Source organism: Condylostylus longicornis, unplaced genomic scaffold, assembly GCF_029603195.1.
Source record: "Condylostylus longicornis isolate FDR11 unplaced genomic scaffold, ASM2960319v2 ptg000135l, whole genome shotgun sequence".
Lineage (NCBI taxonomy): Eukaryota > Metazoa > Arthropoda > Insecta > Diptera > Dolichopodidae > Condylostylus > Condylostylus longicornis.
The window spans coordinates 18276913-18349001 of NW_026578103.1; the positions used below are offsets into that span (position 1 = coordinate 18276913).

The 72089-nt window shown below is 24.5% G+C and overlaps 1 protein-coding gene across 1 annotated transcript; it reads right to left on the reverse strand.

Moving 5' to 3' along the window:
- Positions 1-15614: 15614 nt before the first annotated feature.
- Positions 15615-58094, reverse strand: LOC129615497 (arginine/serine-rich protein PNISR). The gene is made up of 12 exons (XM_055530751.1): positions 57788-58094; positions 54538-55807; positions 40837-40863; positions 34307-34437; positions 25530-25815; positions 25381-25469; positions 25094-25303; positions 24698-25027; positions 23592-23675; positions 18030-18152; positions 17316-17837; positions 15615-16733 (listed from the first exon to the last, which is right to left on the reverse strand). The coding sequence occupies exons 2-12, from the start codon at positions 55641-55643 to the stop codon at positions 16600-16602; spliced, it is 3042 nt and encodes a 1013-aa protein (XP_055386726.1). The 5' UTR covers positions 55644-55807; positions 57788-58094; the 3' UTR covers positions 15615-16599.
- Positions 58095-72089: the final 13995 nt, after the last annotated feature.

Genomic DNA, 72089 nt, shown 5'->3' on the forward strand with positions numbered 1-72089 from the left:
GCTATAAGTATAAAATAAATTCCCTAATTTATAACTATAACCTCATTCTTTTCCTCACCGCATATAAAATTTCCGCTCTTATAGTAGGTACACTTCTTTTTTGCAATATTTTCCGGCTGCAAATAATGCGAACCAAGAAATTTATATTCTATTTTAGACACAGGTATAAATACTCGATTTCTCAATGTGATTATATAATATGTACATACGTATAACAATGTGCATATATCAAAATGAATAACTAAATTGAATGTATTATTGTTAGCTTGCATTGCAATGAATTGTAGAAGAATAAATAATTGGGAAAGCAAATAAAGGTCTTGCAAATAAAATAAAAAAAAAAAATAAAACAATTTTTAAAGTAATTAACAAAAACAAAAACAAAGATGTAGAAAATCCAAAATGAATAAAATTGCAAGACAATACTAGAAAACATTGAGAAAAAAAAACGAAAACAACAAAAGAAATTAAAAGAAACGACGACGATAAAAACGACATAAGCGAAAATTAAAAGAAAAATTGCAAAACTAAAAACTTATTTTTCGTTTGTTTTTTTCTTTTTTTTTTATTTCTTTCTTTTATTTATCGAATTTCTTTTTCTCTGTCTTTATTCCAACAGAAACGCCCATTTTCAACAAAACGTAATCTAAAAATACGAAAAAAAAATATATAAGAAAATAAAAATAGAGCGTTCCTTTTCCTTTTCTCTTTCGTATTCCCGACTTACTTTTAACTGTTGTTGCCGTTATCGTTGGTTTTTCAACTATTGTAATCACAATTAATATTGCACTCAGAGTCAGAAGAAAACAAAATTTCTTTTTATTATTTTATATTCATACTTTTGAAAAGGTTCGAAATTTTTAAAGGTTTCTATAAATTCAGTTATAAACAAAACATACACCCATTACCATCTACAGTAATTCAAAATTATATTAAACGTTCTATTTCAGATACCTAAAACCATAATATGTGTGTATGTACCTACTATGTATCTACATATACGATTGATGTGATTACATTTCTATAAAGTCTATCAATGAATCGAATTAATCGATTAATAGAGAAAAAAGACGAAAATTGTGGCAAAAAATTATTGTTATTTTGTTTTTATTTTTGTTATAAGGAAAAATTTCGATTTTTATTTTTTATTTTGGTATATTCAACTAAACTTAGGTACCTATACATATTATACATAGCTTAGATATAATTATATATACATATAGGTATTTTAAGTATAGTTCAATATCCATGATATTGTGCTAAGCAATATAATAGAAGTAGCATTATAGATATTATATAAGATTTAAAAGATAGAAAAGAGTATTTTTCATTATAACGATCACAAACCACCTACATTGTGTTCAAGGAGTTAAAGAACATACTCCGTGCATTATGTACATATATTCCGAATCTATATACGTATATATACATAATTGCATGCATTCTAATATTATTACTCTGGCATTATGTCTGGAATAAAGTGATGTCATTATCATCAGTTTTGGCTCGTGAAATATTCAAATTTTAAGCGTATTATTATAAAAAGTGTTCTATACTAATAATAATTTCATATAACAATATACATACATATTATTAAAACATCACTATATATTTTAATAAAATTATTTTAATGTTCGATAGTGAATTTGATGCTCAAAAATTTATAATATTTATCACACTTTATAAACATATAAATAATTGTGAGGAAACCGTCTAAATTTATGCAATATCCAAAAAGTATATTTACAATACCATTGTAGGTAAATACAAAATTAGCCAGCACGTAGGAACTAATAATAAGTCTTTTAGAATATTTCATATTATTATATGAATAATAAAAATATTATTTAGTAAAAAGTGTGTAAGCGCGAGAATTAATATTCTCATATAAAATTTGGCCGCTCATATCATTTATTCTTATGTTTGCTATTCTTTACCGTGATTTATAAATTTTAATATGCTCTAAAGTCTAAAGCTTAGTAATATTAGTTTTTAATTTAAATATTTCAATTTTTATTAATCGTAAACTTTTTAATGTAAGAACGATGTTTTGAGAGGATCGCGATAAAAGGTATAACAGCGCAACTAAAAAAATACGGTAAGCGTACAAATTATTTAAATCTGATCAAAATCTGTACAATTGTAAATCACAATTCAAGATTATTTCCCTTCAATTATGGCTATAGAAAATTTATTCTATACTAGATTTTATGAAATAGATGATTACAATAAATTTTTTGATTGTTAAAATTGAAAACATTTATTGAATCTTAATTTTTCAAAAATATTATTACTAGAATTCTTGTTAAAATTTTATACAAGCATCGTCGCCATGTCCAGTTAATACAAATCAAGTAAAGAAGGTCACACATATTATTATGTGTATGTGCATAAACCAGATATAAATATACCGGATTTTGTTATTACATTTCTGTCATTATTGCTGTCACCTATAAAGGTTTAACTTACTTTTATCCGTTTATTATTTTAATTATAAAATAAAACTAACTAAAATATCCTTACATACGTACTCATGTAGTGTATTTTACAACATGGAATTCTTGACTTTAATAAAGATGAATAATTTACATATTTTCAATATTAAGGTCATCCATCTATCAAACGATTAATAATTGAAAATTTACTAGTATATGAGAATCAAATATATAATTTTTAATATATTCATAAAATATTACGAGTATAAATGGAATGAATAAAATGAAATATCCAAGTGTATAATTAAAATATCAAAATCATTTATTAATATTTCTTTTGATTTTTGTTTTCTTATATTAATTTTGAATTGGTTTGATGTTTTGTAATCAATATCAATGAAAATTAATTAATTTGATAAAAATTAATTAATTTAGTAGAGATGAATATTAATGCTCCGACGGTCTGAATTCATAAAAACTGTATTTTGTGTGGACATTTTAAATTACATGGTTTTTAACAAAAATGGAATTACTTATTCATATTTTGACAGTAAAGCCTGATTCTAGAATGAAGCAGGGTTATGAGAATGAGATTTAAATAAAAAATTCTCTTGTTTCGTATACAGTTCTTTAGTCAAAAATAATTAATTATTATCAAAAATAACTCTATAAGAGTGGTATAAGTGCGGTTGAAATACTTCTGGAGAATATATCTACAGTCCTATAATTTATTAATACGTCCCTATAAATATTTAAGAGAGCATTTCTATCAATACTACCGGGAGATCCCTATGAATGTTGCAGAAACGAGCGTTCAATTGCATTATTGGATATATAAGGAATGCTGATACTGATCCTTACACCATTGCATCTAGCGGTTCCTGTCGCCGCTAGGGAATGACGGAGTTAACCCTTAACCTACCTGATTCATTATTCCATTACAAAGTGGTATAATAGTGGATCCAAGATTTAATGCTATTGGTTACTGGACTATATGGTTCAAAGACCAGGTTATTCGAGTCAATAAACATAATCGACTATCTTTAAGGCGGAAGTGTATTCAATTGATATGTATGTGCATTTTAGTCTGCAAAAGGGTTTGTCGGGGGTAAGATATAGTAATAATGCCGGACAGTCACGTTTGTATTGCAGCGTAAAGCTCAGTCAACTCCGAAATGATGTGTGTTTGCACGGCACAGTTACACTTTACTGGATAGCAGTGCACGTTAGTGTAATTATCTACCACAAGACAAACAAATTTATCAGGGGGGTATATCTATATATCTATCTATATATATTCTAATTAGAACAATAAAAATTATAGCAATATAGAGAGGTGGGGAAGTCTTGCTTTAAAACTCAAAAAATCTGCATTTCCGATGAAATATTTTAAACCTTATTTAATATTTCTATTCAAATATTTTCTTTATTTAATTTAATTTTATTTGAATTAAAATCGGTTTTAGAATTTTGCACTTAATGCTAATAATGTAAAATCTGTTGCCATTTATTGAAAGTTTGAAAAACGAATATTTGAAATAAAAGGTCATCTTGTGAATTTAATTCTATGTGTGGAACAGGGTTCCTTAGAGTCAACTCGAATAGAATACATTTTGGGGAATTCTAAAACCCTATTATTTCATTTTTATAAATAACGTCGACCAGTTTTTTATTCTATTACTGTAACCATTACCAGTTTACTATACAAACTATCAATGTTCAAAATAAAAATTTTCTTCAAATATCAAATGGTATTCTTATAACTCCAAAAATTCATTTTGTATACCTTCAAAAATTAATGCACAAAAGTCTACAAAATTAAAATGTCTTCATTTTTATGTTAAGTCTATACATATGTACATACAATATATAAAACAATTAAATGGCCCATATATCAACCTCTGATACTCATATACACTATTACATGTATGAACATACATACATAATATTTAAGAATACAGAATAGGCATTTATATTTTAAAACTATAATTATTCTCAACATTCTTTCAATTTACATATACCTACCTACATCTGTAAATTGGTACCTAAATTCTTTACTTTTCGGTATACTATATAAATTTCTTAATGCACATGATTCAATTTGCGCAGAAGTAAAATTTGCCGACGGGAAATAAAATTTCATATTTAACCACAAAATTTTAATTTAAAAATTTAGTAAATTTCAAAAAGAAAATTCTTATTATTTATAAATTCTAAAATTTAATTTAATTTTAGAATTTTGTTGAATACCAATCTAATATATCGGAAATATTTTAAAAATTTTGGTTAGAAATTTCTATTTTAGCTATTATAGTCATAATGTATATGGTGTTAATTGTTAGCGTTTATGAATGCCTTAATAATAAAAAAGCAGAGTAAAAATAAAATTTTTTGGACTGAAATTTGAAATTTGTAGCCCCTCCTTTATAAATTTTTATTATTATGTATATATTTATTTAATTTTATTATTTTTCTTGCTCCCGATATTTTTGTATCAATGTATTGATTCAAAAGTATAAGCTTTCTTTCTCCTCCAAAATAATTTCTATGTGTACACACATTTTGTATACACAAAAATTTTATTTTACATCATAAATTTCAACAAAACTAACCAAAAATTATACATACATACAAATTGAAAATGAAAATTGTACAATATTGCATAACGATACGAAACGTAACAAAGGAAATGAAAAAAAAAATGAAAGCTTTTTATAAAATTTTGAAAGGAAAAGTTTTTGCGCAGGATCCTTTTGTATTTTCTTAATTAGATTTTCTCAGAAATTACACATAAAAACGGGAAAAAATAAAATATTTTTTTTTATAAATTTTTTACAGACAGAAAAATAATTACGATTAAATTTTTTCTTTTTGTTTTCCATTTATTTGTTTTGCAATATTTTTTTCCATATTTAAAAATAAGGATATGAAATTGAATTGTTTTTTCTCTTTAATATTTTGCTCTTTCTTATTCCAGAAATATTTTAAGTTTATCATCCTTTAAAACACCATTTTTAAAAAAAATAAATTTTAATTTAGTAAAAAAATTTTTGAATAATTTGGAATTGTTGGAATAGTTTGGAATTAAAATCTAATTATATATTAAAAGCAAATCGAATGCTTATGATAGAATATCTTCGTTCCTTATAAGTGAAATCTTAAATTAAAATATGAAAAATTTGTTTTACAGTTACAATATAAAGTCGGGACTATTAAAGCTATAATATAAATTTTATCGTAAAGTCGGGACTATTATTAAAGCGTGAATGAGCTCAATGAAGCAAACATCATCTAAAAGCATAATAAGTCGGCACTTGTTATACATTTTCTGACAATGACGCAGATGTGGCTGTATACTGTAACGTAATATAGTCAGCTAAAGACATATATAATATTGTATCTCGAATATTCTCAAACCACAAAATTGGCCCATATATAAATCCCATATAAAGCCTAGAAATAATTGCATATTTGAAAGTAAAGTAAAAATTCCATGCTTATAGATTTATATAATTTTAAGATAAACCTATGTCCAATAAGATTTTTTCTAATATTTTCATCTCATATAATATTATTCCAATATTTAAACTCTTTTTTAAACAAAATTTAAATATTTATTTTTACATATTGCATTTTACTGTTCAGTGATAACAGCCGATTAATCATTGTAAAATTCAATAGCTAGATTTAAAATTCTAAAAAATATGTATATCGCGTTGAAATCATTAACTTTTCCGGTAAAAATTTTATTCCAATTCTATAATTTTTGTATAATCTTGCATTTTCTATTCATTTCTTCGTCTCTTCTCAAGACTAACATAAAAGAATTGTATTCAAACCAAAAATTATTAAACAACATCAAAAATGCAAAAATTGCGTGAATAATGCCACTAAATTAAGAATAAATATGATGTAAATTATTTCTTGTAAATAATTTTATAATGTAAAATCAAAAAAAAAACAAGGAACAATAAAAATAGGGAATAAATGAAAACTTACATTAAAAACTTATTTTTTCCTAATTGATTTAAACTATATGTAAAAATTTATTAAAAATGGCAAAAAGATGAAGAACAAAAAAAAACCGCTTTTAAGAAACGTTTTTAATCACAGCTCATAATTTTCACATCAACCATTTAATTATACACGTACTCAATGCATCATCATGGAAATTATTAAGAAAAAGAAAGGCGCAATTTGTTTTTGTTTTGTTTTTTGTTTTTATATAGAACAAACGATATGGGTCTCTTCTAGAACTATGTATACCTAGTTCTAGGTAATATTTATTACCTAAATTATTATAATATGCAATTATCTCAGGTTTATGAACATGTTGAGCAAAAGAATTTAAGTTGCAATTATCATCAGTTTTAAACACATTCATAATATTGTTAGCGGAGCATATTTTATAAATTATGAATTTGAATTAGATTTCTATATTATGTGAATTCAATAGAAATTATAATTACATTAATTAGAAATATAGAAAATATTTTTCGTTTAATTTCAATGTACGACAATTTTTTTTTGTTAAACTTCATTATTTCAATTTTATTTTATGGAATAATAGATTTTTTGAATGAAAAGTGCCAAATTTTACTTCATACTTTAAGGATTATTGTATTAATATATAGATGTTTTCCATAGGGATGTTAATATGTAGATGTTTTCCGAAAAACTCCCTAATAGGTTAATTAAATATAATAAATAATGAAATTTCATTAACACATTAAAATTTTTATTATATTGTACTAGAAATTGTACTGGAATTGGGTATAATTATTAATAAAGTAGTTGTATAACAAAACTTATTTGTATAACAGAGCTTAACGATTATAGATTTTATTATACGAATTATAAATGGAAGATCCCATTTTTGTATAGCCCTTATGCTAGGAGTATAGCTAAATATTTTTTTAATGGAATGTGATTAAAGTACAAGAAAAAAATCTAACGAAGAGCGAAATGAAAAATATTCTTAAATTTCTGAAATTTTCAGGTGGTTTAAAACGATTCTCTTCTCATTATAAACCTTAACGTGTGGTACGTAACATGGAGCCATAACGTATGGTACTAATATTCAACAGAAAAAAAAATTTAATTTTCCCTACAGAGTTGACAAAATTTTTTATATACTGAGCATATGCCAATTACGTAGATTTTATTTCATTATACAACATACACAAATGCGTATACTTTCATAAATCAAATATTATGTAAATGAAAAAATTTTGATTTTAGTTCAAAAGGTTTTTTTTTTTTTTTTTGGAATCCCATAAGTTTTGATTTCATTTATCAATTTTATCCACTTTGGTTTTGAATTTTTTTTTCTGATGTATGAAATTCAATACATTGCTAGTAATTGAATTTTACATAATATTTTAAATTAGCAACAAGGCTCAAGAAAAAGGCTTCATGTATTGTGAATTTGTGATGAGTCAACAAAGTTCAGACTAAAACAAATAAAAAAGAAAAACAGATTGAGCAATAAAAATAATAAAGTAAAAGGAAAAGATTTTAAACATGAAATCAGGAAATTTTTGGTAACCACAAAATCCTTTTGCTGTACATTCAATAATGAAAATTATCATTACGTTACGTTGCGTTCCGCATAGCTTTTTAATTTGAATTAGTTTTTTTTAATTATAATTTTTTCTTTTGTTTTTTTTTCAGCTACCTTAATTTAATGCCACCACATCGTTGTTGGTCAACTGCAACAATAAAAACAAATGCAAAAAAAAGAAACATCATAAGGAGCAAAAGTGGTTGGCTATACTTTGGGTCATATTCTCACACAAAAATTGTTAATTCTTGAATGGTATTTTGGCGCACTCTTTGGTTGGTGGCATTATTAAAGTAAAAATTTTGTTTTTTTTTTTTTGCTTTTCTTGTTGCAAATTCCTGTAATGAACTCCAGTCCAAGGGATAAAATTAACATAAGAAAAAGAAGAACAAGAATAAAACAAAGAAAATAATAAAGAGCCCATATACTCTTTATGAAAATTTAATGTAATGGTTGTTGATGGCGCCAATAAATGAAATTTACTGGGTGGTAAATATTATTCAATAGGCATTATCAATATCACAATGATATATATATATACATATATGTAAGCGAATTTAAAATGTAAATAATCCATTGAATAGATCGATAAGTTGGTATTTATAAGTATGTAAACCACATTCTTGCACATAATACCTGTACTCTTGTATATTTGAGTACAGCTCTCTTTATGTAATGAGTTTTAATTTCAATTTATTCTTGTAGTATTTTAAATTTGTTTTTTTTTTTCTTATCATATTTAACGACTTAATTAGGAAAATATTGTAGTTTTATTCATTTTGTTTGTCTTGTTTTCAAATAGGTAATACAGACTTTTAAACAATAGAATTTGTTGGTTGTGTTGGGAATGTGCCAATGAATAGCTAAAAAATAAAACAAGATCGTCTGAACTTTAAAAATTCTAAGACTATCTGTAAAAACTGTAATATACTCAGTCTAGTTCAGATTTATGCATAAAACAAAGCTCCAAAAATTTTTTCTTAAATTGTTCTCGCACAAGAAATATTAAAAGTGCAATATTGTTCCAGATTTGACAATCATACTTCTTCAGACACATATAAGTATGCATTTTTTTATTTATGTAGATCAAATAGGGCTAAAATATGGAGGATGTCTCTGAGTTCTGCTATCTTGGTAGTAAATTTACTACAGATGGGGGTGCTGAAAGAATATGCAGATTCAAATGGCACTTGTCAGAAGAGCATTTGGGACACTGTGGTGGAAGCAACAAAACTTGGCTAGGGGCACAAAAATAAAAATATCCAACATACGCATAAAATCAGTGCTGCTATACGGAAGTGAAACCTGGAAGTGAAAGAAAAATTGCACAAACAAGATGCATATTTTCATACGTAAGTGCCTCAGATCAATCTGTAGAATATTCTGGCCGAGAGGAATCAAGAACTCGGATCTGTGGGAATTAACATTGAAGAGGCCAGAAAATGACATTCAGCGGAGGTCCTTTGAGAGGAACTCTCAGAGCAAGCGCAAGGTAGGCAAACCGAGAGGAACGTGTTGAAGGTCTATAAAGAAAGAAATTAAAGAGAGTCACAAATCGTGGCCTGGAATAAAGCTACAACAGGGTCAGATGGAGAAGCTTTTGTGGATGCTCTATGCTCCCAAAGAGAATAGAAAAAGTAAACAAAAATACTTACGGGTGAAAATCATTTGCCTCATATTTGTCTGTAGAAAATCAAATTTTATTTTTCAAAAAATGATTATTCATAAAAAAAAAGTTTTTTTTTTTAATTTTTCCACTTTATTTAAATTCATAACACCTGCGTTGAATAACTCTTAGAACTTCAAAAAAAGGCATAAATGTTGGCATTATATCACTAGAAATGAGCTATAAAATTTCACATAACGTCATTGCTGTGTTTGTAATAAATGTAATATTTCCTCTGTTTTAATAAGTAATTCTTAATACTAATAGAGAACTGCAAAACCAATTACTCCGAAGAAACACAATTCTACAAAATCAAAGTGCATACAATAAAAAAGAAAAAAATTACAATAATCCTTAAAGGACAATGACAAAATATGCATTGGTATCTCTTGTATTTTATAAAAATGAAACAAGAACAAAATGAGTCAGTTGACATTTTACTTTTCTTTCTTGTACTCGTATTCCTCCTTAATAAAATTTCAAAACATCGGTTTCTATTAAAGAATAGCTGGATAAACACTATTTAAGAAGCGTTTTGGCTCATCTAATTATTACACGGATCAATAACATTTCATTGTAAAGTAACATCTTGTCGGCTATGATCAGAAAGATGTTGAACATTAGAAATATTTTTTTTCACATCTTCTTTATTTTTCTCTTTAATTTAGATTTATTACTTGATGTCCTCTGTGAAATTTTGTGTATGTGTTGTTTAAGGATTATGGAATTTTATTTAAGGATTTCTTTTTAAATCTTTAATAATAATTGACTAATATGGTTTGTCACAAAGTGTTTCAGCCGTTAAGCGGAATTTAAGCATTTTCGAAAATTGCTTAGAATTTTTCATCATTCATCTAAAACTGTAAGAACTCAATCAAGTTAACTGAATAGTAAAATATGGCTATTGTACCAACAACAAGAAATTTTAGCAACAGCAGCTCTTCTGCTTTTAATGCAACTCTATATAAAAATATGCAACTCTCAAGTAACAGAATTTATTAAAAATCTTCTAAACTCAGATTTGTCTGTTTGATTTCACTGTGATAATGAAATAATTTTTAGTATTTTTAGAAAAATATAACATTAATGTTTTTCTGTGAAGCACTTTGTACTCAAATACTCTTGCACTCTTATAAATATTATTATTTGAAAGCAATACCAAGTTAAATGATGTCATCATTGTCCTTATTTGTAAGAGTGTTAAAAAAAGTAAGAAATTCAGTCCTATTAGCGCAAATATTTATTCAAAAAGGAAAATAATACTGTAGTTTTCTTTTCTTTTCCTTATTATTAAAACTATTGATAAAAATCTCGATGACATCTAGAAATTTGGTAAATATTAATTGGGATTAAAAAATGAAATGTACAAAAATATTTTGAAATCTTAAATCTTTATTTCAATGTCTTGTCCATTGTTAACCAAAGAAACAAAAACCCCAAATACAAATAAAGCATTATTTTGATTGAATGATGGTATTTTCCGGTTATTTGAGAGCATCAAGGACAAAAGAAAATGATTTTTTTCCTTCTCTTTGTTTTGTTTTGAAACAACGGGAATTCAAAATGGGAAGAACTTTAAGATTAATTTTTTTTTCATCATAAAATTAAAGTATTTCAAGGTTTTTGTATTAAAATTTTTCAATAAGTTGTCTAATAAACTTTATTGTTGATTATAACTTAGATCTAATTTTGAATTAAAGATAATTTTGAATTAAATTTAAACAAGGAACAGCGATTTATTCAAGCAATTCGTAGAAATATTAATGAAGAAATAGGATCACAATTTCTTATGGTAATGTAATAACTGAAAATGAAATCTCCTATATACATCTAATTTTACACAATACGAGTACTAGTCTACATAAGAGAGCACCACTTTAAAGTATATGGTTTTAAACTCGTATAGGGTATTAATTAGATTTTAGTGTGGATTTTTAAATTTGCTCTCTTTTATTTAAAATTTTAAAAATTACTGGCTTACATAATGATAATAATAAAATCAGGAATGCGTAACATTTTTGGTTGAAACTGCGTTATTGGTGTCAAATCTTAAAGGTTTCCGAGTAGACGCGATTTTGAGAAATTAAAAGTAGTTTTTGCTTGCTCTTATTAACTGGGGCACGAAGTAAATTGGTTTCGAACAATTTTTTTAAAAAATATGATGACATTTTATCATAATTATATGAAAATATTAAAGCACTTTGAGCTTTTTTTTTTTTTAAAAAAATGATTCGAAGCTCTTACCCTTCCTAAAATTGAATGTATTGCAAAACCCGTTTGTTTTATTCATTTCTGCTGCCTTAAAAATGCTTTAAGCACTGATTACTGAATTACTCTGTAAATAGAAAAGGGGAGAATAATATCATAATCGTGAGATAACATCATACAACAAGTGTTAAAATATGGACGATGTTTGTTCTACGTTCTATTCGATGAAATTTGAATAGACGCAAAAAATAGACGCAACTTGAATTGAAAAGTCTATTCTACGTTTATTTTGCATCATATGGGCGTTTCAGCTGATTTATAATTAGAAATAAATCTACGTGTGTGACTCTACGTGTGTGATTTTAGGAATTACTTGTTATTTTCGTTCTTATACAAAAATGTTTACAAAATAAATTAAAACAATTTCAATTTTTTTCTCTCAAATTTATTTTTGATTGAATAATTTATTAATTTCAGTTTATAATTTTTATTTATTTTTTTTTTGTTTTTTTTTTTCGTTATATATATTTTTATATTTATATATTTTCCTCGCTTTTTTTTTTAAATTTAATTTTTTTTAGTTTTAAATTTTTTTTTTTTTAATTTTTTCATACTTAAATTTTAATTGTAACTTATTTTTAATAAGTTTTTTATTCTTGATTTTGTCGTTTTTTTTTCCAATTTTTTAATAATTTTTTGATATTAATATTAAAATTTTATTATAGATTAAATATAATTTAGTATTATTATAATAATAAATTTATTTTAATGTATTTATATAATTTTTTTTTTAATATAATAATTTGCTTTTAAGTTTTTTTTTATTTGTTTGTTTGTGTTAAAGTTCCTAGTGTTTATATTTTTTTAATATGTGTGTATGTATTTATTTATGTATATATATTATTTATATAATATCGCTATAAATTAATAATGTTAATTTATTTGTAAACTTAATTATATAATATTTATATTAAAATTATATTGTAATTATATAATACTAAATATTAAAATCTAATTAACTCTTAAAAAACTACAATTAGCATAATGAATGTTTTTTTTTTTAACTCTGTAATGCATTTTTTAATGCCTTTTTTTCATTTAAAAGTCATTAATGTATTATTTATATAATAATTATTATATGCTCATAATGTACATATTAAGTATATTATACATATATATTATATAAGTATATATAATGTATATATAATTCTATTTTAAAATATATTGTTGTATATAATTTTTGTGTAAGTAAAATCAATTTTATTATAACTATTTTTGTTTTTCATATAATGTGATCTTAAACTATAATGTTTATAAGTTCGGACATTGCTTTAAAGAAAATTATAGCAAATAAAACAAAGAAAAAAGTTTTAAAGTCAAATTGCCGAATTCTGTTAAAATTTATTAATATTAATGATTAATGACTTATATGATTATGTATGTATGTCGTACAAATTCACAAATTTTTTAAGGCGGCGACATACAAGAAAAATTTTTTATGAAGTTGCTGTATTTCATTAATGTTTACTTGTACCCAAAGTTTTAAACAAGTAAAAATGTTTCAAACAATTTTAACCGACTAACAGAATTATAACCAACAATTCGGTATTCTGACTTAATATTAGCTTTTATGGGTTATATAGCAACTACCCATTCATAGGGATGTGTCTGACAAATAATTGTGCACGTGATTTTCTAGTGCCATAATTCTAATTTTGTATTGCTTATTCGAATATTTAAAATAAACTCTTGGAGCTATATGGCAGGTACCCGAACCCGTCAAGGTATTCCACAAAAAACTCCAGAATACATCGGGGTTATACTTGGACATTTGATTCTTAAATTTTACATTTTTTTATAGGGTTTGTTTTTTTTTAGTTTTTCATAAGTTTAATATTAGCTTTTAGGGTTCTATAGCAGCTATCCAAACAAGTACAGCCATTCCAATAAAATTTTCGGAATATATGTATATAGTATATAACACACTATAACAAAATTTTATATACAAAAAATATTTTTATAATAATTTGAAATATTTAAAATGATCGATTGGTATTGTATGGCAGCTACCCAAACCCCGTTGCTCGAATTGGTTCAATTACGACAGCAGCCACCCTTAATTGAGAGAAAATAAAATATTTGTGGAATTCGGTTGGGATTTGCTTTATTTAGTTTTGATCGTGCTTTCGGACAGACGTACAGACGGATTGAAAAAATTTATTTTGAACCTCTACAATTATAGATTATTTTGAGAAATGCGGCCATAATTACTGTTTAAACTTGATTGAAATAATTTTTGGTATAATTTGTGCTTTCTCGTAATCTGTTCAAGTTTCTGATCGTGACTTTGGCAATCATCAATAAAACTTTTTCTTTTATTTTAATGCTTCATTTTTCTTTGTAATTAAATTTTCTTTTTTTTTTAAATTTATTTAATAATGGCATTCATTGTTCAATTTTATTATTATTGTTATTACACAATTTTTTTTTTTAAATTAATAATTATTTTATGTTCAAATAATTTCATTTTTACTGTTTAAAGTAAATTGTTGTGTTTTTTTTTTTGATTTTTTTAATATTTTTTAAATTATATTAAATTTTTATTTTTCTATGTTTTTGTCACATTTTATAGCTGTTCTTCAAATTTATTTAATTTTTTTGTTTTATTTTTCTATTTACAATAAATTTTAAAAGCATAATTTCAGATTTTTTTTTATTTAAATAATTTTTATATTTTTTTATTAATTGTTTTGTTTTCTAGTATTGCATTAATAAATGAATATATAAAATAATTTATTTTACCTCAATTTTTAAAGTATTTCGGCTTTTTTTATTTTCTATAGTTAAAAAAAGAGGATAGAATTAATTCAATTTTAAATTCTCTTTTTGGGTTTTATTAAAATTTAATTTAATTATAAATATTATTAATAAAGATAATTAAATTGAAAAAAAAAAAGGTTTTTAAATGAAAGGACGATATGATGAAAATGAATTGAAAATTTATAATGGGTCAGTTCAAAACAACAGAAATTTTTTTTGTGTATAGTTTTGGGAGCATGTTGCGAAGCATTTACGGAGTTCCATTAAATTTAATAAATTGAAGTTTTTGATTTAAATGAAGTGAAAGAAGAATAATAAGAGGACAAACTTCTTTTACTAGGTATACAGGGTGCCTCATAAATGGACAAGAATTTTGTATGGAGACGATGTTCACTGTTCAACAGGTTCGGAATTACAGAGACGTAAAGTCAATCCCGACTGATTTTTTTACTTTCTGAAATTTTAAGTATGATTTCGTGCCTGTGTGAAACAGACGCATTATTAAAAAAAATTTGGAAACTTTAGAAAAAGAATTGAATATCTACATTAGTTATAATTAGTACAGAACTCGGAACCGCATGGTATGAGGCCACTATGCTATTAGACACCCTGTATTTATAAGTAAACATTTCGTGGGACAAGCAAATATAAATTCTGTATAAAATTGATTCAAATAAAACAAAAATTGGCTGAAAAATTGTAAAATGGTTCCGGTAAATTTTTGGAGATTTTGAAAATTTAATTGTCAAAGTTAAAATTGTGTGAAAAAATTAAAAGTTTCAAGCATTTGGATCAGTAAAATTTCAGTAAAAATAATTGCTAATTTTTAAAATTCGAAATTCTTTTGGATTTTTTTTTCGAAAATGAATTTTTTTCAAAAGTTAATTTAATTATTAAATAACATAACATTTTGAGGTACAAAATATCTAAGAAACGGGAAAAGAATTGAATAATCTGCAGAAGTAAAATTGTTGCTACAAGCAATAAAAATACTTTATTCACCGTTTGATTATTCTGCCAAAATTTGATCGATGTGTGTAACAACTGATTGTTTTCTCAGCTTCAATTTCGTTTCGAAATAATTTCGAACTTAATTATGCTGTTATAAAACATTTTTTGAAAACACGTTCAATTTTTATGTTATTTCTCAATCGTTTGATCTATGTTTAATCGAAATTTAATCAATGTACCTCATTGAGTTACCATAGTTATAGACAGAAGTATATATGAGTTTTAGACCACACAATTGTTTCAATTTATTTTAATCAATTCACAATCATCTTGCCGAAATTAGAATACGAGTATACAAATTTCTATAAAACATAATCGCTTCATTTTTGATAACTGTTATACATTTTTAAATTTTAATTTTTAAGTATGTACTTACATTTAAGGTTCCTTAAAAGCCAGGTTATTACTTTCATTTTGCTTTTTTTTTTTTTATTTCGGATAATTTATACGCTGCTTTTGTTTTATTTCATAATTTCTTAATTTTATTTATTTAAAAACCGATTTTCTTTTTTACATTAAAATTGCATTTTTTTTTTGTGTTTTTGATTTTTTTTAAATTATTATAATTATTATTTAAAAACTACTTTATTCCTATTTAATCGGATTGCACTTGAGATCATCGCAGAATAGCCATTTCATTTTCTAAATAATTTAAGTTTTATGTATGTGTGTAAATATAAATATTATGTATACAAGTATTAATTTGTTTACTCTATATTGGTTATAATACAAGATTTATTAATTATTTATATTTGTGTATAACACTATAATATTATTTTCTTTTATACACAATATTATTCTTTTATATTATATTATATGTATATTTATTCTTATTAGAATAGATTTTTGTATACCTATGCATATATATCTATGTATTTATAATATTTTAACTATAATTAAGTTGCACTACCAAATAAAACTGGATTTTTATAATATCCAGGTTGTCGGTCCTGTAAAGGACTTTTAACATCACGTTCAGAATTTTGCTGTCTAGCTTTACGTTCCATTTCAATTTCTTGAGCTAATGATTCTGTATAAGAATAAAGAATTTTTTTTAATATAGGGAAATGTTAAAATTTTGTAGTATAGCAGTTTTTGCTAAATGAGTATAATAAATTATAGTCAAAAGTTGTATCGTAATGGCAAACATTTGATAAAACAAGAGCTTCTTAACTGGCTCGAGGCACTTAATGCTATCATAAAAATGAATAAGAAATGTAAGAATGAGAATGATAAAAATGAAAGAAGAATGAGAATGAAGTGAACATCACAGAATATTAGTAATTTAGACTAGTAATTTAGATCTCTGGCTTAATTTAGAATATTCTTTATTTAACAGATACTTAAAATATAACTTAATAAGACCAGAGAAATGAGATTAAAGTAGAGTAAATCATAAAACCTTAATTGAAATCTTTGAAATCAATCACAAATCACGTAAATAAAAATATTTGAAATTGAATTACATTAATTCAATAACATGTATAGGGAAATTTCTTCATTTAGGTGTTTTTAAATTCAAATATGTTATGCCTTTAAATATGATTCTTACTAACACAGTTTTCATCCTCCTATTCCTAAATTTATATATGCAAAATAATAACTTTCTCACCTGAATAATTTTGCCAAAATGCACCTGTTGTCATGAGATCAATACCAGGATAATTCCATGATTTTCCATTATTATTAGCAGAATTAATGCTACCATTTCCACTAATATTTGGATTACCAGCAGTACTACCACTAGCACCATTTCCACTACCAATTGCATTGATATCGTGTGGACCACCAACTGATGATGGTCGATGATTACTATTATTATTATTATTATTGTTATTATTATTAATTCCATCACGATCTATATTACTAGTAGTATTAGTTGTTGTTGTACCGGTAGTTGTATTACATGAACTATTTCTATCATCACGATCTCTTCTATCTCGATTTTCGCGATCATTTGAATTTCTATCAGATAAATTATCTCTTTGATGATTAAGACTAAGATTGGAAGGACTTTCAGATGATCTTCTATGTTGATTTTTATTATCATGATTATTGGACGATGATGATGATGATGAATGACTAATTTTATCTGATTTTTCTCCACAATTATTAGTTTTATCACCTTCCGCATCTGTAATAGATAAAGAAAGAAAAAAAAAAACAAATAGGGAAAAAAGAAAATTTTAAAATAAAAATTGGATTTGTTGTATTAAAAATTATTTTGTTGTAGTAAAAATTATTTAAAAAATTTGGTTGCAAAACCCAAACAAAAACCAAGATTTCTAAAAAAATTTTACTGATTGAAAAAGAAAATAAAGTTTACCTTGACTATTTTTATTTTGTTCAGATGATCCATCATTATTACTTCCTTTTCGTTTCCCTTCAATTCTTTGTTGCAATCGAATTCGAAGTTTTCTTTCTCTTCGATAACGTTTTTGATATAAAACTGTAATTATTTAAAAATCAAGAAAAAAAAATTATTTGAATTTAAATCAATTTGAATAAGAACTTGGAATTTTCAAAAATTTGGAGAAAACTTCAATAATTTTTAATGGAAATTTCTAAAATTTATCCATAATTCAATTAAACAGATTTTAATTCGAGCACTTTCAAAGAATTCGATTTTGAAGAAAATCCTTCCGAATTATATATAAATTTGAATACTAAGAATTCAAAAAATATGCTAATATCTCGATTTAGGCGGTTTTGCTTTCAGAAATTTACTCTTAATTTATACATACATAAATGACTCATTTAGCATACTCGTAATTAAATTATAGTCAATTCCTTAACGGCGTCAATATTATTATACAACTTTGCTCATATATCTACATTATATCGCACGAATGCAATTTAAAAAAAATTATATTAAAAGTAAATTAAAATATTTTAATTCAAAAAATCAACTGCCAATACAAAAACATGCAAAAATAATCGACAATAACAATGTGACAAAAAAATTTTTATGGCAACAAAAAAAAGCAAAAACATACAGCACTTTTTTTAATGCTATCATCACTGCGACTGTTCCAATTCTTTTTAAATATTTTTTATTCTATTTTTTTTTATATATTTAAATTATAACTCCTTTTATCATACAATATGTATATATTTTTACAAATAATATGAAATTTAATATTTATATCGAACGAACAAAAAAAAAATTTCTCTTTATTATTTTTCATTTCAATAAACTGGAAACCAACATGAAAATATTAAAATTCTTAAAAATTGTAGGCAAAAAACAAAAAACAAAAAAATAATGTCTTTTTAACATTTTTAGCTACAAAAATAAAAACATGGATCATAAATACAGGAATAACTGAAAAACATTGCATTTACAGACATATTAAGTATCTTTATCGTATAATTTTTTTTCGATATTTAATAATACATGGGTAGTTTAAAAAGTATTCGATTTAAAATATAAAGCATTCACTGAATGCAATTTTTACCGATTTTTTCAATTAATTTATTTAAAAATTGTTGTTAATGTCAATTTTGTCCAAAAACTCTGCCAAAATCCAAGAGAACAACACCTTCATTACAAGAGCCTGCTACGTTTAATTGTGATTATTTAAGGCTCTATATATTAATTATAAATTTGAAATCTTTTTGAGTTTTTGAATGATGCACTATAAATTTTTTGTGCAGTTGCAACTTACAATTTAATTAATTTTGGTTAAGGACTTAAACTTTGCCAATAATTTCAAGTTAAAAGAAAATTTCTTAAGTTGAGATTGTTCAATTGCAATGTATGTCTTAAAATTTTTAGTCTGTAACAGTAGTTTTCAAATAAAACTGAGAAAATAAATTTTTTCGTATATAACATCGGCAATCAAACAGAATATTCTAAAAGTATTCTTTAGAAATTTTTTGATATTTATCAATCAAATCATTAAATTGCTACCAAATTATCCTTATCACTCGGTTGGCTAACCATGCCCGCTAAACTATTTTATCAAAATGAAAAAAAAATTGTTATAAAAGGTAATTCAAAAAGAAAAATCTACATTATTCATGAGATAGAAAATTTTACCAATACATTTAAATTTTTGTAAGGTTATCGCTTGTTCCAAAAATTTTATGCCATCGTGTGGGTTTTGAATTTTATTACCTAAAAATTATTTAATATTTGATTCCGTATTAACCGTTTGAGTGCCAAAAATTTGCATATCTTTACCTCAAAATGCCGTGTAAAAAATGACTTTTTTAAAAAAAAAACATTTTCTAAAAACTTCTAAATTTTTATCGATAATTAAATAATTAACCGATTTTCTTGATTTTTTCCGTGTTTTTTTTGAAGAATTGTAGTAGTTATTGAAATAAAGTAAACAATATAATGAACACAATATTTTATTTAGAAAAAAAAGAAAAAAAAAACACGAAATAAAAAAAATTAACAATTTTGTTTTCCTGAACATTCGGTGTGCATCCCTTTCTTACACCGAATGCACATCCATGTTGCTCGACGTAGTCCCGCACCATCCTTGTGACAGCGACACATCATTACTTTGGTCAATATAATCATCACTCGAACTATCACAAGTTTCGGACGAGAAACTTCGCGAAGTATTTGACCGCGACATTTTACGTATAAGAATCGTTGAATATCAATAAAATAAAATATTATTTGCAAAAAAATATCTACTTCAAAGAATAACACGAGTTAGGTTTACAGTGTGAAGAAAAAACACGGCCAGTAAATCCGTACTGTACGCGGGAGCGTGTGTGGGAAGTGACGCCTACGTAATCGCCGATTATCGACGATCGGCACTTTTCGGGAACATTCGATTCGACGAAAATCGACGATCGGCACTCTAACGGTTAAATTCATTATAAAATATAGGGCAGTTAACAACTAGAAGAGGGTGTTTGCAATGATAAATTCAATTCCAGAATTTCAATTTCGCACAATATTCTTAATCGAGTTCAAACTTTACCGATAACTTATCTTAATTCATTTTTTATGTTTTATCGAATAATTATTTTTTAATCTGAAATTTTTTTAAATCACCTCCTTAAACATAATACAATATATTGGCAAAATATGTATTTGTGTATTTGCAATAATAAAAAGAGCAGTAAGAAAGAAAAACAAAAAAGGTAATCATCAGAAATCATTCAACAAAAATCATTGAACTGAGATTCCTTTCTGCGGGTGGGCATACGAATCACACACAATATAATTTTTTCGACCCTGATTGTTATTATTTTCTTATGATTTTTTTTTTTCGTTTCATTCTCTTATTGTACTTTTCTTAACTGTTGTTCTTTTTTCAAGCAAATAACAGCAAAATTATTAAATTTATAAAATATACACATACTTATATAATTATAAAGATTGTATATCTCAAAAAGATATTAAATTATTAAAAATATCTTCTTTCATATTTTAAAATAATATTGAAGAACCAAAAAAACAAAATGCCATCAAATTATATAACAATATGAAACACAGGGAAAAAATCTGCAAAGAACCAACTGCTGTTTATGTTACGGCTGTTATACTACTATTGTTCTGTTAGTTTTGTATTTTGCTCAATAATATTACTGTTGTTTTAAAAAATTTTATGTATTTCAAATAATTGTTTTTTTTTTATTGTTTTTATAGTTTATTCCTTGCAAAAATCATTCAATGTTCATTGAAGTGAATCAATAAAATACGAAAATTTTTTCAAATTAAAAAAAAAATGTTCAAAGATACTCGTAAAAATTACAAAATCATCATTTCACCTTAATTTATTTCATACATTCCAAAAAAACCGAAAAACGAACAAAATAAAAGGCAACAATACCATTAATGGACAATAATTAATATGAAATGAAATCAATATGAGAAGTCAACCTATTAGCTACATAAACCTATACCTACACACGAGACCTGAAATATTTAAGGAATCAAAGAAATAATAAAATGAGAAAAGAAAAAAAACAAAAACAAAATTAAGGAATGAAGGGCATAAAACAAGTAGCCAGAATTTATGTAAATCGAAATCAATAATAAAAAAAAAAAACAAATATTTTAAAATAATCAAAAAATTGATCAAAAACAGTGGAAAAAATAAAATGAAATGAAAATTTCAATTTACAATTCAATAAATAGTCGGATTAAATCAAGATGAAAAGATAAATTTTAAATATATAGCACAGTATGTAGGTATTTAAGATTTGTTTTATTAATTTTATTTTGTTATTTTTAATTGTCACCATAAGTATCTGACACAGTACGAGTATAAGGAATCGATCTGTTATATTGTTTTTCAAACTTGAATTTAAAAGTTTCAACAATTCTTTTTAATTTTCAGAATGCTGGTAGCTTGATTTTTCTAGAAATTAAAGAAGGTAATATTGACTAATAGGAAAATTTTATTTGTGAAAATTTTTAAGTTCCATAATGCAGTATTATATGATTTTCACCTAGATCCAAGCTGAAGTTGGGACTTAATTAAAATACTTGTAATAATAATTGATCTCAATACTGATGTTTCGTTTTGTGAAACAATACTTGTAATAGAAAACATTTCTAATTTAATGTCATTCAACTTCTCGACCGATTACTTATGAATGATGTCAATCATTCTGTAGGTGTTTCTGTCTGAACTCATTTGAAGTTTTCTTTAAGATATTTTTTGTTTTCATAGTGTTTGTACACCCAATATGTTTTATAAGTGCATAGCTTTCACGTTTTTATGTATTCGTCTTAAGTCATACCGTGTTAACCTGCTCACCTATCGATCTTCTGTGTAGATTTTAACACTTCTAGACACTTGTAGATTTTTTAGAAAGGCTTTTCTTGTTTCCGTCTTTAATTTACAAGTTAAGGCTGATAATTTCATCAATATATTTATGGTTCTTTTAAATTTTGTTCTCCTCCTAACTGTATGCATTATGGAAACATAATATCATTTAAAGAAAATGGTGTTCCTACAGAAATGGGATAACATTTTTAAGTAAAAAGGATGTGTTTTGACCAGGCTAAGCAAAATGTGCTACCACAAAAACTATGAGTTTAGTACGAATTTGTTTTTACGGCAAACAAAATATGTCACTTATAAGTTAAGCCGAATTGGATTTTAAAACCTATAACAATTTCTATTATAAATTTATTGCGAATCTTAAAAAGTTTTGATACTTTATAAGACATAATCGATTTACATTCGCTACAAAAAATGAATTTCTATGTATGTATATCTAAATAAGAAAGATTAATGAAATCGAATTTTATTAAAAAAAAAAAACAAAAAAAAAATAAAAATTTCCTTAAATTTTAAAAAAATTGCAGGCATTTACCTGTTTTGCTACTTCTGTTTTAACTGGTTTTCTCTTTTTCGCTTTATTTTTTTATTATTTTCAGCATTTGAAGAACTGACAGACGCAAAAAAAATTAGTCCGAGTGAATGTAAATTGAAATTCGATATTCTCTTTTTTTCCTCTTTATTTTTCTAGATTTTATTTTATTTCTTGACAGGTACAGACAGTACTCAGTTTTTTTTGACAAGTATAGACAGCATATTGTACCTTTTTTTCTTAGCATTTTAAAAACAAATTGGAAAAAAATTAATATTTTAGCAAAAAAACAAGAAAAACGCAACATTTTGGATCAGGTCTACCGGTTTAAAGTTGAAAATTCAATTGAAGAGAATTTGATACGAATAATTTTTTCATTCAACTTGATTAGTTACAAATTAGTGTGTTCATAAAGGAATGAAAAAAAAATCGTAAGGAAAACTATATAAACGACATTCAAAAATTATGAAAAAAAATTGGTTTTAGTTGCTTACTGTAAGTTTTGAAAGAATTGTGTATCTTCAATTATTTTGTTAATGATTCATAAGAACAGCTTATAAAATGGATAAAAATTTGAATAAAAGAAAGAACTCACCTCTTAATTTCCGCTCTTCAACCAATTGTCTCTCAAGAGAATCTTTAACTTCTCTTTCACGTAGAACATCCATTTTCAGTTCAGCTTTAAAGTAAAAGAAGAGTTAATAAAATTAAAAATTATTCAAAGTTTATATTTATATAAAAACAAATTTGCAGGCTTTCAATATAAATAATTAGATGGAAAAAAAAATTACAACGAGAAAAAAAAAGAGTTAACCTTGTCAACTCTGTGATACCCGCACAAATTTGTTATCCTATGTGCCAATAAAGATGCCATAACTATGGGGCAGACTATGACTTTAAGTTGCTGTATTACCATATTAATTTATGCAAAATTACTATGTGTTTTTCAAAATACTGTGTGTGCCAAACTACTATTGAAGTTGTATGGCGGCCACCAGAAAGAGCTAAACAATTTCAATGACTTTTATCAAACACATTGGCCCTACTAATGTATTCGCTTGTGTGGAATTTCAATACCATAGCTTGTATAGTGCTTGAGATATAACCAAATAACTTTTGAAGTTGTATGGCAAGTACCAGAAGGAGCCAAGCAATTTCAACGACTCTTATGAGAAATATTGGCACTACTAATATATTCGTTTTTGTGAAATTTCAATACCACAGCTTTTATTGTTTCTGAGATATAACAAAATAAATTTTGAAGTTCTATGGCAGCTACCCGAACTGGTACCCCGATCATATCCAATTTAAATAGGGTTCTGGCACTTACTATAATGAATCATTTGTGAAAATTTGGTGAACTTAGCTCAATTAGTTTTTGAGTTATCGTTGAGACGGACAGACGGACGGACGGACAGACAAAGCTAAATCAACTCAGAATTTGACGCTGATCAAAAACATGCACTTGAGTCTATACCTAAGACCGTTCTTTCTTAGCATTACAAACGGTAAGGCAAATTTAGTATACCCTTCGAACATACTTTCGTACGGGTATAAAAACGGAAGATACTCTAAGAAAAAATAAGAGTGGAGAGGCCGCTAATTGAGTAGTTGCCTCTACAGCGGTTGTTAATCATACGAAACAAATTGTAAAATTTAAAAAAAAAGCATTTTAGAGTTCTATATTTTCATTGTACTTACCTTTTTCATAAGTTATTTGCCTTTCTTGTTGTCTTGCATTATCAGCAGCTACTTTTAATAAACTTTGAATATTTCTCAGCAATGTTTCTGTTGATGAAGCACCTTGTTGATCTGGATGATCAATATCATTTGGTAATGGTATACTATTATTGGGATTATTTGCAGCAGCAGCAACAGCACTTGCTGCTGCTAAACTTGAATAATTAATTGCACGATGATGAGCTGCAGCTGCTAATGCAGCTTGTTCAGCTGATGATGTGTTTACTGGGGGTAATGGCGGTATTGTTGCAGGCGGTTGATTTAATTCTCTTTCTTCTGTATCACTTAAATCTGATTTAATGGAAAAATTTTTGATTAACATTATTTTACAAATAATTTTTGTTTTAAATTCTTTACCATCATCTTTATCAATTCTACCATCATCTTCACTAACATTATCATCTGTAATATTATCAGCTTCATCTTCTCTAACAGATGGTGCTGGTAAAGGTGAATGTTGTCCATCACTTCTATCACTACGATCATCACCACAATTACTAATATTGTCATCTGGATCGGCTCCATTTTTAGATAAATTAAGTACAGGACTTTGTCGATTTGGTGAACCTATACATAATAAAATCAATTTATGTAATTCGTGTTTACATAATATAGGTATTTAGGTAATTATTATAAAAATTTACCATTTCTCGAACTAAGATCTCTTGGTTTTTGATCATTGACTGATGGTGGTCTTCCATCATCTGTTCTTTCTTCTCTCAGTCTATAGTTTCTACATAATAATAGCGCGAATAAATATTAAAAAATACTTGATAAAAAGAGTTTTACTAACCTTTCCAAATGTTTAACAATATCTTCATAAGCAGCTCTACAATTTTCCCAAATACCGGAACGTGCAATAGCATCCATTCCAGCTGCTGACATACCAGCTGCACCAGCTGCTTGTGCTGCTGCTTTCATCATTGAACCATCTGGTCTATGTAATCCATGTGGTGGTAACGCTGGATTCATTAATGCTGAACCAGGATGATGATTCATTTGCATAAATGCCATATGATTTATTGGTGGTGGATTGTAGCCATTTGCTAATAGTGGTGATTTATCCATTCTTGCAATATCTGCACAAAATTTTAATCAAAAGTCATTTTTGTTTTTTTAATAACATTTAGGAAATCAGTAAAACAGTAGCAAATCATTTTAATTAAAACCATTATTCTTTTAATATTTTTTTATTATCTTTTTTATCAACTGTTATAATCTTAATAGGTTTTTAGTCTAATTTTTTTTCGGTTTATTTTAATATTTTATATTAAAATTTTTATTATTTTTGTTTTAATATTTTAACGTAGTTACATAGCAAATCATATATGAATATATCGTGCTTATGGTAGAGTCAAAATTAATAAATATATACTTAATCGGTGATATCTAAAACTTGTAATTACGCGCAATTAGTCAATTTTAGATAAATTTAAGAGGACAAAGATAAAAAAGAAATAGCAACATTTCAAAGCCCACGTTCGATTTTAATATAAAAAAGTTTTTTAAACCAAAATATATTTACAATGTTATAGAAGTACAGTGAAAATTTATTATATTCGTTGTTGAACTAAAATTAATTTTTAATTTTTTCTGATTTACTTCATCAATATTTTAATAAAAAACAGTTGGCAGGTATATCTATTAGGGTAAACGCTATTGCTAGATATGCATAGAATTTATTTTAATGATGATTGGGAGATTTTGTTTGTATTGAATCAATGACATCTAGCTACTGTACGAAAATAAAAATACTAAAATTAAGTATGAAGTCAATTCTGATCTTATAAGGTAGAGGCATCCATACTAATACACCTTGAAATTAATGGAAGAAAGACCCGTTAAAAGCTTAACTTAAGACAAAAACTAACTTAAGAGAGCCAATCATTCGATTAGGAGGCCGAAACAAAATGCTCAATGAAGATCACTGGACTGGAACTCTCAAGATTTTACTTTCATTAAGCAGATGCTTAGACTAAAAAAAAGGAGTAACATTTCGGTATAAAACAAATTAGGATCCTATTTTGTTGTACACAGCGCACATAATAATATTTGGGAAACTCCTAAAATGAGTAGAAAAGAACCTTGAATCAATTATAAATTTTATTCTGTACTATGAAAATTTTAACCTATGGTTTCCAAAATTTTCATTAACTTATAGTTTTTCGCTATTTCTCTTATATGTACTCAACATTATATTGAGTTGAGTTTAATTTAAGAAAATTATTACAGGGTTTAACAGACTAAATATTATATACTTTTGATTTACTGGAACAAATTTTAAACTTTTTTATAATAAATGAATTTAAGATAAATATCATATAACTAAATTTACGGTATATCGAAATAAAAATTATAAATATTGATATCTGATATTGAATATCTAAATATTTTTAAAAAAGGCATAATAAAACTTCAATATACAGAATACATTATGTATGCAATGTTGTAACATGTAGTATATGATGAATATACTTGCATGCATATGAAATCTCATTAATCTTCTATAACCCGAATATAATTGCAATTATCTTGTTAGACACACCACAAAAGTTGATTACTGCGCTATAATAGTAATATATTTTTTGTTTTATATTGAAAACTGTTAAAATATTTTTCAACTCATGTTATTTATGTATGGCTGTAATCACATGGCTGTAATAACATATACAATTTGTGTGGCTGTATTATACGTACAAACACACAAATCTGTGATTCTATGTTAAAAATAAAATTTTTAAATTATTTATTTTATTGGAAAGTAAAACAAAAACGCTATAAATTTGATAGTCTTATTTTAAATTATTAAAAAGTTGTGCCTTTTCATTTCTTTTTTACTTTTTAAATTGTTTATAGCACAATATTCATGTGTTATGTACCTATGTTAGGTATAGGTAACATTTTATGCCTTTACAATTGAAAATATAATCACAAAGATCAAATGATGATCATAGGATATAGTTCAATAAATCTAAGTTAGAATAAGTGTATACAAAAACAATATACAAAATATATAGATAAACATCTCATGAAAATAAAAATAAAATTATTGCTCTCTATGCGAAAACTTATAATCAAATTATTGAAACCTAAATTAGAATACAAAAAAAAAAAAAGAAGCATTCCACCTAATTGCAAGATGCTTGTACATATCAAATTGGGAAATTTTATTAAATCGGAAGAAAGAACGCATTCCAAAATACTATTGAATTTTTGTCACTAATTTTAACTATACGAGTACAACCATTATTTATTTAGATTTCCGATCAACAACCGTACGTTGAGAAATTTCTAGAAAAGAGCTCACGACACTGTCGAATTAAGCCTGCATAATGCTGTGTGAATACTTCTAAAGATAACAAAAGTCAAGTCTAAGTAGTAGACAATGCAAACGTTTGCTGGTCTAAAATCGCATATACTCTTGTTTTGCATTAAATATTGAAAAATTATAAACTTATTTATTTATTGATATTACAAATATAAATTAAAACTTTAAATGTCACTTAAATTTTGAGAGTTTTGTAAAGAAAACTTGTTATTTCAAGTTTCATTTATACCTTAGTAAATACATAAATTTTTTATTTTCTCTTGACCTAAACTATTATAGGGCAAATTTACTAAATCAAAGGTTAATTCAGTGATCGAGATTAGTTTCTTGAAATTATATGTAATCTAATATTGATTGTAAACATTTTACACAATAAATTGTAATTTAGCACTGCATCGAAAAAGAGAGAAGTGACATACACAAAAGTGGCTGGACAGCGTCTCAAGTTCTTAGTAATGAGATTGATGAGAATTATTTTAATATTATATTCAATATTAAAGAAAATCTTCCAGAATATTAAAGCGTAAGTTCCCTAAAAAAAATTTTCTACGCAACTAAATTAATAATGATAAAATGACAGCGGTCCAAAAATCATTGTAAGAAGAATCTTACCTTTTCACTTTAATATCAAACCAAACGAACAAAACAAAAAAAAAAAAGAAAAAGCAAAACTCAACAAAAACTGTAATTACAATTTTAATTCAATTATTTTAGTATTTTATTGCTTTTCTTTAATTCTCTTACACATGTTTAAATATTAAAAATTTATGTTTAATTTGTTGTTATTTTAATTATAATACAAGCAAACTTCCACATGAGTAGAACAAAAAGCTGATGAGATAAAGGAAATTCGTATATTGTGATAATTGATTATATTGTGAGTAAAACGCCCATACAAGGTATTTCATGTATGACTCATAAACGTTATGATTATGATAAAGGAAATTGCAATAAAAAATTAATTTTTTACATGGGACTCTTGAATAAATGTTATGAAATGTGTAGATAGGCATTTAAAAAATTATTAAACAACACACAGTACTTTCTACTATATAAAAAATAAGTTTTCTTTTATATTTTTATGCAATTTAATACTTTGAAATGAAATTCGTACTTGTTCCAATCATAGATAAAATTTTGTAAGAAGAAGGAACCCCAGTATAATGGAAAACGACTGTAAGATTACATAAGAAAAAATCCTACTCATACAGTGCAAAATATAAGGAGGTATCAAAATCGTTTATAGTGTTACGAGAATTATGATCATGGCTATAAGTCTCAGCATAGTTGAGAAACTGAAAACCCCAATCAAATTGGTCTGGATGATATGCAATTACAAGAAAGCCAGATAGAGTAGGTAGAAGAATTTGGGTTCTTGGGCAGTATATACTAACAACTGATGGCGACAGGAACAAAGAATAGACGCGTCAACTTTGCCAATTACAGTTAAGTTTTGCAGTCCTCATAATTTAAAAAAAAAACAACAGATTGCTTCCCAATTTATGCAAAGTTTATTACATGATGTAGAATATTTTCATTTTTTATAATTAAGGTTGAATTTTTTACACTTATGTTTACAAATTTGAGTTACTTCGTTTTAAGAAGTGTCCAATTTAGTCTTTTTGGTTGGTTGACGTAGCCAATGTGGCAGTTTTACCGAACTCTAAATAACACAAATATCTCTTTTTGCTATACCACTATCTCGGGATTACAAGGCCATCATTTGGTCTACGTTTACAGGTGGCGTATCAGAGCCACTCAATCCTCTTCGAGGAATCGAACTAAATCTCCGATGCTAATCTCGATATCTTGTCCAGCTCCGCAATATTTTCTTTCTCCCACGTAACCAGTCTGGCCTCGCTTAGAGCCGGGCACTCGAAGATATAGTGAAAAATAATCCCCTTCTTGTTAATTTCCCGGCAGCGGTGACACATCGTATTGGAATGAAATTCTAGCCTAGGCGCATGCTCCCCCAACAGCCAGAGTCCGTCGTAAACTGACGTCATGCAGGCAATGTCTCCACGAGGCCATGTTTTAACCAAATTTTTCTTACCATTTCGTATGTCTTCTTATCTTAGTAATTATCTTAGTAATTATTATCTGAGTCTATTTTAGTAATTATTATTATGTCTTTCAGTAAAAGTATCTTATTATTATGTTGAACAACCATATTTTCTTACTTCTTAATTTTTCTCTTTTGATTTATAAAAAATACAAAATTTGAAATAAAATTCATAATATTTTTTTTTGTTTTTTATTTAGAAATTCAAATAAAAATGAAAAAGTATAAAAACCCTTTAAGTTAAAAATCAATTGTAAAATATTTTCTTTTTTTTTCCAATTTATATCCTAAAGACATCAAATTAAAGAAATAAAAAGAAAATTCAAATTACAGAAAGTTAATCATCAATTCGTTATACTATAATTGTAATTGTTTTTACTACTGTTATATTGAATTTGTAAGTATAGTTGAACAAAAACAAAAGAAAAAAAAATTTTTTTGAAAACTCGAAAAATGTTGCATAAAATGCTCTAAAAAAAAAGAAGTAAAAGAATTTCGAAACCAATAATTTTCTCGAAATAAATTTAAAAAAAATTTTTATAATGACATGCTAAAAAATTATTTCTTTAAATTCACCATTTCATCTCTTCATTTTTTTTATGAAATTACTTGCACATATATACCTACATGCATATATATTAAAATTACAAATTTGTAAACTGTTTAAAAAAATTATTGTTCAGTTTGGTTATGCTTTATTCTCCGTCAAAAAGATCTTTGAACATAATTTAAAAGAGGGGTGCCTTCTTTTATATTTTTGTTTTTCTTTTGTTTTTTTTTATTGTTTTATTAAAAAGTAATAATTTTTGCAGTAAGTACAAATTTAAAAGCTGCGATAGATAAAAATATTGTGTAGCTAGTAACTTTGTCCTTTCTTACATTTTATAATTTCGAATAAATGTTAAATTTTCTCCCCTATATAAAAATATTTTTTTTTTTATTTTTTTTTTTTGATAATTTTATTATTTTAAACTTTTGAAAAAATTATGCCAATACTACTATTAAATATGCATATAATATAGGTATGTATGTATGTGTGTATGGAAATTTTATATACAAAATAATTTATAATTATTAAAAATTGAGTTTCATTTGTATTTATATTCCTATATGTATATGTATATATGTATATAGAATTTTATTAAGTACGTTATTCGACGCGTGTATACCAAAAGGGTTATATATGTACATACGATGCCATTTAATTGAAGGGTAATAATAAATTAAAACTAACTATAAATAAGATCCTTTTATATTTGCTTACTTTTTTTCATATTTTCTATATATGTCCTTAATGAAATATATAATTATGTCCTTAATACAAAAAGGGAGAGAAAAATAAAAAAAATTAAATAAAATTGTGATCACCATGTAATAATCGGCTGCTTTTATTAATATTCGCACAGATAAAATGTTTTATTGTTGTTGTTTTTTTTTGTCGTAATTCAATAATTTTTTTTTTTTTTTTTGGAATACGCATTTGTTACAATTTAAATTCTTCGCGTATTTGCAGAAATTTTTATTATTTTTGTTCAATGTATACAGAGTAGGCATACGGAAGAATAATTGGTCAGAACAAGTTAGTTGAAATATTTGAGTTTTTTGAAACTGTATCGAGTCTAACTGCAAACATTTCAGTAGATATGCAGGACGTTCCAAGTCGAAATATACTGTATACACCGTTGCATAAACGCTTAAGGAGGATTAAAATTTTTTTTTTGGAACCCAATATTGCCCACTATTCCAAATATTTTTATTTAATTTTTGAAATTTTGAGAGTAATTAATTTTTCTCTATCTTTTTATATTTTATTATATTATCACTCTGTATTTCAGTAATTTAGTGATAATATCTGTGAACTAATAATTCAATGAAATTTCAAATTTGTTTAATTGTTGCTACAAAGAAATTTTGAAAAAAAAAACATAAATTCAACAGGCTTTTTTATTGAAGTTCACAAGAAACGAAGAAGATAATTCCATAAAACATTGATTTGAAGCCCCGATAAATGCATATCATATTTCACCCCCTTAATCCATTTACAAAGTTAAATTGTTTTATGTTAAAACTTTTTTAAAGTATTTTCAATTATTGTTAACAACTGTTTCACTATTAACTATTCTTTTTAACCTAATACATACTTTAGCTATCGTTAAATAAGAATAAGAACAAAAAGCAGAAAAACAGTTAAAAACCACAAAACATAACTCTTTTTTCACAAAATAAAAAACAAAAAAAAAAACATAAGGGAGCATAAAAATAATAATACGAGTATAAGGGAGCAGAGTGCATACAATTTTTCTGTTCAATTTAGCACAATACCAAAATGAAAATAATTTTAAATTGAACACCTTTTGTAAAAATTTGCTATGTCTATATGCGGCTTGACATACTTGTTTATATTTTATTGTAATCGTCATAAAAGACGAAAAAATTAAACAAGAATAATATTCTTAACAAAATGCAAGTTATGTAGAAAAATATATGTGAGTATTAAAAAAGAAGTGGTCAAGTGAAGAAACCGAAAGAATGCAAAAGAAAAGAGAAAAGAAAATTTAAAACCTTGTAAAAATTTCGTGTTTACAGTCGATTAAAAAATTTTTATTTAATACCAAACTTTCAAGTTTGTTGTTCATTTTCATATACGAAGACGTTTTGTGTTTTACAAATTTTTATTTGTACACTACACTCATTGACGTTTTGTAAATAACTTACCTTTATAACGATATTCCTTTTGTTACGGCTTATAATAACAGAATTAATCCGAGAGAAATAATTTTTTTTTTGTTTGTAAAAAGGGCTGATTTTATTGTTTATATTTTAAGTAAAAAATTCTTTTCAAAATAATTACATTTATGATTTATAAGAATCAAATTTAATATTTCACATAACATGAAAATTAAAAAAGAGAGAGAGAGAAAATTAAGGGGTGCTTTCGATCTTAAAAATGAATTTATAAAATACGTTTCAGTTTAACACAGGCTTAGAGTACATTTTATGCGATTTTAAAAGCAAGTAACCTATCATTATTTACTATAAGTCATACCGCATAGCAGAATGTGTGGTATACAAAATTTCCAATTAAGTATCCAAATAATTCATTGCAATTCATTAATATAATTAAATATTTCAATTATTACACATTTTTGGTTTTCAATTCAATTTTATTTTACTAGATTTTTAAACATCTTCTTATCACTTACTGCACAGTAAATTAATCACAAATTTATAAAAGAATCCAGTTGCACAGGGTGAACGATACACGATTGTATACCATCGAAAATACTAGAAATAATAATTAATAGTAACCTTCTTCACGAATTATTGGGCTTAATTTCTACAAAAAAGTTGAATTCACATATTTCTCCTTGAAAATCGAAAAAAAAATTCAGGTAGATTGAAATTGTCGTCACCAATTTACGAATTTCGTCTTAATTCGGCCAAGATGTGAGTCATTAAATTTGCTCTTTGCAAAAAATTCTAACAATTTTTCCTTAGACAGTTATAATAATTTACTCGTAATAAACTTAAAATCACAAAATTTATACACAACACTGGTACAACATAATTGAATTCTAAAGATTTTGTCTTAAAATTCACTCTTTAATCACTCAAGTTCAATAACATTATTAAATATTATAATAAGTACTTGTTAAATTCAATTTTATATAGTATAAGCAATATTTTTCTATAACAATAACATTTTAAGAAATAGAATAATAAATTGAATATTATTTTCAAAACAAATTTTTTTTTTTAAATTTAATGATTTTTGCTGCGAGTAATCGCCCAAAACCATGTCACGGAATCAATTTTCAGACGCCTAAAATTTCTATTTATAATTTTATTAAAGTAGGACTTAAGTATTTCAGCTTAATCAAAGTTTATAATCAAATTGAGTATTTAAATGCTTAAAAATAAAGTTTTCAAAAAAATTAAATATAATTTTGCTAATATTGTTGAGGAATTTATAACAATAATGTTGAAAAATGTTGGTTAATAATGGTTTTATTCGATTTGCATAAAAAATTTTTTCTATATTTTTCTATATACGAGTACTGGTAAGTATAATTTGCAATGAAATTTTCAAAAATATATTCGCTATATTGTTTTACAATGCTTGATTTATAATTTTACTATTTTATTGTTGAAATATATTAATAACACTATAAACACTTACCACTAATATGTCCATTTTCATAGGCGTAATCACCATTATCTAATCGATGTTTTTTCAATTGTGGATGACCAGATAAATGTGTTGGTGGTAATGATAGCCCAACAGGTCCACGTTTCGGTGGTCTACCAGGCCTATAATATATTTTTAAAAAAACAAAAATTAGAAAGTAAAATTTGAAATTTTAGCCTAAAATTAAACTAAAAATTCTTAAATTTAGTTTATATGAATTTTATTAATGTCAATCAATTATAATCAAATAATTGTGTTAATATAAAATTATACAAATATATTATTTGAAAATAATCGATACAAGTTGTTTAATCCATTGACGATCAGCAAAATTGATTGATTGAAAGTTAGAAAAAATTTCTTCATATAAAATAAAGAGAATATCAACCTTGTTTTTAGCACTTTTGCAAAAAATTTTTGAAAAAAAGTGCTTATTAATTTCACTCTGTCCGTCCGTCCGTCCGTCCGTCCGTCCGTCCGTCCGTCCGTCCGTCTGTCTGTCCGTGTGTCTGTTTACAAAACTCCTACACCCTTGAAGATAGAAAGCTGAAATTTTGTATGCACATAAATCTTTACTAGAAACTTATTTCCGTAGAACAAAATTTTCATCTATCTCCCCCCCTCTAGAATTTATAATGCACCCTAATAAACCCTTTAATGCACAATACGATAATATTTAAAAGAAAAGCAAATTTTTTTAGATTACCATTAATTTCGGATAGTTTCTTAATCCGGTGATCTTTGTAGTTTTAATGGTAACTTTAATATCTTTAAAAATAAAAACAATAAACATTATGCGTTATGTATTTAAAAGCTTAACAAGATTTCCGGTCTCATAGAGCGCCTAATATATTATTTTTTTCTATTTTAATGTTTCCTTTAGCAAATATGTACATATTAATTTTCTTTTCTCATCTTTATCTTAAAGCAAATACTGTAAATATTTTCAAATCTTATACTTTATATTGTTATATTCTGTTTACATGCTTAATTTGCTAAATACCAGTAGTTTAGAATTTCATTCTAATTTTGTTTTTTTCTATTTAAATTCTAATTTCCCTATATTTTTGTATAGCTAGATCTAAAATGCTTTCATACACATATTTACAGATTGAATAACAACAAAATAAATAAAAATTACAAATATGTGTATGATCATACAGACACTGTATATTTAATTTAATTAACAATAGATAAATTTTCATTCAGTTTTTATTAAGATAAATATATTTTAGAGTACAAAAACATGAATGTTTCTTATTTGAAAAAAAAAATAAATAAATACAAAGTTTATTGTTATCTATAGGAGATTGCTAAGTAAATAGTACAACCTCGTAATTAAAAATAAAAAATTAACTGTTTATTTATTTCTATTTGGGAGAAAAAATTTACTTTCATTTCCATATTTGAAACAAAAAAAAAAATAAATTCTGTTTACATTTTTATTATATGCAGTGATATTTTTAAACTTTACACCGCATTCGCTGATATTTGTGAATATATCGTGACTAAAATAACTTATATATCCGTATAATATTTATTCGTAAAACATTGTGTTTATGCATAAAAATATGGTGTATATTTTTGTTTTGAATATATATAAATAAATAAATATAGTTACCTACATCATAGTTTAAGTAAATAAATAAGTTAAAGTGCCACTAGTTTTATTATGATTTTTATTTAATTATGAATAAAGTGCGTTCTGAATAAATTTAAACAATAAAATTATTATTTTATAATAATTATATGCCTTTACAACATGTTCGTGTATGAGTTGCATATATTCTATGTTATTATGTTTGATTAGCATTTTCATTGTATGTTATAATAAAAGTTATACTTATAGGTGTATGTTTAAATCCAAATTCATGCATAATTTCAATATTAATCTATTTTTTCAATTGATAATAAAAACTTTTTTTTTTTTTTGTGAAATTGTGAATTGAATATTAAATTGAATGAAATAAATTCTGTTTTGATAAGTAGTATTGATATAAACTGTTATACAACTATAATTTTTACACCCGTACGAACTTATGTTCGAAAGGTTTTCTAAATTTGCCCTACCGTTTGTAACGCTGAGAAATAACGGTGTTACATATAGACTCAAGTGGATGTTTTTGATCAGAGTCGAATTCTGAGTTGATTTAGTTTTGCCTGTTCGTCTGTCCGCCCGCCCGTCCGTCCGTCCCAACGATAACTCAAAAACTAATTGAGCTAAGTTCATAAAATTTTCACAAATGACTTATTGTAGTAAGTGCCAGAACCCTATTTAAATTGGACATGATAAGGGTACCGGTTGGGGTAGCTGCCATACAACTTCAAAATTTATTTGACTATATCTCAGAAACTATAAAAGCTATGGTGTTGTTATTTCACACAAACGAATATATTAGTAGGGCTAATGTGTCTGATAAAAGTCGTTGCAATTAGATGGCTCCTTCTGGTAACCGCCATACAACTTCAAAAGTTATTTGGCTGTATCTCAGAAACTGTAAAAGCTGTAATATTGATATTTTACACAAGCGAATATATTAGTAGGGCCGATGTGATTCATAAAATTCATTAAAATTTCTTGGCTCTTTCTGGTAACTGCCGTACAACTTCAAAAGTTATTTGACTATATTTCAGAAACTATTAAAGCTATGGTATTGAAATTTCACACAAACGAATATATAAGTAGGGCCAATGTGTCTAATTAAAGTCGTTGAAATTACTTGGCTCCTTCTGGTACCTGCCATATAACTTCAAAAGTTATTTGACTATATTTCAGAAACTATTAAAGCTATGGTATTGAAATTTCACACAAACGAATATATAAGTAGGGCCAATGTCGTTGAAATTTCTTGGCTCTTTCTGGTAGCTGCCGTACAACTTCAATAGTAGTTTGGCACACAGTATTTTGAAAAACACATTGTACTGAAATTTTGCATAAATTAATATGGTAATACGGCAACTTAAAGTCATAGTCCGTCCCATAGTCAGTTAGGGCATCTGCATTTGCACATAGGATTACAAATTCGTACGGGTATCACAGAGTTGACAAGGTCAACTCTATTTTTTCTCGTTTTTATTTAAATTATGAAGCTTCATTATACGCTTATTATATTTCAAGGGGAATTAATTATAACGTGATCAATATACTGTGGTTTTAAAACCGTTTTATTTTAACTCTCTAAATTAATTGACATATATTCCAGTTAAATCTATTTTTTTAACCAAAAATAGCAATGCAACATATTTGATTGCCAACATTTTGTATGAACTTGATTTTTACTTCAGCTTGACAACGAAAAGTTGTTATCAAAGTAATTATCTACAGTTTTGCATTATTATTAATTGTTTTGAGTTCGGAAGCTAGATTTATTACACCTGAAGTTAAATTCTTCTAAAGGCCAAAAAAATATTAATTTAAATTATGAAATGTTCAAGAACTTTTTCTCGTGAAATTTAAAAAGTACGTGAATGTCAGCAATTTTCTATTTTTAATTATTCATAAACTTTTCTATTATTAAAGATGGTGTATTGTTTTGCTTTATATTTATATCATTGCTAAAAAATTTTTATATAATTTTATTTATATTCAATTTTTAATTCAAATCAATAAAATCCATAATGTTACAACAGAAGAAACCACAAAAAGTGCTTCTGTAAAGGGAACAAAACAGTAATAGCAATTCAAACAAATAAAAGAAAAAAAAAACAAAAAATAATCAAAAATTGATCCTTTTGGCGGCAAGACAGTAAAATCATAAAACAAAAACAGAAACAAAAAAAAAACAAAAATATAAAAATTACTTTTCTTCATTTAAACTGCTTACACACAAATATAGAAAGAAAATTTTAAAATAAAAAAAAAAACTCCAATAGACGGCGTGATGTTAAAACCACAAATTCATCATCAGCTATTCGGTTTCTTTTTAGAACGAATGAAATGGTTAGGGTAATGGTACAATGGTGGTAGTAAAATTTTTCTTAGCAATAATTTTATAAATTTGGACTTGTTTTAAGTTTTGTTTTTGTTCTTTGTTGTTTCTTTTTTTTATTAATTTTGTGTTCTTGGGCTATTGCACCTTAAATTGAAGGCATTTAAAATCTGATTTAATTTTGCGGTAAATTTTTTCCATATTTTTGTGTTTTTTAGTTGTTGATTCGAAATTATGCAAAATCATGCTATTTTAATTCTGTTAAAATAAACTTATATAAATATATTTAATCTGCATATTATATTTTTGTAATGTAGCGGGCTATATTTTTCTAATTTAAGAATGCATACAATTTGATTAGAACTTAAACTGGTTCAAAGATATTTTAGAAAGTTTTTATATATTATAACGCCTTATTATTGACAACGAGTTTTAAGTACATATTTAAGTTTGCGGTGAATAATAATAAGTATATTTAGAAATTCAGTGTTAATGACATTTTACCATTGAATATTCAAAAGAAATGGATTGGATTATTTATTGTAAGACAACAATTAGAAAAAACGAGAAAAAATAGAATTGACCTTGTCAATTCTGTGATACCCGTACGAATTTGTTATCCTATGTACGAATAAAGATGCCCTAACTGAATATGGGACAGACTATAACTTTAAGTTGCGTATTATCATATTAATTTATGCAAAATTTCAGTACAATGTCTTTTTCAAAATACTGTGTGCCAAGCTACTATTTAAGTTGTATGGCAGCTAGCAGAAAGAGCCAAGAAATTTTAACGAATTTTATCAAGCACATCGGCCCTACTAACATATTTGCTTGTGTGAGATTTCAATACCACAGCTTTTATAGTTTCTGAGATATAGCCAAATAAATTTTGAAGTTGTATGGCAGCTACCCGAACCGATACCCCGATCATGTCCAATTTAAATAGGGTTCTGGCACTTATTACAATAAATCATATGTGAAAATTTGGTGAACTTAGCTCAATTAGTTTTTGAGTTATCGTTGGAACGGACAGACGGACGGAAGGACAGACAAAGCTAAATGAACTCAGAATTTGACGCTGATCAAAAACATACACTTGAGTCTATATCTAAGACCGTTATTTCTTAGCGTTACAGACGGTAAGACAAATTTAGTATATCCTTCGAACATACGTTCGTACGGGTATAATGAGTCGCCGATTTGGAGCAGTTGTTATTAAAATGAATTATTGTAAAGTTAATTTGAGTGTATAATCTTAAAATCTGTGTTTTATCATATTTCGTCAATTTCCTAGTTATTTTTAACAGTAGAAGTCAGATATAGCGTACACTCAATGGACCAGCAAAAATGAACGTATTAACCGACTTTCGTTTTAACCGGTGTACAAATAAAATATATGTACCATTTACTTTTCAATTTTTATCATTGTTTTATTTACTCTTCAATTTAAAATCAAAATGAAATTTAAAATTAAATTAAAATGACAATGTTCTGACGAAAAAAAAATTGTTTTCCTACATCTCAGCTACCTACATAACAAACTAGATGTCGCATAAGTAGACGTAATCGTTGAACAATTTTATTATTACCGTTTTTGTACGCTATCATCGTTATTTGTACGCAATTTCGTTATTACTGATATACGTTATTACCAGTTTTTACTGTAATTAGTCCTTTAGTCAAGAAAAAATTGTAATTAATGTTTATAATTTATATAAGAGAATTAAATACATTGAATATGAATAAATTTATAACGAAATATTTTAAACGAAAATACATTTTGAATTTCTTCTAAAGTATCTATTGATAATCAAAATAAGTAACCAAATTTATTTTTCATGTCCTGTACCAAAACGATACTAAAATTATATTTGACATTCTTTACTAAATATATGAATATATTATTAATATACAAAATAAAATTTTCGCATACATTGAAATTCAACCAATTTTATTGTTGTATCCTATATATGAATACCAATAATTATTGAGGACAAAATTTCAAATCACCATTTTGAATTTATGACTAATATTTTATGCTAATAGTACACTAGATAACATGTATTTATTATGAAAATATATATTATACTTAGATAAATTGAATATGATATTTTCCAAATGCATTTTATCCAAGGTCCTTTTTTCACTTTATTATTTATGAATATATAACAGTTTATACATTTGTTATGTAAATTATATTATTTCCTTTTAAATGATATACCATTTTGTTAATAAATGAATTAATTTCTATGAAATATGTAAGTGTATGTTAAAATAACTGTTTTTTATTCGTTCTTACCATTTTAGATTTATGTATATATGTGAGTATATATATGGCCTATATTATATAGAAGAAGCATTCATTATATAATTTTCTATAATTTTTTATTTAATATGTGCAAATATATGAATATTGTATATAAAAGCAATATTATAAATTAAAAAAAAAAAACTATAGTTTATAAATTTATTATTGAAAATATTTTCATTTTCTAAAATACATAAATTAAAATAAATATTATAAGTAGTACAGTTTTCTATCTATATATTACTTTTAAATATTTATGTATATTAATAATTATTATTTACCTCTCAGGTGGCTTGATTGATAAGCATCTGGAATAAAAAAGAAAAAAAAAATCGACCGTTTCGTTTCAATGAAATTTTTTTTTTTTATTTTTAATTTAAAAAGAATGTTTTATAAAAAAAAATATTAAATTAATAAAAATTGATTCGAATGTTAAAATTAAATTTTTATATTTTAATGAATTTTATGTACGTTGCCAAAAAAATGAACAATTTCCGATTGAGAACTACAATTTTGGACATAAAATAAAAAAATTCAATCCATTTATTGGCTTACACTCGAATTATATAATAGTTTAAACAATACATTTGAATTTATCTAACGTTAGGTGCATGAAAGCAGAGATGGTTTATTTATATGAGAATACTCATTAAGTTGTGAGTGTCTCGAAACTAGTTATGAGTCGCTCAAAAATTAAGCTAACGTGATTATTTCCAAAAAATAGTATATTTGAAGTTAATAATGAAAAATTAATAAACCCTTATTACCTCAATTTTTTAATCAATTTCAATTTTTATATTTATAGAATTTTCCAAACCCCATACAGTAATTTTGAAACCAATTTTAGTAAGCGCAAATATTTTATGTTTCTTTGTTCATAAAATACACATAATTCTAATTTTAAACATTTAAAATAATTTGTTTAGAAAAATCATTCAGTGTATGTTTCTAAAGAGATTTTCAGTATATAAAACTTTTAAGCTACTTTAAGTTTTTCAAGTTGTAGAGGAAATTTCCAACGAAAAGGTTCCGATACCCTGCTTGTTAGGATAAAAATGGTCTATAATTCGGAAAACTCTTATTTAGATTTCAATGTTTAAGTTTTATTAAAAGACATTAATTTGGCTTCTCAAAATTTCTTTAATTACGGAACAAATGCAACTTGAATCGTCCAATCGATAATTTCATTTTGTTAAATTAATTTTAACATTCGAATTTTTTTTAAGAGAAAAATTCATAATTTATTAATTATATTTTATTTAGAAAAAAAAATATTAAAGAAAAAAAGTTTAATAATTATTTTATAAAAATCTAAAAGAATAATTTTTTTTGCATAAAAAAATTTAACAAAAAAAAACAAAATAAATATTTTTTTTTTATTTTTTTTTTTAAATGTAATAAATTTAATTTATATTTTTTTCATTTTTGGTTTATTTGAGAGTCGAATACAATAAACGGTGCCCTAAAGTTAAATATAATATAATTTGTTTTTTTTATTCAATTTAAAATTTAATATATAAATAATATTAAAACAAAATTTAAAAAAAAACCTCTTTTATTCCAAATGATATTTTAAATTAATAATAAAATATTACATAATATAAGTATATTAAAAAAATTAAATTAAATAGTAAGAGAGTACAAAAATTAATAACTGAATTATAATGAAAATGAAAATATTTAAATAATGTAAAATTAGTATTGAAAATGTAATTTTTATAAATGAATAGTTTCAAATAAACTGAAAAATAAATTAAATTTTATTTAACAAAAGTACAAAAATTAAGTATAAATAAGAAATAATGAAATATAATTTTAAATAAGTTTGTAGAAAATTAAAATTTGCATTTCAAAAATAAATTACAATACATAGATTTTTATTTAGAGCAAAGAGTGAATTTTAATTCAATACAATAATAACCAATACAATACATCCAAAAGTAATGATTCCGGCACAGCTACTCGTATCACAGGAAAAAGTAAAACACAATAAAGAAGTGTAAAAGAATTGCAGTAAGTCTTAAGCTAATTTCTCTTCACGGAAAAGTGCCTTGAGATAAAATATAGGGAAATAGAAATTTTGAGAATAACTAATTAAGTGTGTTTTAATTAACAGTATGGAGATGGAGAGTAGGTAGTCTACAAAAAAACCTATTACAAGAATCAATAAGGAAGTAGTTTATTTATTCGATTTTTCGGTATTCGATTTCCAAAAATGAAGAAAAACAACAGGCGGATTTCTGTAACAGGCTGAAAATATTTTCGAAAAAATCTTTTTGTTTTTTAATCAAATCTGTTGCTTATAATTTTTAAAATTTGAAAATTTTTTTAGCGTTTTAAAAATTTACGATATTATATATCGTAAAATTTGAATATATCGTAAAATTTGAATATATAGTAAAATTAATGATTGCTAGTCTAATCATTAATTTCATATTTTTATTAAAATTTTTGAAATATAATAAAAGTTATACACAGTACTCAAATAAAATTCTACATTCTAAACTTTAATTATAATTCATATAACAGTATATTTATTTGTTTTTAAAAGAGTTACTATATATCACTATACATATGATATTGCTATATACGACATATTTTAGTAGGCATACAAATTGTAGTTGGCAGCCGTTATTTTATTGTATGTTGGTAATAAAGTGAAAATATTCATATATGTAGATTTAATCTTAATAAAATAACAATAGAATTTTAAATTATTATAGCATAGAATTATGAATATGCCATTCAAAAATAAACGATCCCGTCAATAATTACTTTAAAAAAAAATCATTTATATTTTTGTATATCTATACATACTTGTTTTATTATTATTTGCTAGAATATAATACATAGACTAACAAATAATAAAGTGAAATACAATTACTAAGGAAAAAAGAAATAAAATAATTCAATAATTGCTAGTTCTGGAAATTGTTTTAGCAAGCGAAACTTAGATTAAAATTTTTCCATTCTCATATATAGATTTATCTATATATAATGTGTAATTTTTATTCAAGAATTGTAGACAATTATTTTCTTATTTTTAATTTACAAATTTTATTACAGATATGAGTGTGCATGTACATATATATGAATGGAATAAGTTCAACTACTTTAGAATTCGCGATATTACATATATTTTATAATTACGTCTACGATATATATATATATATATTTTGTTCATATACATTAATTATACTGACAATTATATTTTATATTATTTTTATGCAATTAATTTTAAATTTTCTATTTGATATTTTTTTTTGTTAATTTTATATTAAAGTGAAATATTAATAAGATGTTTAGATTTTAGTATTTATAGTTAAAACTCAGCGAAATCGCTTTTTCAGTAATTGGAAGCGCTAAATTTGAAAATTATATTTTATGCTTAAAAATATTTTTATTATTTTTTTATTACAGGTAAATTAACTATAAAAGAGCTACCATGACTAGGCTATATTCGTCCAAAATCTATAATCTGCTTAATTATAAATAGAGTATGCCCTATAAAATACAGACTTTACAGACGCAAAAAAAAAATTCTGAAATTTGCAAATATTTGAGTGTACAGCAATATTTAAAAGAGCTTTATTATTGTTCTATATATATATGTATGAACGTAACTTGTCGTATTTTTGTTGATTTTCACATATAAGAAAAGAGGAAGTAAGGTGAATTTAACTTACATTTAAAAAAAAGAAAAACGAAAATAATTATATGCCAGCATGGAGGCATAAATGTACGTTACATACACTCGCATTAAACGCCCGAGTAAAGAATTTTTCCATCTTTTAATTTCTCTGCTTTTTGCATTTTTTTTTTTTTTCAAATTATTGTAGTGATGACCTGCATTACAAATTTTTAATTTATAGTTAGAATGTGATTAACTTCACTTTTTATTGTATACAAAAATAATATTAAAAATGTTATTTGAATTTTTTTTTTTGTTTTATATCACAATTATTTGTGTTGCGCGTGCAGAAAGTTACGAGTTAGTTTTTTCATTTTTCTAAATAAACTTTAGAATGATTTTTTTTTTTCTAAATAAAGCAATTTGTTCTAAATTTATGGTTTATTTCAATAAAATGCTTATTTTAAAATAAAAATACTACAACTGAATAAAGGAAGTCATTTTTTTATTCTGGTATTAATTATTTCAATTATATTTTGCTCATACAGTAGCAAACTATGAATTTCTTTAAAAAAAAATGACGCAGGTGTAAAAAGAATTATATAAATTTTACTTACACGTAAGAAGAATATTTCTCTGAGGTTGATTCGAAATTATTTATTTCGAATTCTATAGTAGAATGGCAGAATTGCAAAAATTATTATGCAAAATTTTCAAACTAAAATTGCATATTTATAGGCGTAAAATTTTTTCATTTATTTCTGAGATATACAGCTAATTACATACTAATGTAAAACAATTTAAAATTTAAGTAAAATTATGTTACCTATACAATTGTTTACTTATAAATTAGAGAAAAAATTGGTTGGGAAAAGCTATTTTCAATTTGATTTGACAGTATACTAAACGGCTATGTATGTTAAATTTTCATATATTATTTACGCTAAGATTGTATTTTACTAAATTTTAAAGGAAACATACGCTAAGATTGTATGTATATTCAGGTAATAACGTACCGCGTTTGAAGAGAATCTATTTAGTTCAGATCGAAAACTATGATGAATTCTAGCATCTTGTAGAATTCAGAGAATATCCGACACATTGAGTGTATTTTAATTCAGTATTAATCTTTTATTACTGATCATAACCCTGCATTCTAGCAAAATATTACTTATGTACCGAGATTTAAGCTATTTAAATCTCTCAGGCTACATGGGTTTTATTCGCATTTATATTAATCTATAACTTTTTTTAATTTTTGTGTCAATAATTTTCTAAGCGTTATTTTTCGTGTCGAAATTTTATAGAGTATTTACAGTACTCCATTCCTCGCCTCTTCTCTTTTTTATTTGTTTTCTCTTTTCATGTCGTATGTAGTTCAACCCTGCAGACGGGCACTGTTTTTCTTTACTGATTTTTTAAGTTACGTTTAAACAAACAGGCAGCTCGTATTTTTTTTGCTTTCAAATTCGCAAATCTATAGTATTTGGTTTAATATATTTTATATATGTATGTGTATTATTCATATCATTTATTATCCTTAATTGGATTTATATTTATTTTCTACATAATTTATATTAGAATAAAAAAACAAATGAAAATATATCCACAAAAAGGGAGAGAGAGAGAGAGAGAGAGAGAGAGAGAAAGAAGAAAAAAAAACATTTTTGTTAACAATCAATTTATTATTTACAAAGGATTTTAAATTACTATAGAATAGTATAACAAAAAAAAAAGGATATGCTTATGCATGTATTTTGAAATTTGTACACGCAACCTTTCAATACAACAATTTCACTATAAAGGTGAGCTCATTTCATTTCATATCAAAATTTTATTGTGTAGTTTGCCAAATATGCCATTATTTTGTGTTTCTTTGTCTTCAAAAAATTCCAATAAATTGTAAACTTTAATAATTTTTTTTTTGATATTTTGTTTTTAATAATATAAAATTATTGTTGTTAATTTTTTTATTATTTTCAATTTTTCTAAAAAAAAAAAATAAAAATATTTTGTTTTTGTTTTTTTATTTGAATATGTCAAGTCATATGATTGACGCGTTTTTTTTTTTTGCTTATAACACTCCCACTATATTTGCATGGATACACGTCCTTATTTGAATATTTTAGATTTTACATATTCTACATCATACATACTCCTATAATATAGTCAGATAGTTATTGTGCAAATACGTACCTATATGTATTATATATTTGTGTGTATGATTTATACTGAACACAAAATAAACCGGAAATGACAAAAAAATAAAAATTGAACTTTTCTTTTCGCAATAAATTTTCGCAATAATTTCGCGAACAAACAAAGAAAACAACAAGAGAACAAAAAAATGGAATGCATAACAGTAAAATATTGTGTACTCAAAACAAAAATATTGCGAGTTTCTTTAGTTTTAACTTTAACTGATTTTTATGATTGAAATTGGTGAGGTAACAAAAAGTTTTAAAATACAAGGTAAATTGCATATATATAGAATATAACTGTAACATTTTTCTGTTCTTTTTTTTATTTTTAATTTTTTCTTAGTTTCCGGTTCCGGTTTTCTTGAATTGTATTTCATTAAAAGGTGCCTAAACTATATCTTTTACGATATTACGTTTAAATTTTTTTTATGTTGTTTTTTTTGCCTTTTCCTTTTAGTAATAAATTTTCAAAGTAAAAAACCAAAAAGTATTAAAAACTAAAAAAAAACAAATTCAAGCAAGTTGGTTAACATTGGTCTACGTACGTCTACGTATTCTGTCAATTATTGTGTTTTGTTGTTGAATTTTTTTTTTTCTGATAAGAGTCAATATTCAAATCAATCAAAAAATAATGAAAATTTTAAATATAAAAATAAAAACACATGAATTTGTAATCGACTGAGAAATTCTAGATTATGGAAAAATCTCCTTTTCATTGGGTTCTTAACAAAATGTTTAAGTATATTTTAAATGTATATACATGGAGATGTGGAGCTGCTTCAACAGAAAATCAAAAATCTGAGGTCTCCACAAAAGGAGTGTAAAATAAGAGCGCTCATTTCGACTTCAAAACCTTAATTTGTTTCTTTGGAATTCAGTGACGTACATTGTCAGTAGAATACATGCTAAGGTATGGAGAATATATTTATATAAGACTGTGTAATAAAACTTGGAACTATAAAATTTGACTTAGACAATTCTTGTTCTTTGCAACGATTCTTGTTCTCAAAACGCATACGATTTGTTATACATACGATATCTAATCACAATATACATGTGAATAATATAAATTGGTAAATTTTCCTTGTCTTACTTTCATTACATCTCCTAAATAATGCGGTTTCGTTATTTGAATTTTTACTCTACGTCAAACAATATGCGTACTCGTTTATAATAAGAAAACTAAATACTAACCGGCATTTTTAAAATTTCAATATTTCCAGTTCATTTCGAAATTAAACTTATTTAAATTTACTATTTTACCTGCATATTTTACATTAGTGTATAATATACAATATTATTTTACAAAATACAAACATTTCACTTTCCTAGTTATTCTTCTTTTTTCTATACAATCTCGAAATAAATCTCAATACTGCAACCCATTACTATTCGACACCCCTTAAATCCTAAATTCAATGTAAACGTCTTGTTTAGTATGACTTAAATTTTAGTTGTTGTGAGAATCACAAAGAGCTGTCAAAAAAAAAGGATTGTCCTAAATCAAAATAAAATTTAAATAAAATGGAAAAAAAAAATATAACAAAATAACCGTAAGCGTTACTTACTTTAAAAATGCAAACATTTTCTAATGAAAATTTTTTTAAAGTTCTGTGCATGCGAGTATGTGTTTTTCATTACGAACACACACATACATGAATGCGAATATTACAGTAATTATGTATGTGCAGAATACGAGAGTGTAAATTGTCTGAATTTAAATTTTGATTTTTTTGCGTGAGATTTTTTTTTCTTTCTCTTCTCTTCACTCTTATTTTTTATACAATTTTCTTTTTAGTTTTTTGACTTTATTCTCCATTATTGTATAATTATTTTATAAAGCACCTATATTGCATTTTTGATGATAAAGAACAATAAAAATAATTTTTGTTTTTTTAATTCTAAATTTAATATTTCTACAAACATATATATTATGTATATTTTATTATATATTCTTGAATATATGCGCGACGCGAATATAAAAGATATTTTAACAAAAACAGTAAGTTTTATGAAAGTTAAAAAGAAGAAAAGAAGAAAAAACAATTTCATATCTTGATATCTAAGTTGTTTTTAGCTTAAAAAAAAATAACAAAGGTGTATTAAGTAACAACAAAATAAACTGTGTCTGTATGTATGTGTAAGAAGAAAACATGGTATAATTTTTTTTTAAACTAATACTGAGAAAACAATAATAGTCGACAATCGACATGAGTAAAGTAACAAACAAAAATGAAAAGAGAGTTTAAAACCTAAAATTATTATTAGCTTGAGGCTGCAACAAAAGTATAGAAGAAAAATAAAAATAACAGAAAATTTTTTTTTGTTTTTTTTTTTTTTTATGTTTAGGTACACAACATGGAAACAAATCTATATCTGTAATGCAATATGAACAATGTTTTTTTTTCTGCTATTCCTTTGTTAACAATATTTTGCCAATGTTGATTGTAGTAGAATTTTAAAAATACCAGTAATTTTTAAGTAGTTATGTAGAATTCTAATAAATGTAAGTATGCATTAAAAAAAAAAAAAAAAACAAAAAAAACCGGTTCGATTATGAAGGAAATTGTTTAAATTATTAATTGTAATTTTTATGTTTTTGTTTTCCATTTGTACCCACACAAGTTAAAGAAAAAGTCAATTACACTGGTAATAATTTAAAAGTTATTAAACATCTTACTCTATACTTAGTTAGTATGTTTCAGAAAATCTTTAATTTAATATTTTTTACACTAAAATCAGTGGAGCACTGTCACTAATTAGCTTGTCGAAATCTAGCAAAATTTTTAGTAGTTCATATTATATAAATTTAGCGACTTAGATTAGGCCAGAAAATGCCAAATTTTGTGGAAAAATCTGATCTTACTAACTGGGTCGTGGGATTTTACGTTTTTGCTCATTTTTAAGAAAATAATCAACGGATTTTTATAAAATTTTACATAAGTTCTCCTCTAATAATAAGGTAAGCCTTCTAGTTTTTCAGAGAAATCAGGTGTTACCACCTGGACTTTTATATTATTAGCTATACATTAACATTTTCGTCGTCTATATATAGAGAAATAATTAACAGATTGCAAGGAGATCTTGCATTCAAGGATATAACAACACAAGATGGTACCCGATATGACATTATAAAGAACTAGGGAATATTTTTGAGAATGTCAGAGTTGGGAAGCAAGACTTTCATGGGTACCGATTTTGCTTTTTTGTCCTTATCTAATCAATTAATTAACGGAATTTCTTGAAATTTAAAATTTGAGTATACGGTTTGTGAATGAAACTAAATAAAAAAATTTTTTAAGGAAATCGGATTGTAATAAAGTTGGGTCAAACCAATGGTTTGTATTGTAGCACTTTTCCCTTCAACAAGTGAAAATTCTGCTTTTAAATACAGTCTATGTATAGCTATCACACTATTAAAATTATTTTCATTCATATACAAAACTATTTCTGGGATTGCATATATTTAGGATGACGCATATATGCAGTCTTTGAATTAAAGCAAAAATTAATATAAAAAGGGGTTAACATAGTGCTCGATTTTAAGGGTTAATTGTGTGAGTTAAGAAAAGTAATTATATTTTTTAATTTCATGGGATTTACCGTTAGCTTTCTGCGTTTATAAAAATTTGGAAAAGCTTGCGGTTTCGGAAATATAAGGTGTCAAAGATTCGAATTTTACGAATTTCAAGAGGTGATAACTTGAGAGGGGGTGGAGATGGAAAAAAATTTTCTTCTAACGAAATGAACTATTTATTAATATCTAAAAGCTCCTAAAATTTCAAGCTTCTACAGTCTGGGGTCTAGAAGAAAAACGACATCAAAAATTTGGAGAAAAAGGACTTTAAATAATGGTAAATTTGAACGGCCATTTTGTTTTTATTAAGTTGAACTATAGTATACCGCGCAAGGGGAAGCAAGCCACTGCCTTTCTGCGTTTGCAAAATTTCAAAAATGCTTATGGTTTCATTGCAACAAATATTAAAAAAAGCCCATTTTTAGGGTTTTGGGGGGGTATAACTTCTAGAGGGGGGGAGATAGGTAAAAATTTTGTTCTACGGAAATAAGTTTCTAGTGAAGATCTATGTATGTATTAAATTTCAGCTTTCTATCTTCAAAGGTGTAGAAGTTTTGTAAACAGACACACGGACAGACGGACGGACGGACGGACGGACGGACGGACGGACGGACGGACGGACGGACGGACAGAGTGAAACTAATAAACACTTTTTTCAAAAAATTTTTTGGAAAAGTGCTAAAAAGTCAACTTCTTCCAAATCTGGTAACTCGATGGTTACTAGATTTCGGAAATAATGGATTAAACGGCATTTTCACAGTTTTGATCAACTTTTTCGTTTAACTAATAAGAATAAATTATTGGGAGTTTCTTAATATTATTTAAGAATACACACTGTTATTACAAAATAAAAATTTGCTAAACGAAATTTGGCATTTTATTATAATCTAGATTCTAAGTTATTCACTGACTCACCTTACCTAATTCTAAAGTAAAGAATAATAAAACCTTTTTCTGTTAAATGAAAGCAATACTTTCAAGTGAATTCAAACAACTTACTCTTAACACGTTTTTTCGCCTACATATAAATGTAATATGAGAACCATTAGATTTAGAGGTCAACTTAAATTAAATGTTAAAGTTAATTAACCTATATTCAATCAGTAATTTGTAACTGATTCAAAAACCTTTATGAAAATTGGAAGTTTCAAATCAAGATGCTCGTTTAAATTTCAGTTTATACCATTTTCCTAACGCATCCCTAATTGGTTGTATAGAAACAAAGTTTGCAAGCTTTTTCCAAAATATATAATTTTTTCATAAAAAAAACAACACAACTCAATCTAAATTTCTTGTTATTGAAAATTTTCTTCAAAATATTGTTTTTCTTTTTTTTTTATTTATAAAAACTTAAATTTGAAACAGAAATACACACAAAATGAAATTGTTTTTTTTTTAATAAAAAAAAAACATATGCTAACACACAATTATTTACAGTTTTCTTTTTTACTTTCAGTTGCGAAACTGGGGGAAAAAGAAATTTTTTTCTGTGTTTTCTTCTAAAAACAGCAAAGGGTCATTTATAAAATGATTTCGTGAGAATTAATATAGTAACAAACATATTATAAAAGGAACAAAAAAAACAACAAAAATACAGTGATAACTGCCCAAGGTCTCAAGTTCTTAATGTTCACTAGACTAGAACATGTTGTATAAAGATTATTGCAAATATGAAAATTCATGAAAATATTAAAATAACAATTTTTATTGATATGCATACAATAAAAGTTAGTAAATTATGTAATATTTACATTTCAACGTAGGCATACACAATACACATGTATGTACATATTGTATAGATAAATTTCAGGTAATCATTATTTAAGTAAGTATATGCGATGAAAATTCTTAATCGATAAACAATAGAAAATTTTAGTTCATTTTATCAATGCAATCTGAAACCAATTAAAATTATTAACGTTTAGATATATGAAACTTTTGCCAACCCCAGATTCTAGCATTAAATTTATATAAAAGAAAATGCAAATGAAGAAAAATATTAAATAAATTAATAAAGAATTAAAAATTGAAATTTTTGTACTTAATCGTATTCCATTTTGTATTACGTTTTTGGATGAATACTACTGTCAGCCAGTCGGATTTTGTTCACCGTCGTGATTCTTACTTAATTACGATTAAATTTTCAATATTCTATTCGAAAAATAATTATTATTTTGCAATTGTTAAAATCAAACTATAAGACACTATGAAGCGCAATTAATCTTAACTTCATATAAACTCTATATTTTGACATAACTGGCCCAAATCACCAAATAATATAATACTTAAAAGCATCACTACTAATGTTGAAAAATTCTCTTAAATTTCTTAGACTGTTCCTCGATGAAATATACGAAAAAAAATATTATACCACGTATCGCTTTATTCGAATCTTAGAATTGCAAATATATCAACAATAATTCATCTCTGTGTATGGTGGAAAATCTACAAGAGCGCTTTACAGTTGTATCCTTTTTAATCAATTTATTGGATCCACAAACTTTTCCATTCATGTTAATACACATTTAATTTATTTTTATGAACATGCGCAAGTAATTGATATTTTAAACTTCCTTATAAAAAACGAGAAAAATAGAGTTGACCGTGTGAATACCACAGCTTTTATAGTATCTGAGATATAGCCAAATAGCTTTTGAAGTTGTATGGCAGCTACCCAAACCAGTACTCCGATCTTATTCAGCTTAAATAGGGTTCTGGCATTTACTATAATAAATCATTTGTGAAAATTTGGTGAACTTAGCTCAATTAGCTTTTGAGTTATCGTATCGTTGGGACGGACGGACAGACAAAGCTAAATCGACAAAGAATTCGACGTTGATCAAAAACATGAACTTGAGTCTATATCTCAGACCGCTATTTCTTAGCGTTACAAACGGTAAGGCAAATTTAGTATATCCTTCGACTATACAAAAACAGATTTTATATACAGTGTTCACTATTACTAAAAATAATTTATTATAAAAAATGTTATACTTCAAAATCTATTCTTTTCTCTTTCTGATATTGTTAGTTGGAGGGTCTTTTTTGAAGCTAGCTTACTAGCTACTTAGATATTGTGAAAGTATTTTCTTCAAATTATTGTTTAATGTTTTTGAACTTTAAATTACCGCGACAGCAAGCAAGTTATATTCTTAGAAAATTTCAATTTATTAACACCGGTTAATTGCATACCAAGATTACTGCGTGATATAAAACTTTGAATAGTAACAATTAATTATAATTCTATTATTTTGCTTATATATTATATTATGCAGCCAGTGCGCTCCACCCAATAGGTACTTCAATAATTTGTTTAAAAATGAAAGGCACGCAATTCCAAATCACATAGTTACTATTCAAATTTTCATCAGCTTTATAACAAAGCATGAAAAATGGTAAGCATCACATTTAATAACAATTATAGAATGTTTAGCAAATGTCAAAATTTTGACATGTTGTACGAGTAATACTCAAATCGTGAAATTTGTACGCGTATATTCATTAAAGTAAATGCTATTAATTGTTGTCATCATCATCACAATTAGCTTTTAATATAATAGTTGCCTTATAATTTTTAATTTGTGGTTAGGAAAGCTATTTATAAATACTTAAATAGCATACTTCAAAGGTTACACTCTAAATTCATTCTTTTTATACATTAAAATTCACAATTTGTCAAATTGCCTTATTTTAAGTGTGCTTTCAAAGTTATGTGAACTAGCCAAGGTAATAAAGTTTTCAACAAGTTAATTCACAGGTATATACATATGTATATGTATAATTTATTAGCTTAGTTAAGCCACATAATTACCATAATCAGAACCACACATCACGCTTGTGGTGCGATTAAACGATGTTTTTTTTTTAATTTCATAAACGAAGTTGGAATCGATTGTGGTTACTTACACCATAAGTTAATTAAGAGCTGTGTCACTATTCATAAAAAAATTCAAAAAATAATCATCAAAAAACCTTACGGATGTGCGAGAAATATTCTGGAAATATTTTTGTAAAAATAGTTATCGGATTCTATGGAGTTGTGGACACGATTTCGATTATTTTTTTATATTTTATAAAAATTAATTGACTTTGCTCTAGGAAGAAATTAATTTCTATTTACAAGAATTTTAAGAGTTTATAATTTATTTGAAACACAGTTTAAAAACTTTTGGTTATGATTTCCTAAAGTGTAGAGATTTTATAAAAAGAAAACTTATAGCACAGTTTGTATCAACAGGAATCATTTTAAAAGTACAAGTTATAGAAAACATACGAGTAGTAGATCAAATAGGTTCACCAAAGCCTCATCTTCAAGAGCTAAAGTTAACGTAAACGTAAGAATAATTTATATTTATTGAAATTTTTGTTTAACTGGAGTAAAAAATTAGAAAAAAGAAAGAATTAAAAAAGAGTATTCCAAAAGCAAACCTATGAAGAAAATAATTTATAAAAAAAATATTAAACAAATATTAAAAACTTAAGTTTTAAGATAAAATGAGAAATCAAAGACCAAATAATATAAAATTAAAATAAAAAAGGAATATAAAATAATAGTCATAATTTTCATACACACCTGGCTGTTGTACAATCTCTATATAATATATCAAAATCCTTACAGGATAACAATTTACAACGATTAACACCTGGCTGGATGGCACCTAAACCTCTTAGTATTCTTACTTGTTCAACATTACAAACTAACGGTACAATATCTAAACGTTTTAATTTTGTATAAACTGTATGTAAACCACCAACTAAATGTTTTAAAAATAATTCAAACGCTTGCGGTAAACATAACATTGTATCACCAGATATTATAAATGCGGCAACTTTTTGTCCACGATATTCAACTAATTTACATTCATTTGCCGTTGGATCTGATGTTGATATTGGTGGCGGCGAATTATATGAACGTGGTGGTACATGATGATGTGCAGCTGCCATTAATTCTAAAGGAGATGCATGATGCATCATTTGTAATGAATTTAATAATCCTAAACTATGCGGTGGTAAATGTGGCATACCACGTGGCCCCATTTGTGCACCTAAACTATTCGGTGTTGATACATGCGGTGGACTTAATTGATGTTGCATTTGTTGCATCATTTGTTGATGTGATAATGCAGCTGCCGATGATGGTGGACTTGGTGGATGACCACTTGATCCACCACCTAAACCTCCAGTACCACTAAGTGCAATAGTACCGCCACTTCTTAATGATGGTAAAGATGGTGGTGGTGGTGATGAACCTGGTGATAAACTTCTTCGATGATGTGATGATGCACCTGAATGATGTGATTCACGTCCAGGATCACGATCATTACGATTGCTAAGACTACCGCTGCCGCTGCCGCCACCACCGCTATTTGTATTTGGTGTACCGCTGTTTGAATTTTGACTATGATGATGCTGCATAATTGTTGGTGTCGTTGATGCAGTTGGCGGTATTGATCCTGTAATTCCAGTACCTAATGATGATATTGTTGGACGTTGATGAAGATTTAATGACGAATGTGAATTATTACTTATATTACTATTACCGCCGGTATGATTACTACTATAATTTGATGGACTATTTGATGAACGTTTACTACTTGTTTGCATTGCAGTTATTGATTCAGATGAGGATGCAATACTATGTTCACTTGTTGTTGATAATGTATCAATTGCAGAATCCATAATTTTAAATTCAATTTTTTTTTTTTATTAAATATTTTAAAATTTTGTTTTTGATATCACTTTCATTTTTTCATTTAAACAATTCAATTTTTTTAAAATGTTCATAAATTTTTATCAATTAAATTTGACGTTAAAATTAATCATGTTTATTTTGTGGTCATTTACTATTATTTTAAAAATGGAATTATAAAAATTTAATATTTAAATTCTAAGAATTTGCTATTATAACGTAACTATGTGAAAATTATTTATACAAATTAAGTAAAAATTTAATTTTGTTGTTGTCATTAGAATTAAATCATGAATTTTCTAAAAAACAACTAGCGTTGCATAATAAACCGCTTAATATAATTAAAATTTAAAGCTAATATTAAATTTATAAGGTGCAACAGATCATAACTCTGAAACTGCTGCTTTTTTGATAATTTTCTTTCACGAATGACGGCTTATTTTTAAAGTTTAGATTTAACTGTAAGCTGTTTTATTTGAGTAATCGGGTAATAGAAAATTTAATCATTCTTAAAATATTAGACCACAAGAAAATCTATTTCTTGTGAAAATTAAAGCAAAAATCTTCAAAACAGAATCAAATATTTAATTAGAAAAATTAGCTTTAGCATAAGATAATGACAAAAATGTGAGATAAACATTTTTAGTTCAAATATTAAAATAAGGGGCAAACTAACAAAAAATCTCATGGATGACGTTCAATTCTTGAAACTAAAATGTTTAAATATTCTTAAAACCTGAATTCATTCTGCGGATAAGTTAAGGCTAAATTTATTTAATTTTATTAAATACCTCGTATAAAATAAGACCTATACCCTATAGAAAATTTTTGATTACTCTTGAAAAAAATTTTTTATTTTTTTTTTTCATTTCGAAATGAAATCTAGAACTAATTTATTTATATTACATAATTTAGTAAAACCATATTAATTTTCACATAGGTATACAAAAATAACAAAACTTCGAATTAAAATTTCAGATTTAAATAAACAAAAATATTAAAATAGAACATTAAAATAAAAGAAAAACCAATATATTTAAAAAACAAATTTTAAACACTTCAAAATTATATTTCAACTGTAATAAAACAAGTAGTAAATTAAAATCATGAAACGAAAGCAAATTTCAAAAGTAATCGCAAACAAAATTCACACCGGCACTAAAATATTTTAGTTAATTTCTTTATATTGTCTATTTTTTTTTTGTTTTTTTATCCATTTATTTAAATTATACTTTTTCTTAATGAAATCGAAATATATAAAATTCTTAAAATAAGTTTCTAATTAATTTATTTTTATTTTGAGTGCATAATTTATTCAAAAATAAAATTTAATTTATTATGAAAAAAATAATTAACTTATTTAAAAACAAATAAAATTTTTCAATTATTTTAATTTAAAATCAAAAATTTTCGGAAATTGAAACACAACATTTAAACTGTTATAGAAATTATTACATCTAAAAAATATGTACGAATAACCGACGGATTTGACAGTTCAAATATAACTGTTTTTTTTTTTCAACTCAGTGAAAATAAAATAATAAAAAGAGAAGCGAACAAACAAATAAAATTAAAATAAATACAAAAAATTAAATAAAAAATAAAAACAGAACACAAAAAACGAAAAAAAAAATTTTTTTTTTCAAATTAAAATAAAAGTTTCACATTTATTTATTTTTTTTTTTTGTTTTGTTTCTTATAATTTTTCAAATGTACATAAATGTATTATTAAAATTCATTTTATTCGTAGTGAGTTTAAATATAAGTGTAAATAAAGGTTCATGTGTATGTACATAAATGTGTATATACTACAGTTTTATTTTTTTCTTGAATTCATACAACACAATTGGAAACGAATCAAAAAATATTTCTCAAATTTTTTCATTTTTATTATTTTCATATCATTTCTGTTCATTTTTTAGTAGAGAAAAAAAAATAGTCACGTATATGTTTTATAACTTATATTGAATATATCATATATATACTTATGTCAAAATTATGTACATACATATATACATAAAGTACAATAATATTATATTTATATAAACATACATGTTTTACAGAAAACACAAAAAACAGGAGAACAAAACAAATGAAAAAGAAGAACAAATTTATGAAAATAAAAAAAATGTACCGTTATAAGTTCCTTATTATTTTTTTTTTCTTCACTTTATTCTTTATTTATTTAAAAACGAAAAGAAAAAACACCCCCTGGCACGAGCCAGTTGTTGTATTTTAATATTACTTGTGTATATATAAATATATACATACATTTATTATAACAGTTACATTATAACATTGTAGTCGAATATTAATTTTATATTATTGTTTTTTTTTTTTTCTAAAAAATTTCATTTCTTCATTCTTATTCTTTTTTTTTTTTAATACTCTTATATTATTTAAAAAAAATTTTTAATTGTTTTATTTAATTTAACTTTATTATTTTTATTTCACTACATTTTTTAATTAAAATAATAATTAAAATTTGCATAAATAATTTTCATTATTCTTGCAATGATTTGGTGTCTAAGTTCATTTTTTCAATAACTTAAATAAAAAAATTAATTAATTTGTTCAATATTTATTAAATAATATTGTCAATTAATGAAAAACAAAAATAACACTCAAATTAAATATTTAATTTGTTTATTTGTTTTTTTTAATTAAATTCATTTTCACTAATTTATTTTAACTGAATGCCCGTTCTTTCACTTTAAATCAGTTTCAATATTTTAATAATTCCAATAATTTTTTTTTTTGCATTAAATTTTAAAATAATTTATTTAAAATTTTCAATTTTTTTTTTTAATTTCTAAGTTAATGTACATATTTTATGTATATATATATATATAATGTATATATATTGTATATATTCAGCACATTTTTCTTTTTATTATAATCGGAGAACGGACAAAATTTCAATTAATAATGTTTCCGTTTCGAATTGAATCATAGAATACTATTGCAATAATGATAATAATAATAATAACAAATAGCAATAATAAATGAATAGCAGCAATAAATGAAAATATATCTAGTATAGTAAAAACAGAAAAAAAAAAACGTATTTCGTTCGCTTGTATACAATTTTTAGGTATACACAATCGAAATGATTTCTACCAACTGATTAATTTGTATTTCTCGAATTGATATCATTCGACATTTTACTGTATGATTTGCTTATTTCTTTTTCGTTATTTCATTATTTTTTCTTCTTTTTGTTTTTGTTGTTTTTATTTTATTCTTATTATTTTTTTTGCTTTGTTTTGTTGTTTTTTATTATAATTTTTATTATTTTATATTTCTGTTTCTGTTTGCTTTCTGTATTATTTTTATTTTTTTTCTTTAATTTTTTTTTTCATATTTATATGTATTTTTTTTTTTAATTTTATTTCAGTTTATTTCATTTTTGTATTTTTCTTTTTCATATTATTTTTTTTTTATTCCTTTTTTTATTATTATTATTTTTGTACTTTTGTTGCTTTCTTCTTACACACTCCTATCGGTATAAATACGGTACGGAGAGAAAGAGCAAGAGAGAAAAAAACGAAAGAAAGAAAAAGAGAGAAAGAGAGAAATAAAAAAAGAAAATATAAAAAATAAATAATCAAAAAATTTACATTAGATATAAAACTGGAACTGGAATTGGCATATATAAAATCATATAGCCAAAGCAAATGGAATAAGTAAGTAAAGAAACAGCACAGTAAAATAAAATGTAAAGAGAAATAATAAAAATAAAAACAGAAAAACAAGTAAGTATAGTAATAATAATAAAAAAAACAAAATTGAAATACTGAAAATACCATATTAAAAAAAAAAATTTGTTTTTTGTTTTTTTTGTTTTGTTTATTTATATAAATACATATGAATAAAAAAAAAAGTATAAACAATCACACAATCGCATTCATAGCAATAATAATATATTGTATTTTTTTTTTCATTTTAATGGTATGTAAGTAAAAATCAAATTCAATAGAAACAGCAGCAGTATTGTGAGTGAGGTATGGTGGTATAGTTAAGTAGCAGATACAGAATGTAGTAGTACAGTTGTATAATAGTATAGAAAAAAATTAAATGTTATATGTAGAGAGAACAATCTCAATAAAATAGGTATTCAATAATAATACAAATAATATAGAAGAGAGTATAAAATATTTGTCATGTAAGAAGAAAAGAAAGAATGTTTTATGAAGAGGGTGAGAAGAGAAATGAAAGCAATCTAAATGGAAAAAATATAACAGAAATTGAACAGAAAACAGTACAACTGTATAAATTTTTGTTTTTTTTTTTCATTTTCTTTTAATTTTTTTCGTATGTTTCATTTTCGGTTTGTTTTCTGTTTTTATTTTTTCATTTTATTTATTTTTTTTTTTATTATTATTGTAAATTGAATTGAAAAACGAACAAAAAATATTATTTTGTATGTATGTATTTAAAAGTTATAAGAGTTTTTCTGTATAATTGTATTTAAATAATGTAATATTGGATTTTTGTGAAAAAAAAAAAATATATGTATAAGGAGAAATGAAAATAAAAAAATAATATTTTAGTTATATTAGTATGTTTGTATGTGAAGATATATTTGTATAAAATTTTATTGTATATGTTTTGTCTCTTTTCAAAAAGTTTTTTATTTTTCATATGTAATATGTTTTCTGTTTTGTTTTTTCTTTTTTTTTTGCTTTTATATTCACATTTTGTAATGCAGAAAGTGTAAGTAGGAATATGCATACAATATAGAAATGCGAATATTTTAATACGAATAATATGTATATACAAAAAAATATAAATGAGAAATAAAATAAAAAAAGAAGAAACATGGAAAAAAAAACAAATAAGAAGAAATAATCAAAAATACATACAGAAAGGAAAATGTATTCCAATCGTAAAAGAACGATTTGAGCCAAACCCATCGCCGTTTTTATTATTGTATAACACAGTAGCAAAGTAAATTCTTATTGTAAAAAATTATAGAATTAAATATATATATATATATATATATATATATATATACTTATTATTATAATTTTCTTCTCTCTCATTCATTTTTCAAGATTTTTTTTTGTTAATTTTTTCCTTCTTTTCTATTTCTGGTAGATTTGTATTTTCACAAAAAATAAAAATAAATGGAAAATATTTAGAATTTAAAGTACATATACGAGTAGTATTTGTAAATTTTTTTTTTACAATTCACCTACACAAACAAACAAATATATTATTATATTTTATTTTTTATTATTTGGAATGGAAAATCTTAAGAAAAACGTCCTGTTTCAGGATATTAATATATATATTGTATGTGTGTGAATATACATATATATTATATAATATTAATATCGAAATTATAGTTTGAGTTTAAATTCATATATGAATTTTTATAATATTAAAAAATATATTAATGTACATAGTATTTTATTATACGTGTACATGTGTAAGTATATTTATTTTTTTTTAAATATTTTTATTTATTTCTGTCAATGGATTATTATTTAATTAATTTTTTTTTTTTGTTCTATTACTTTATTTATTTTTGATTTTTTTCTTTGCTTTTTTGCTGTATTTTTTTTTTTTAATTAAAAAAATACCCATATATTTATTTAAAATAATCACCCATTCTTAAAATAAATGTTATTGTTTGTTTTAGAAATTTTCGAATACCATATTGGAATTATTCAGTGTATTATATAATATTATAAAATTTGATTCAATTAAAATATATCTTAAAAGTATGTTACTTATATCTTTTTATATAAAATTATTTTAGTATTATTTTGAAATATTGCATAAATACTTAAATTTTACATCATAGTTTTGAATACAGGAATAGTTTTTTATTATAATATACTAAATGAAAATAAAATACAATTTAATTTTGTTAATTGACTTTAAGATAATTTGCAAATTCTTTTACTAAATTGATTATTGTAATTATGATTTTCGTTTTAACTATTTAAGTTTTTAAAATTTTTAAACACAAATATTTATATTGAAAATTAAGTATATTTTTCGTGAATTCATTTAAACGCGAATTTCATTTCGTGTATATTAAATGTTATTAAAATTATTATAAAATAGTTTAATTTATTAAATTGAAATTACAATATTTTACATCCCATTAATGTTTAAAAAAAAAAAAAAATATCCCAAAAATTTGTTATATTTGTTAAATTTTTACTTAATTTGGTGATTAATACTTAATATATTATACCTAATATGAAAAATTTGTGGGCATAATTATGTTGCATACTTTTAGGGGAAATTTCTATATTTATTTTTTTTAACGAAATAAAATACATAAATGTAATATAGTAGCATCAAATGAATCCCAGTTATTGATCTATCAGACTATATAATATTTATGTAATGTATTATTCAAGGTGAACCTATTATGAGTAGGATATTATGAATAGGTATACATAGGCCGATTTGTGAGGAGTTCCGGCTGGTTGGAATGAGGGGCGGAAAAGGAGAGATCCGGTGGTGTCACAACTGGCCTCGATGGCCTATGTTTACCTTTCGAGGTATAACCTAACCTGTCTTACGTAAGAATTTATGTTGTATTTTATAATACTCAGTTCTATAAATTAATTATTTCATTATAATATTAAATTATTGAACGATAAATACAAAATACGCATTTACAAAGTTTTACATTTCGAAGTTAGTTTATGAATTTTAATCATTCTTTAAGTATGTTATGTTTATTAAAAATTTTATCTATTGAAGTAGATTTCTTAACTCATTTTTTTGTATATGTTTTTGTATACTTTTAGGGGGGCAAAAAAAAATTAATTTTTCATTTCAAAAATAATTAAACTTTAAAAATCTCAAGTATGTTTTAAAAATCTTCAAATTTCAATAGAACAAAATTACATTGAAAAAGAGTATTAAAAATTATTTACTTAGATTTATTTAAAAATTAAAAATTGTTTGTAAAATTGTAATATAAAATTTTCTTTAATATTACATTATAATTATATATATAACAATATAATTATATATCCAAGAAGGTCCAATGTAATTTAAATTATTAAAGTTTTATCTGAATTTGTAACTAACAAGATGTAACTGTATTATGAATTCAACTATTAAACTGAACGCAGTAGTGTTATTTGAAATCCAAGTCTCAATAATATTCAAGTAGATTTGTTATGGAATTATTAAAATTTTTTCGTGAAAATTAATTTTATTTCTCATTTTTTGAATTTTCGAAAATTCTTCTATTAAATTACATTTTCCAATCATAAAACAGTACCATATGACTCAAATACATACTGTCTAATCAATAATAATAATTTTATTATTATCTATAGATCATTTTTTATTTAATAAACTTTATTTTACTTACATAATAAAATTTTAATTCATGCTATTAGTATAAATGCTTTTATAGTCATTAATAATAAAAAAATTTTAATTTTACATTTAATTTACTTTGTTCCTTTAAAATTTAATCAAATTAAGTGGTATAGCGAATAGATCAATATTTTATTGGTATAATTTAATAAAAATTTAAAATATTAATCAAATTTTGTGAAAAATATTATATAAAATTAAAATATAACAATAATATTGTGAAATTTTAAACACTAATGTTAGGTATTAGGCTGTAAATACCTTCTTATTGACTAAAATATTGATATTTTCTGTATATAAGCCCAACATGAATAGATTTACATTTAATATTTATAATATTATAGTTAAAATTTCATTTTATGTTATTATCAAAATTTTTAAAATTAGATTAAAAATTAAATTTTCGATTTTAATTAAATTTTACTCATAAATGAAATTTCTTCAGTACATTAAATTTTACATTACAGCTTCTTTTTAATAATAATAAAAATCCACTCAACAGAAATTATTTTTTCTGCATTCTTATAACATTACAGCTGTTATATTAGCAGATTATAATGTAAATGTTATTTTATTCCATTGTATTCTGGATAAGTTTTAAAATTGGAGAAGTGAACAGAAGCGAGCTGAACAGATTTCTGTAAAAAAAATATCTATAACTGTTATACATATATTATTCTATCGCTGTGTAAGTGTGTTGGTTGGCATTATAAATGTATTTCTTTTTTTTTTTTTTATTGTTTTATTTGTAAAGAATTCGAAACGTTTTTATTTCTTATTCTTTTATTTTTTCGTTTAATTTTTTTCTGTATATTTGTTTTTCTCTTTTCTGCTGTATTTTTATTTCAATTTTCTTATTTTGTTGTTGTTTCTTAATAGAATGTGAAAATAAAAAAAATATAAGAAAATCAAAAAATAAAAACAAAAAAGAAATTTGGAATTTTTTTTATTTCTATTTATTTAATTTTTTTTTCTATATTTTTATGTACGTAAATATGTGTAAATTGTACATACATATTTACAATGTAAAAATGTATATAATTTACAAAAATATTACATATTGTTGGTATTTATTTTATTTTTACATATTTATTTATTTACTTTGTTTTTTTTTTGGGAAATAAGGGGTGGGTAAAAAGACATTTTGAATCTTATAAGATTTTTTATTGAATACATTTTATTACATTATATTGAAATATATACATACACATCATGTTATGCATATTATTTATATTTTGTAAATACATACTCAGAAACATGTTGTATATATGTAAAACTATATTGTTATATAATTTAAAAATTCTATTGCTGGATCCTTAGTTTTGTATTCGATATATTATAGTATATAGCGTACGTCCGCAGTACATTCATGGTTATATTAAAGATATGTGAGCACCTATATTTATTATAGTATCTATATTTACCCATAGTTTTCTCTAAACTAATAACATTATGTAGATACAAATATTTGGACAACACAATATAGTAATGAAATATTATGCTAGAGGCGAGCTTTAATTCAAAAAATATTTTATTCACAATGTATAAAATATTTTTTTTTTTTTCAATTTTATTTGTGTGTATGTATGTAGAGGTACTCGCATTTTTTACTCGGTTTTTTTTTTGTCTTTTTATATACAAATAAATATGTATAGTATTTGGCTTATATGAATATATATATACATAATATTTTGTTAATTTAAGGTACAATAATATTAACCTGATATTAAAATAAAAATCAGGATATCAATAATAATAAATAAATGTATGTATAACAGTCTATATACAAAAGTATTTGTAGAATATACCAGTATATACCATATTTATCTGAAAAATAGATAACAATATTATGTGGCAGCATATTATAGGGAGTACACTTAATATTTTAGTTCCTTTGATTAAATAATTGTTGGATTTCTTATATGAAAGAAATAAGAAAAAATTAAAATAAAAAAGAATGCAAGTAAAAAAAAACATGAAAAATAATTAGAGGTTGAAAGCTATAATTCGAAGGAGATTTTAATGAAAAAAAAAAGATAGGCTACCGTCAAGTAATCTTTTAAAATTATTTTTATTTTATTTTTTTTGTAATTTTTTATTTATTTAAAAGGATTATTCTTTTGTTTAGTAACCATTTACGTATATAGATATGTTTGTATATAAGTGTATTATGCTGGTGTTGTTTCTAATATTAGAAGGAAATTAATTTTTTTTTTATATATAACATGTATATGTAATATATTCTTATATATAAAATATTATTTTCCATCCAATTGGTATAGCATTTCCAGCATATTGGTATAGAATTTTGAAAATAAATTTAGAAAAAATTAAAGTAAATATTGAATAAATGAATTTGTTTAATTAATAATCTTATTTTTGCAAATACAAATTAGTTATTTTATTTTTTGCCTTAGGGGAGGTGGAAGAATTTTTTTGATAATAGGTATACCTTTAAGAATATTAAATACTGAAGCTGATTTTAAAATTTTTCAGAATTGCTATTGGAAAAAGCGAATATTTTAAAGTTTTGTGGGTTTTTTTTTTTTAAAGCATCTCTATTATTCTATCTCTATATTATATTTTAATCTACATAAATAAAATTTAAAATATTAAACAAAAAAGTCCTGTTTACTTAAAAAAACTTCAAAACTATTGTAAATTTAAGAAAACGCAATAACAAATTTATATAAAGCAAACAATTTTTTAACTATTCGAAAATGAGGAAATAATTTATTATTAGACAAAAATTCTAATTTCGAACGTCAATTTATGAATATGAAATTTTTGTGTCTTAAATATTTTTATTTAAATTGACTTTCAATTATTAATTTCAAAAAAAATATTTTCCGCATTTATTCACCAAATTATTACTAGAATACTAAATTATACTGAATTATTATATTAAATTGTTATACTAAATTATAACACAAAATAATCATAAAATTGTTATAAAAATTATTTATACTAAATTATATCTTGCAAATCTAAAATTATAACAGTTTGTTAATATTATGTACAATAAATTGTGTTTTATAATATTTGCTAATAAAATCTGAGTGAATTCTTACATATATAAATGAACACTGTTCAGTATTACTTTCTAATCTAAAACTAAATATATTCTAAGCAACGATTTTGAAATTGAGTAATTTAATATTGCCGATTGTTGAAGAAAATCCATTTCCGCTAAAGTAAAATCTATTATTTAATTTCATTTCATTCACATTTTTATTACTTTAAAAATTTTAAATTTTAATATTTTTAGAATATATTTTTCATATTACATTAAATAAATAATAACAATCTATACAAAATTTTCATATTAAATTTTAAAATTTTTTATTTGTGTTATATGTTGTGTAATGCAGACATTTCAATTATTGAAGAAAAAAATTATGAAATGATTTGCAATTTTTACTTATTAAATTTAAAGTACTAGATTTAATTTAATGATCTTAGCATATTTTTAATAAGGATTTTCAAAATTTGATTTAATTAGAATTACCGCATGAAAAGTTGGATAAAATTTAAATTTAAATGCATAATTTATTTGATTATTAAACTTATCATAATGAAATATTGTGACTTGAAGTTAAAATATTCCTGAACTTCAACAACTTTTAAGCTTAGTAAATAACCACAGTATGCTCTTTGGGTTAAATATGAACACCTCCAAAACTAAGTTCATGGTTATATCAAGAACCAACTCACACGATAGTGCAGCTTTAACCGTTAACAACAAAACGATTGAGAGAGTTCCATGATTTAAGTATTTAGGTTGTTGGTTGAACGAGAACTGGGACTCACAAATGGAAATTAAATGCCGAATCGAGTACGTCCGTAGCAGTTTTATCAAATATCAAAATATCTTTTGTAATCGAGATATTCATCTGAGCAGTCGCATTCGCTTTGTAAAATGCTATGTGTGGTCGGTACTCCTCTATGGAATGGAAGCGTGGATACTGAAAGTTGCAACACTGAAAAGGCTGGAAGCTTTTGAGATGTGTGTGGAAGCTTTTGAATATCGAAGAATATTAAAAATACTGTGTGTAGATAGAGTTAGTAAAACAGAAGTTTTGAGCAGAATAAATGCTGATCGTCAGCTGTTATTAACAATTAAACGTAGAAAGACAGCATATTTAGATCATCTAATGCGTAACGAAAAATATCATATTCTGAATTTAATCCTGCAAGGTAAAATAAAAGGCAAAAGGCGTGTTGGACGAAAAAAAATGTCGTGGCTGCGAAACATCAGGCAATGGACTGGCCTACAAACAATCGAGCAACTAGTACACACCGCACAGAAGAAGGAGAGCTTTAGCAATGTAATCGCAAACATCCAGTAGTGGATAAGAAGACGCAGTAGAAGAAGAACTTGAAATGTCTAAATAGGATTGTCCTTCTTAACAATATTGCTTATTTATTGTATTGTGTAGAAACCTTGGAAAATCACATTATACAAGAAATAAATAACTGAGCAATATCGGAACCGAAGTCGCAAAAGTAAACAAAGAAAATGAAAAAAATTTATAGTGGAGAAAGTTTTAAAATCAAGGATAAGAAGATTCTATAGAACAAGAATTTGAATTTCAAGCTCACAAACTTAATACCCAAAACTTTGATCGAAATATCGAAATTATTGAAAAATTTAGCAAAGCATTAAAAATTAAGATTTTATTTGACTTTAAAAAATTTTTCTGGCTTTAAAATTTAAAGACTTTAAAATTTTTTTCCAGCTAATTATAGATTAAGACATGAATATTAAACCATTCACGGACCCAAGTAGAAAATTTTTCGTAAACACGTTTACATCAAATTTCACAGCGACTAGGATTTAATTGTGTTACATTTTATGAAATTTTCTTAAATTTAATAAATTATTTTAGATGGACTTGCCGTATAATAAGTTTAATTAAGTAATTTCAACTTGATATCAAAAGCTACTATGACAATTTTGTTAATATATAAAATTTTTTTCAATCAGTTCTGCAATTTTCAAAATATTTCTATGAATTTAAGTATAAAAATTCAAATAATTAGCTACCTTTTTTTTATAGTAATTTATAAAATCTTCCAATACTCCAAAAAATTTCTCATTTACAAATTTTGTGCGTCATGTTACAGTAACTGACCTTTCCTCTATAATATGCGAATATACAAATTATATAAAAAGTAACTCTTTTATCCCTTTAAATGTTCCCAGAAAATTTAATAAATATCCTAAACTTTAATAATGGATTTTTATTGTTTTTTCATCTTTTGTCGTTCTTGTTTTTATAATTTTATAAATTTACAATATTATTTTAATGTTCATAATCTTTAAAACAAAAAAAAAAGTATATTATTTTAATATTGTTAATACGCTCCTGTTTTTGTAACTCTCTTTTCATATTTTAAATTTGCTATAGATATTTTTTTGAAAACAAAGAGTAAAACCAACAACAAGAAAATCCTTAATGTTTTTTTTTTTTTTTAACTAAAGTATTATTGTAACCTTGAAATTTAATTCATAATTTTAATTGTATTATAATTTTAAATTCCCTAACAAATTAACTCTTTCTCTATATATATATATATCTATATGTATAATGAAAATACCTAAATGTATATAGATGGGTATGTATTTAAGCATAATACTTTAATGTTATTTATAATAGTATATAAATATACATAATGTATAGTAAAAATTGTAAAAGACTTTAATAAATTGTAGTTTAAATGGAGTGTGCCATGTGTCGGCACATATTTTCTAACAATATAGCTATATCTATATATATATAGATTATTTATGTTAGTGCTTATGTACATCTCTTATTTCATAATACATAATTCAGGTGTAAAAACAATTTTATATTGTTTACATTTTTATGATTTTTTTTTTCATTTTTTTTGGTTACACAAAATTACTTGATCCTCGTACGTACCCCTTTTATATTTTGTATAGGAATTGAAATTTACAGGTGCTTTTTTTTTAATAATTTTAAAATTGATTAGATACATAAATTTTTTGCCTTCTTTTACACTCATATTTTTGACCATCCTTCTCATATCCTTGATAAAATAAATATATTGGTTTTTTTTTTTGTATTAAAAGAAATTTTATGTTAAAATAAATTTTAGGGAGTAGAAAAAAAAATTTTTAAAATTACTTCGAAATTTTAAAATAAGAGAATTTGTAGCTATTGTTCCCTAATATTTAAGTATTTAATAAAAGCATACCAATAGGGGACGTTTTAACCCTCATCACACTGAAAAAATAAAAATAATTTTCCATTTCTCTTACTATAATTAAAATTTTTTTTATTGTTATACTTTTTGTTTTACGTGGTAAGTATTAAATATCCCTATTATCCTTCCATATTTTTTACAATATACATATACATTTATGTATTAATAAAATTTTTGATAATTTAAAATATATAGATAAAATTATCATGTTATTTTTAAGCTTGATTGAATGGAATAGGAATGAGAATATTGAGGACTTGTGACAAAAAAAATTCTCTATTTAAAATTTTTATAATTCTAAATTTATTGGAGAAATTTCAAATGTTATTGAGCAAATTATAAAAAAAATAACCTTAAATAATATTTAATTTTGATAAAATAAATAAAATTATCCGAAACTTGCGAATTTGGTGACATTCGAAAAGTTTTACTTATAAGCCCTAGATGCGGAAAATTTTAACAGGCAATTTCCTTTACTATAACGAACACTCTATAGAGTAAATGGAGTGTAATTCAAATATCAAATTATTTTTGAGCTTAAATGCCTTTAAAAAGCTGCTTATCCTAGGAGTATATCATGTTATGCTTGTTGTTCTAAAAGTCTGTACCTATTCTTATTATTAAAATCGATAATTTCATAAAAATTTACACAAAATGAAAAACGAAAAAGAAAATATGACAAACAAGAATTTTTACATATCTATGTATTTGAACGCTGAACGTGTTTAAAGCATTCCCTACTTTACTTTATTTTTAATTTTTTTTTTCCAAATTAATACCGTCGCCATTACAATAGAGGACAAATTTAATTTCAAATTTTATTTTTCATTTGTTTTTTTTACTATTTGTTTCTTTTCCTTGCTTTTTTTTTTTATTATAATTATATTTCCTATTTTAGGCGACATCTGTAAATGATTTTCAGCGAATCAGAATTGAATATGTAAAAAAAAAGCAGAACAAAAAATCGATGGGATTGGATTTGTAAAAATATAAAATAGGAAAAAAAGAAAAATAAATAAGAAAAAATAACAAATAAATACAAAAATTAAATTAAATTTTTTTTTTTGCTTGTTGTTTTTTTCGAATATATGCAATTTGTAATGTGACATACAATATTACACATATAAATACAATCAGAAGGAAATGAAAATAATGTAATAAAAAAAAAACAACGAAACAAACAGAAAAATATGAGAGACCAAAAAAAAACAACACAACAACAAAAAAAAATTTCATTTATTTGAAATTCGAAATGTAATTGTTGGTCTCTATTTTCTCTCAAAATTTGTTTTTTATTATTCGTTTTTTTCTTCTTGTTTTTTATTTTGTTTATGCACTTCCTTCTCATCTCTCCATCATAATTTTTTATTATTGTATTTGTTTATTGAACTTCATTGCTTTATATTTTTTATTTTAGTTTAGTTTTATTCCATTTTCCAAATTGAAGGGGAAATCCAAAGAATATTTTTCACTTCCACTTACTACAATAGTAGTGGTAAAGAAAAATAATGTAAATAATAAAATAAGAAGAGAGAATAAAAATAAAAACAAAAGAAAAAAAAACTGAGAGGGAGAAGAAATAAAAACCACACCTACTTGCAAAGATGTAAGATTTTACAATAAAAATAAAATAGAAAGAGATGACTATAGCTGTAATTCAAAGAGAAATTGTAAAAGAAAAGGCACTCAAATCTTAAATGTTAATAGTGAAAATCTTACTCGATTTAAAAACACTAAAAAACGGTTTGTGCCTTTAATATTTATTATAAAAATGTAGGAAATAAAACGGTAAGATAAAATAAAATTTATAATAATTAATTGGTAACTTTGAACCGAAATTTTGTAGGAAATTAAAAAAAAAAGGTTGAAAATTTGAAAAATGGTTTATATCTTTGTTAAATACTACCATATCTATTTACTAGGTTTTGACACTTGATAAATAATTTACTATCGTAGACAAATAAAAGAACTTATAAGAATTTTAAAATTTACAGTTTTGAGTTTTTGTTTGTCTATGATGACATAAGGCCATGACAAAATTATTTAATAAACAAATTCGACGCGCACTTTACAAATGTCAATGTTAAAATTTATTTTCTGTTTTAACTTTTATGAAATTGAAATATATGGGAGAATACAAAAGTACGAATTTGTTGTTCGATATTAAGTGCTTAAATTTCAAAAAAATGTCGATAATATTAACTTAAAATGTCAAAATATAAATTTGACATTAAAAATTTTTTTACATATTTCCTACATTTGACAGCTAAATATTAAATTATAAAATAATGTAAATTTTATTAAATAAATTTTATACCCTGCTCTTCGTAAAGGGTATATTCACTTTGGTATGGAGGTTGAAACCACTTGAAAGAGTCGTCTCCGTTATAGACATGTATATATATTCTTGCTCAGCGTAAAATTCTGCTTTGATTTAGACATGTCCGTGCGTCCGTCCATCCGTCCGGTCGATAACTCAGAAACGAAGAATGCAATCGACATCAAACTTTTTCAAAGTTTTTTCGTTTGTGCCAACGATGGCTGCTATTGTAATTGGACCAATTTGGACAACGGGTTCGGGTAGCTGCCACTCAACTCAAATAGGTTTTTTGAAATATTTCAAAAAGTAATAGAGATATTAATATCAAAGGGTTCAGTCAGTTTATACCGACTGAAACGTTTCTACTTGTTTTTTTCTTAAATTTTGACAATTATATTGAAAATTTTTAAAATACAATAATAGATTTATAATCGATTAAAATACGAGTATGTCCATTTTTAAAATGAAGTATCGGAAAGTTTTTGCAAATGGCATTGTAAGAATACGTTGGATCCATTCATTTCTT

Excerpts from the sequence above, each read along its gene's own strand:
- LOC129615497 (XM_055530751.1), bottom strand. The coding sequence starts at position 55,643 with ATGGATTCTGCAATTGATACATTATCAACAACAAGTGAACATAGTATT. Across the intron at positions 25,816-34,306 it reads TGAAAATGGACATATTAGTG|ATATTGCAAGAATGGATAAA; the intron begins GTAAGTGTTTAT and ends AATTTTGTGCAG. Across the intron at positions 23,676-24,697 it reads GCAAATAACTTATGAAAAAG|CTGAACTGAAAATGGATGTT; the intron begins GTAAGTACAATG and ends TTTACTTTAAAG.